Genomic DNA, 72,089 nt, shown 5'->3' with positions numbered 1-72,089 from the left:
GACAACATCGGCCGATGAGTTACCTAAGAGGGATGTTGGGAAGTTTCCAACATATCTCTCTGCTTATAATCATAAGAGGCGAGAACCAAGCCCGCTTGGGCCACTATGGGCAGATTATTATCATAGAGACCTATTCCCACTTGATTTTTTTACAAGAATCTGGGACTCATGGGGATTGGTGGACACACATCAGCTAACCTGAACTTCCACGGTATTGATTGAACATCTAGAGCCCATGGCCTGTCGCTCTTGTAGTGTTAGCAGAAGTAATCTACTTTTTCATTTCCAGAGGTGGCCATCAGGTCCTGGGGATACCCCATAGCTTTGTAAGTGGAGAAAGATGTTCCAGTCCAAAGACCATTACTTTGGCAGCAGTAGAAGGTGACTTAGTCTAACTGCTAGAACATTCCACCTCCCTCTGATATGCATGGCGGTAAACCATTGCAGGTTGCTCTCCACACAAGTAAATATCTTTGCCACCTCGAGTTGGAGTGGTATGGATATTGTGCCTTCATTAAGGGTTTATATAAGATACTGTCATCTTATTGTCTGGCATAATTCGTATGATCTTCCCCCAGGTGGATGAAAATGAAAAAGAGCTCTCTGAACTGCCTTCATTTCTCTGAAGTTTTGGGAAAGGAGTCTAACTATTGGAGACCAAGTCCCCTTCACTGTCTCCCCCTTTATGTGGGCCACCCATCCTGATAGAGATGATCCATCCATCGTTATCTCTGTCAATATAGGGGGAGCAAAAGACATGCCATTGTTCAAGAGAAGCCACCATCTCAGGGTGGATCATGTTGTGGAACAGAATGTCAACTCATTCAAAGAATGTAGGTCTATGTCCCATTTCAAATCTTTTTCTCCCTTTTTTTTAAAGATTGAGTACCTGCTTGAAGACTGATTTCCACTTCGTGTAGAAGGGCTTTGGGTCAAGTGCCTTCCTAGAGTTTAATGTAGGATACAAATTTACGTTTATCAAAGATTTATACAGTGACGAGTAAAAAGGTAAAAATGTTTTAAACTTTTGACTTTCAGGCTCTATTTGTCACCATCCACTACTTACTTCAAACGTGAGACTACCATCATTTTATAGAAAATCATCTTAGCTATCTCATACATAAATTTGACTTGCAAATATTTAGCATATGATTAGTTATGCAGATTTTTTTCATATCACTGCATTGTTACTATTTTGCTCCTGGTAGTGGAAAAAACTTTTTCTTCCTGTATACTGTAAAATACAACCTGTTCTCACGTTTTCTAATAGCTCAGTGCTTCATTAGGTTAATTCTCAAGGGAAGGGTAACAGGTTTGAATCGAGAAGCAGCCATGAAGAAGATTTCTCAAGGAAAGAAAAACAGCATCATCCAGCTCATCAATAGTGGTCTCTTGGCCAAGAAAATTGCCAAACTGCATCATGTACAGTAATGTTCAAGATAATAACAGTCCAATATGACTAAGCAGATTAATCACTGTTTTTGGTATAAATTACCTTACCACATGTCAAACAAATCAGTTGGTGCCGGAGATTCTAAGAGAACCAACAGACTCAGCATTCATGATCTGCATGTTTTTGAGTCTGTGTATTTGAATAATTATTTGAAAAGGGGTCTGTTCAAAATAATAGCAGTGTGGAGATCAATTAGTGAGGTCAATCATTCTGTGAAGAAACAAGTGTCGATCGGGTGGCCCTTATTTAAGGGAGAAGCAAGCACAAGTTGTGCATGCATTTCTCCTTGAAAGCCTGAGAAATATGGGTAGTTTGAGACATTGTTCAGAAGAACAACGTACTTTAATTAAAAAGTAGTAATGAACGAGCATGCTTGCTACTGCTCGGTGCTTGCCCGAGCATCTCACTATTTCCAGGGTTGCTCGGCGGGAGCTCAGGCCCCCTCCCTGCATGCTTGGCGCTCTTTAGAGCGCCAATCAACATGCCGGGATTGTCTTCCACACACTGTAATGCCGCAGCCATGTTGGTTGTGGCATTACAGTGATTGGCTGGCCGCACAGGGTCATCAGGTCTATATCAGACCTGGCGCCTCCATGCTCGTCACAGTCACTCCGGAATCAGACAGTGTAGGGAGAGCTGCTGCTGATCTAGGGAGAGATTTGCTTGTTTCTTGTTAGTGTAGGTATACCAGACTATATTAGAGACACATATGCACCTCAACTAACAGTCCTTCTAAGGACTAATCCAGCTGCAGAGATATCAGTGCTAGGCAGGCAGGCAGGGTATATAGCAGACTGCAGTGCACATAGCAAGAGGGTCCATTCCAGTTCTGTCTGCTGGTGCTTTTACAGATATTTGTAGAAATAGGCCCAGGTATCAGGGGCCAGGAATGATTTTTTGCTCTCTTAGTCCTGATTATTTGCTTAAAAAGCAATCCAGAGAACACCGTTTATCTGCGCCATTTGCTTGTTGGCACTGCAGAATACAACCAGGTCCTTTCGATATTACAGCGCTAAAAATCCAGCTATTTAAAGCTGTGGTTTGTCCGTCACATGGATCACATATAATTGCTCTGAAAGTATTGCCATTTTTGGCCTCCATTGAAATTTTGTTGCAGTGTGTCAGTGAACTTATTGACACGAGGTTGGCGCTGTTAAAAATAGTTACCTACAGGCCAGTTATTTAAAACTGTGGTTTGTCCGTCATACGGATCACATATAATTGCGCTGAAAATATTGCCATTTCTGGCCTCCATTGAAATTTTGTTGCAGTGTGCCAGTGAACTTATTGACACAAGGTCGGCGCTGTTAAAAATAGTTACCTACAGGCCAGCTATTTAAAACTGTGGTTTGTCCGTCACACGGATCGCATATAATTGCGCTGAAAATATTGCCATTTCTGGCCTCCATTGAAATTTTGTTGCAGTGTGTCAGTGAACTTATTGACACGAGGTCAGCGCTGTTAAAAATAGTTATCTACAGGCTAGCTATTTAAAACTGTGGTTTGTTCATCACAGGGATCACATATAAGTTCGCTCCAAATTCAGCTATTTGTAGTGAGCGTGGAAGATATTGTCCTCCATTTAAAATGGGCAAGGCACGTGGCAAGGGACGGGGAACTGGACGTGATGGTGATGGTGCATGCAGAGGCCGTGGCCGTGGGCAAGCTGAAATTGTGCCATAACAAACACCCACATCTTCTCGCTCGACCTTCCTGTCCCAATTAATAGGGGACCGCAGAACACCACTATTGAACATAGAACAGTGTGAAAAGGTTATTGGTTGGATAGCAGATAATGCTTCCAGTCACTTAACCACCACCACCTTGTCTTCCACACTGTCAAGTCTCAGTAGCCGTGAGTCTGGACTGCATATTCCTCACCCTGATCCTCCTGCCTCCCACCATACTGAGTGCCCAAAGACAGCTGATACCACATTTGGACACTCCGAAGAGCTTTTCACTTTTCCATTTATAGATTCGGGCCTCTCGCCTCGTTCACTTGAAGCGGGGCAAGAGGAGATCGCATGTAGCGATGCCCAAATATTTGAGCAGCCACGGTCACACGAAGGCGACGGTGGGAAAGTGTCACAAGAGGTGGACGATGCTGAGACACAATTGCCTGAAAGTCAGGAGGAGAACCAAGGTGCGGAAGTGGAAGACGAGGTGGTGGATGATATAGTAACTGACCCAACCTGGCAGGAAGACGTGCAGAGCGAGGACATCAGCATACAGGGGGAGGGAGGCAGAGCACCCCAACAGGCAGGAAGAAGCAGTGTGGTGGCCGGAGACAGAAGGCGAACAACCGTTCCCCGCAACACCAACACGATGGAAGTTGCCAGTACAACTGTTAGGTCTTCCCGAGTCTGGTTGTTTTTTAAAGACTCTGCCGATAACCCCAAAAAGGCCATTTGCACCACCTGCCAGGCCAGCATCAGCAGAGGTTGCAAAACCACCAGCATGATCAGGCACATGGCAGCAAAGCACTCGACTTTGTGGGCCGAACCCCAGGGTCTAGGAACAGTGTCTGCGGGTGACATCACTGCTTCTTCTGCTGTTGTGTGTGCAAGCCAATCCCCTGTACATAGTGCATGCGAAGATGCCTCCTGCCCTGCACCTGTCGTTGCACACTCTCAACTAGCACCATCGGCAAGCACGTCCTTGTCCCAGCGCAGCGTTCAGTTGTCCTTACCCCAGTCCTTGGAACGCAAATGCAAATACGCAGCCAACTCCCCACAGGCCACACTACTAAATTCGCACATTTCGCGACTGCTTTTGCTCGAAATGTTGCCTTTTAGGCTCATAGAGACAGAAGCTTTCCGCAACCTGATGGCGGCGGCCGTCCCTTGGTACTCGGTCCCCAGCCGACACTATTTCTCTCGGTGTGCCATCCCCGCATTACACAAGCACGTGTCACGCAACATTAGACGTGCCCTCAACAATGAGGTTACAGGGAAAGTCCACCTAACCACGGACACGTGGACAAGTGCTTGTGGGCAGGGACGGTACATCTGGGTTAACATAGTGGAAGCCGCGACCAAGTCGGACCTTGGGATGGAACACATCCTCCCGACGCCAAGGATTGAGGGCCCTAGGTCAATCAGGGTTGCCCTCACAGTCTACAGCTCCTGCACCTCATCCTCCTCAGCCTCCTCCTCCTCTTCAGCCTCCATCTCCGAAATGACCACATCAGTCACAAGCTGGAAGCACTGCAGCACTGCCTCGGCCAAGCAGCAATAGGCTGTGCTGAAGCTAATATGCTTAGGTGACAAATCGCACAATGCTGAAGAGTTGTGGACAGCTCTGAAAGAGCAGGCAGATCTGTGGCTGACACCGCTGAACCTACAGCCAGGCATGGTCATGTGTGACAATGGCCGGAACCTGGTGGCGGCTCTGAGGCGAGGCAAACTCACACATGTACCATGCCTGGCCCATGTGCTTAACCTCGTGGTTCAGCGGTTTCTCAAAAGCTGCCTGGAGCTGCCAGATTTGCTTGTCAAAGTACGCCGCCTGTGTGCCCATTTTAGAAAGTCAGCTACAGCTTCCGCCGCCCTTGCCATGCTTCAGCAGCGTTTGCAGCTTCCGGCTCACCGACAGGTGTGTGATGTCCCTACACATTGGAATTCTACACTGCAGATGTTGGGAAGGATTTGTGAGCAGAAGAGGGCAGTTGTTGACTACCAGCATCAACAAGGCCGTTGGTATTCAGTTCAGACTCCACACATAAGACCTCAGGAGTGGACATGGATTTCAGACATCTGTACCATCCTCCAAAACTTTGAGGACTCCACCAAGATGGTGAGCGGCGATGACGCCATTATTAGCATCACCATCCCATTTTTCTGTCTTCTGAAATGCTCTCCGCTCACAATCAAAGAGGATACATTGCAGGCGGAGCACGATGAGATGGAGCAAGGAACCATACAGGGTGATTACACACAGCCCAGCCTCATCTAATCCCAACGTGGATTGGGTGACAATGAGGAAGAGGAGGAGGAGGAGGAAGAACAGGAGCTAGTTTCATGCGCTATAGACGGTACTACCTGCACAACTGTCTATTCAGCGTGGATGGCCTGAGGACAGGGAGGAGGAGAGCATGGTCAGTTGTCCTCTTGGTGAGGACACGGAAGTCTTGCCTGTTAGCAGTCTGGCACACATGGCTGAGTTTATGTTACGCTGCCTTTCCCATGACCCTCGAGTTCCCAGAATTTTGGGTGACAGTCATTACTGGTTGGTGACACTTCTAGACCCACGCTACAAGGAGAACTTTATATCTCTTATTCCTGAGGCGGACAGGTCTACAAAAATGGAGCAGTACCAGAAGGCCCTTGTTGCGGAACTATTAAAAAAACACGGTGGTGGTGGCTCGTATGCTTCGTAACAGTGAGATCACCGGCGTCCATGCAAGCACCATGCGACATACGTTACACAAGTCTGGAATGGTGGCCCGAAAAAAGGTGAAAAAGCCTCAACTTCAATATCATCATAAGAAGCATTGGCTCGAGGTTGCAAAAAAGTACAAAAAGTGGACATTAGAAGATTGGAAACAGATGATTTGGAGCGATGAGATGAAAGTCAATAGACTAGGTTCTGATGGGTGCAAATGGTATGCTATGTATACCTCCTTTTTCACATGTAAAGCGCCATGGAATAAATGGCGCTATAATAATAAATAATAAAAATATTTGCTTACATGTTGTGATCCCTGGTAGAGATACATATGCTTGTATACTTACCATCTATCCATCTATCCTGGATAGAAGGGTAAAATGAAGAAGAGCTCTCTTTACCATCCTTATGTCTGAGGTTAAGTGATAGTAGCGCCTTTGTAGGAGACCACATCCTCCTTGGTCACCAGACCCATCATATGGGCACCAACTTGTTAGGAATGTCTGTCCATTTAGGGGTAACAAATGATCTACCATTCTAGGGCATAGGCACTATTTAGGTAGACCTTTGTTCTCTTGAGAGTGTGGTTACATAGTCCAGAGTGTTCAAGTCTGTATCTACATGATTTCTCGCTTTAATAAAGGTTAATGAAAGCCTCTGTCTGCATGGACCCTCATAGACCGAGACAGAAGGAAAGCAAACACAGATGTAAGATAGAAAACATACTTCCCAACAGATCACCTGGCCCTCAGGAAAGACAGGGAAAAAAAACACAAGCTTGGGAAAGGGGCTGATAAGCATATCAAGACTAACAATTGTTTTAAACTCATTGCTAACAATGGTCCTGTCTTCCTAAGGGGATGAATCCCCATTGCTGATGTAGTACAACTAAGAAAAGTGGAATTCAGATGCAAAATTTAAAAATACAGTTCTGATATGAAATGTAAAGTAAGCCTTGCCATATTCATTAGATGTCTGTCGGCTAAACGACGCTTTGGTCGATCGTTCATCCGACAGCCATCTCAGCTGACTCTTCCACCAAGCGAGAATTCCTGTGTTCCCTATGAGAAAGTCGCTGACTGACACGTTGGCAGGGACAATGTGATCGGCAGTTCAAAACTGGACATTCACAATGAACATCTCTCCAGACCATCAGTCGGCCAGCACCTCTAAACCCATCAATATCGGCTGGTTCGGACGGCAATAGTCTAATGTGTATGGGGGCCTTAACCAACCAGACACTGCCTTTATATCTATAGCTGTAGACAATCAGAGCATTAGTGACTTTTTTTAAAAGACTGGACTTCAACCTATAAAGATATATTATGAAATTAGTCAGAATAGAATTTTGAATGTTTTTTTCAGTAATTTTCTCTTTTTTTTCTGTTTTTTCCACCCAATTAATTATTCGTTGTTTGTTATTTTTGCTCTTGTTACTGTGCCACTTTTCCATTTTATTGTGTTTTCTTTAATGTGGGAAAGTTAGTCAATTCCAGAATTTTTTCACCTATTTCATCATTTGTCACTTTTATAAAAGTTTAACGACAGCAGACTGTGCGAATTATTACTTTAAAAAGGCAAAAAACAAGCAAAAGACAAACAAAAACATCTTTAAATTTGTAAAAAATTCTTCAAAAGTTTTGATGAATTTGATGCAAAATCTATTGTCGATTTAGGCTAAGTGCCCACGAAGCAGAAATGATCCGGATTTTTTCTGCATCTCCCTGGCAGGAAAAACGCATGCGGATTTTACATGCGTTTTTCCTGCCAGGTAGAAGCGTTTGTCAAGCATTTTTGCATGCATTTTCGCATGCGGGTTATCAAGCGCTTTTCCAAGTGATTTTAGCCTCATTTGGAAAAGTGCTTGACAACTTGGTCACACTATATAAATCCATGCAAGCGGCATGGATTTATATACACTGTGTGCCGAATTATTAGGCAAATGAGTATTTTGATCACATGATACTTTTTATACATGTTGTCCTACTCCAAGCTGCATAGGCTTGAGAGCCAACTACCAATTAAGTAAATCTGGGGATGTGCATCTCTGTAATGAGGAGGGGTGTTGACTAATGACATCAATACCCTATATAAGGTGTGCTTAATTATTAGGCATCTTTCTTTCCTTTGGCAAAATGGGTCAGAAGAGAGATTTGACGGGCTCTGAAAAGTCCAAAATTGTGAGATGTCTTGCAGAGGGATGCAGCAGTCTTGAAATTTCCAAACTTTTGAAGCGTGATCACCGAACAATTAAGTGTTTCATGGCAAATAGCCAACAGGGTCGCAAGAAGCGTGTTGGCCAAAAAAGGCGCAAAATAACTGCCCATGAATTGAGGAAAATCAAGTGTGAAGCTGCCAAGATGCCATTCCCCACAAGTTTTGCCATATTTCAGAGCTGCAACGTTACTGGAGTATCAAAAAGCACAAGGTGTGCCATACTCAGGGACATGGCCAAGGTAAGGAAGGCTGAAAAACAACCACCTTTGAACAAGAAACATAAGATAAAACGTCAAGAATGGGCCAAGAAATATCTTAAGATTGATTTTTCAAAGGTTTTATGGACTGATGAAATGAGAGTGACTCTCATGGGCCAGATGGATGGGCCAGAGGCTGGATCAGTAAAGGGCAGAGAGCTCCACTCCGACTCAGATGCCAGCAAGGTGGAGGTGGGGTACTGGTTTGGGCTGGTATCATCAAAGATGAACTTGTGGGACCTTTTTGGGTTGAGGATGGAGTGAAGCTCAACTCCCAGACCTACTGCCAGTTTCTGGAAGACAACTTCTTCAAGCAGTGGTACAGGAAGAAGTTGGTATCGTTCAAGAAAAACATGATTTTCATGCAGGACAATGCTCCATCACATGCATCCAACTACTCCACAGCGTGGCTGGCCAGTAAAGGTCTAAAAGAAGAAAAAATAATGGCATGGCCCCCTTGTTCACCTGATCTGAACCCCATAGAGAACCTGTGGTCTATCATAAAATGTGAGATCTAGAGGGAGGGAAAACAGTACACCTCTCGGAACAATGTCTGGGAGGCTGTGGTGGCTGCTGCACGCAATGTTGATCGAAAACTGATCAAGCAACTGACAGAATCTATGGATGGAAGGCTGTTGAGTGTCATCATAAAGAAAGGTGGCTATATTGATCACTAATTTTTTTGGTTTTTGTTTTTGCATGTCAGAAATGTTTATTTCTAAATTTTGTGCACTGATATTGGTTTACCTGGTGAAAATAAACAAGTGAGATGGGATTATATTTGGTTTTTATTAAGTTGCCTAATAATTTGGCACAGTAATAGTTACCTGCACAAACAGATATCCTCCTAAGATAGCCAAATAAAATAAAAAAAACACTCCTACTTCCAAAAATATTAAGCTTGAGTCTTTTGGGTTGATTGAGAACATAGTTGTTGATCAATAATAAAAATAATCCTCTAAAATACAACTTGCCTAATAATTCTGCACACAGTGTAGTGTGACCAAATTAATAGTTAAAAAAAGAATAAATATGGTAAAAAAAAAAAAAAAAACATTATACTCACCTTCTGATGGCCCCCGGTCTTCTCTCCGGTGCGACTGGTGTGTTGGGCGGCTCGCGGTGGTGTAAAAGGACCTTCCATGAGGTCACTAAATGACGTCATGGAAGGTTCTTTTACACCATAGCGAGCCGCCAATGGTGCACACTACACTGCATGTGCACACTACATGTGCACATGTAGTCATGCAGATATTAAGCGCTTCAATGCAAGTCAATGGCGGAAATTACGCTGCGTTTGCGCAAAAATAATGGACATGCTGCGGATTTTTCCGCAATGATAATCCGCAGCAGAAATGTTCGCAGCATATGCACAGCACATGCGGATTATCACTGGGAACCATGGGGCACGTATTACCAAGCGTTTTTTAAGCGTTTTCGCTGCGGAAAATCCACGGCAAAAACGCTTGAAAAATGCACAGTGGGCACGCAGCCTAAGTCGACTATGTTTTTGTGCCCTATCAAAATGTAGGACATTGAACAGGAGTTGAAACAAAGTACAAATGTTCATCATTTGGATACAAGATGTCAGGGGATTATGTCTTTGTCTTATCCTGACAGAAAACTTTAATAACAAAGAATATAGTCTGACTTAAATACTAGTAGTTACATTTGTATAAAGATAGCCATACATGTAAGATAGCAGCCAAATGTTCACTGGACCAATGACTATTTCCTCCAACCTTCCATGAACATGCAAATTCAGAAAAAATGTATTTTCATGTGGAGTGAGAGATGAGCTACAGTCACACGCTTCTACCTCTCATCACAACAAAGGATCAAGCATATTGAAATCCAGCAACAAGTGTTTTTGCTGAAATCAGCTGTTGGCGACATTCAGGAAGGCACCATACACATTAATTTAATGAACAGCTTATCTTGTTTTTAGCACAGAGAGTTAGGGATGTGTCTATGCAATTTGCAATTGTAACAGGGGGGAAGGTACCTTTAAGAAGACACAAGTGTTATTAATAGCATATGGCACGTGGCGGATCCCCTTACAGATTTGGAACAGTAGTTTAAAGGGATTTTATAAATATGGAAAAAAGTCAGTCTAAGGCAGGGAATTGTATTAAAGTAAGAAAAAGAACAAAATAATTAATTCTTACCAATACTCACCTGCAACTTCAGCACTGACGCTTTAGTGATCCTCATTGGTCTTTGTTTCATTGGCTGCGGTAATGATGTCTGAGGCTACTTATTCCACCAATTGGGCCATTACAGTAAATCACTGGTCTCACCAGTCTGGTTCTGTGCACTGATGTGTTATGCTGATGTCATGTGGTTAGACAAGGACAATATCAGCTGATGTCATGTGGTTAGACAAGGACAATATCACTAAAGGCAACAAATGCCAGGGACTGATGGGGACCACCAGCTCAACGAACTTGTGAACAAAGTTTTCTTTATTCACGGAAGCGTTCAGTGGAGGATAAAACAGAATCAGCAATACAGATGACACCATATGCGACATTGACACGTTTCACATGGCTACGCACTCTTAATCACACATTTCAGAGAAAAACATACTTTTAATAGCTGCTGGACCAAGTTGCACGGGTGACTAGTTGTACAGGCGGGTCCCCAGTGGCTTCTCGTCGCCCGCTGGCATTTACTGACAAGTCTCTGCCTATATGTGTACTTGCCAATGTCCCCTGTAAAAAACAAAAATAAAAAAGCAAACTTATACTCACCTTAACACCTAATCCACTGAAGCCAATGTCCCCTGTAAAAAAAACAAAAATAATAAACAGCCATATCCCTCACCTGTCCGACGTGAAAATAATCCATACTGTCACACACCATAATCCATCTGTGGGACATGTGGTTTTTAAAATGAATGGTGGCATGATGCAACCGTTCAAAAACCAGGGGAGAATGAGCTGCCACTCACAGACCGACCAGGTGACAATGATGAGAGCTGCCTTCAGCAGCCTGCACCTGGGATCAGTGCGAACTGTATTGCTTTTTCCCAGACGCCAGTAGCTATCACGCTAATGACACACAGATGTCATCAGTGTGTCATCAGTGTGCACATGTGCGGAACACATTTTGTCCATGCTGCGCAAACATACCTGACATGTCTGTGGGTTTTTCACATGGACACACGGACACCTGACATGTGCACACATGTGCCCATTGAATACAATGGGTGTGCGTGGTAACCTACACAGAACCAAAAGAGGAGTCGATATCACCAGAAAATATCAAATTGCAGAATTTTTTATTAATTAATCTGAAAAAACGTACAATATTAAAAAGAGCCGTACTAATTAGCACCAGCATCAAAGAAATATTTTTTCCACAATGTAAATCAAATGAGGTGTCAGAAAGGGTCAAAGAAAAGGGGAAAACACGTGGGAAGAAAATGGATCAGGTACAAAAATAATGCGGATGTAAAAACATGTATCACACCATCCAAGTATGTTAACAGGTACACATCAATTTAGTCAATTTCTCTGTAAAATGCTATCAATTGAACACCAATGTGTTACCAAACTAAATTAGTGTCCAGTAACACATAGGTGACCAATGATCAAGCAGAGGTACTTGTAATGTGTCCTATTATGGCCATCAAGAGCCACCAGTTCAGTAAAATCTACATGATCGGGCGCACATGCAGCAATATAGATACCTTACCCATGTCTCCCAGTGTGGACCCTCGTGCTCAATGGGTGTGCGTATGTCTGTATTTGCGGTCCTTAAAAAATGGACCGCATACTGACATAAAAAATGGACGTGTGAAGGGGGCCTATATGGTTTCATTTTAATTAACATGACATGAAAAATCTTGTGACTCTTTTGTTCTTATAAGTGGTTGTTATATAGTAGTCATTATTTAATACTGTATATTGTTATAAATGGGAAGTCATTAGACAGAAAATGTTAAGTACAGTATAAGTATGAACCTAGCCTCTTTACGTAAATGGTGCACTGTGAACAGTATTCAATAATTATAGTAGAAAATGTAAACATTTTAGTAAAAAAGAGTTTTTCTATTTTGTAGTCAAACACTTAGACAATACAAAGAAGATGCTTATAAAAAAAAATTTAAATCTGTCCAGTATAATTACATGATATTTTTTATTATTACCAGTGTTACATTTAATATTTATTTAGATTAAAAGTCTCCTCACCTTGACATGCTTAACATGTCACTCTCCGCAAGGAGAAACGTTACCCCTTAGATACTGGTCTGATGCCTCTCACCCAGCCAAACCATATCTCACACTTTGCACTGACGAGGGGCAGTACCCCGAAACAGTGTCTGCAAATTGAGATTTTGGTTTTGGCTATTATCCTAAGTCATGTGACAAGACTTGTTAAAGGTTTGAAATTGACTTTTAGTATTGCTACTTCCTATAGGTGGCACTAGATTTCTAGTTCTCTTCCTCTCTGAAGAGACAATTTGAATATTTCCCAGAGGAGCATTGCGGCTTAAAAGTCTTCTCCCATTGACATGCTTAACATGTCACTCTCCGCAAGGAGAAACGTTACCCCTTGGATACCGGTCAGACGCCTCTCACCCAGCCAAACCATATCTCACATTTTGCACTGATGAGGGGCAGTACCCCGAAACACAGTGTCTGCAAATAGAGATTTTGGTTTTGTCAATTCTTGTGACAAGGCTCGTTAAATGGTCGATATTGACTTTTAGGATTGCTACTTTCTATAGGTGGCAATAGAGTTCTAGTTCTCTTCCTCTCTGAAGAGACAATTTGAATATTTGTCTATGTATTTTTTCCTCCCTTAGTGATATATAATCATGGAAAATCATTATTTGAAATTGTTATTATATCAAAAACTTTTACATTTGTCACTTTATGACATTGAAATTGAAACACCAAGATGGAAAAGTCATGGAGTTATGGAAATGACAGTATGGACAGACATGTTAATGGTATGCAAGTGATGAAAAAACAAAACAACATTTTCAAAACAGCTCTATTTATTCAATATCGAGTATGAGCGCCACATGCAGAAATACATGCACTTACATGCATTGGCATGTTTCTTATTGAGGTTATTAATGGTGGTGTGAAGGATATTCTGCCATGCTGGCTGCACTTGGGCACGCAAATCATCAAGATCCAGGCTGCTCTCAGTAACATGCTGCCTGGCATTGTTGTGTTGAAAATATCTCCTGGGACACTTTCATATTCCCTCTTGACGGCCTCTACATGGAATTGCCCAGGAGCGTATCTAGGGGGGGGGCAGGCGGGGCATGTGCCCCGGGCGCAGCTGGCAAGGGGGCGCAGTCGGGCCACCTAATGCGGCGGTCCGATTTGTCCCTCCTGGCAGCAGCATTCTGCCACCCCCCGGACCAGGAGTGTGATCACGCTGCTGACGTCACTCACCGGTGCCCACAGGAGGGAGCAGAAACTCGGTGGTAAGTGCTCCTGTGGAGCTGAAGACACCGAAGATTCAGACGGGGGGGGGGGGGGGCATAGCTATAAATTGTACAGGAGGGGAGCTATAAATTGTGCAGGGGGGAGCTATAAATTGTGCAGGGGGGCTATACATTGTACAGGGGGCTATACATTGTGCAGGGGGGAGCTATAAATTGTGCAGGGGGCTATAAATTGTGCAGGGGGGCTATACATTGTGCAGGGGGGCTATAAATTGTGCAGGAGGGAGCTATCAGTTGTGCAGGGGGGGACCTATAAATTGTACAAGGGGGGAGCTATAAATTGTACAAGGGGGAGCTATAAATTGTGCAGGGGGGCTATAAATTGTGCAGGGGGGCTATACATTGTGCACAGGGAGCTATAAATTGTGCAGGGGGGCTATAAATTGTGCAGGGGGCATATTTATTCAGAGTGGACGGGAGATTTAATCTGTGGAGAGTGGGTGCAGACACATTATTTAATCAGTGGAAAATGTGTGCGAACACAGTATGGGAAGTTGGGGGTGATGTGTGAGGAGGAAATTTTAGGAGGTAGGGGAAACGTGTGAGGAGACTATTGAGGGGAATAGTGTGAAGAGACAGTATGGGGGAAGAAAAGTGTGAGTGGGCACAGAATAGAGACTGAGTAGTGGGTGGGGGGGGGGGGCTGGCATGGGGAGGACAGTGTAAGGGCACAGCCAGGAGGGAACAGTATGCTAAGGAGGGGGAGTGTGATGAGGGGGCATGGTATAGAGACTGAGCCCTATTGAGGAGACACCGTGTGAGGACAGTGTGAGGAGGGGGCCAAGTATGGAAAAGAGAGGGCAGGGTGGAGAGCATGTACCATAAGAGGGGCAGTGTGGGGGTGATATTTTGTGCAGGGAATATAGTGAGGGGCAATTATTTAGTCAGGGGCTCAACGTAGGGTAGATATTTTTATTCAGGAGCATTATAATGACACTGCTATCTTTAAAGGCATCGTGTGAGGATGTGCTGCAGCAGACCGGAGAAGATGGAAGTCTGCAGAGACGAGAAAAGTCATCATGGCGTCTGGACAAGAGTAAGAAAAGAAAGAGAACGACTACAGTCATGGCCAAAAGTTTTGAGAATGACACCAAAATTATATTTTCACATTATCTGCTGGCCTCTGGTTTTTATTAGTGTTTGTGTGATGTTTATATCACATACAGAAATATAATTGCAATCATATTATGAGTACCAATAGGTTATATTGACAGTTAGAATGAGTTAATGCAGCAAGTCAATATTTGCAGTGTTGCCCCTTCTTCTTCAAGACCTCTGTAATTCTCCCTGGCATGCTCTCAATCAACTTTTGGACCAAATCCTGACTGATAGCAGTCCATTCTTGCTTAATCAATGCTTGCATTTTGCCAGAATTTGTTGGTTTTTGTTTGTCCACCCGTCTCTTGATGATTGACCACAAGTTCTCAATGGGATTAAGATCTGGGGAGTTTCCAGGCCATGGACCCAAAATCTCTATGTTTTGTTCCATGAGCCATTTAGTTATCACCTTTGCTTTATGGCAAGGTGCTCCATTATGCTGGAAAAGGCATTGTTGGGCGCCAAACTGCTCTTGGATGGTTGGGAGAAGTTGCTCTTGGAGGACATTCTGGTACCATTCTTTATTCATGGCTGTGTTTTTAGGCAAGACTGAGTGAGCCGATTCCCTTGGCTGAGAAGCAACCCCACACATGAATGGTTTCAGGATGCTTTACAGTTGGCATGAGACAAGACTGGTGGTAGCGCTCACCTCTTCTTCTCTGAATAAGCTGTTTTCCAGGTGTCCCAAACAATCGAAAAGGGGATTCATCAGAGAAAATGACTTTGCCCCAGTCCTCAGCAGTCCACTCCCTGTACCTTTTGCAGAATATCAGTCGGTCCCTGATGTTTTTTCTGGAGAGAAGTGGCTTCTTTGCTGCCCTCCTTGAAACCAGCCCTTGCTCAAAGAGTCTCCGCCTCACAGTGCGTGCAGAAGCACTCACACCAGCCTGCTGCCATTCCTGAGCAAGCTCAGCACTGCTGGTAGTCCGATCCCGCAGCTGAAACAGTTTTAACATGCGGTCCTGGCGCTTGCTGGTCTTTCTTGGGCGCCCTGGAGCCTTTTTGACAACAATGGAAGCTCTCTCCTTGAAGTTCTTGATGATGTGATAGATAGTTGACTGAGATGCAATCTTTGTTGCTGCGATACTCTTCCCTGTTAGGCCATTTTTGTGCAGTGCAATGATGGCTGCACGTGTTTCTTTAGAGATAACCATGGTTAACTGAAGAGAAACAATGATTCCAAGAACCAGCCTCCTTTTAAAGTGTCCAGTGATGTCATTCTTACTTAATCATGACTGATTGATCGCCAGCCCTGTCCTCATCAACACCCACACCTGTGTTAATGGATCAATCACTAAAATGATGTTAGCTGATCCTTTTAAGGCAGGACTGCAATGATGTTGAAATGTGTTTTGGGGGTTAAAGTTCATTTTCTGGGCAAATATTGACTTTGCAAGTACAGTAATTACTGTTAAGCTGATCACTCTTTGACATTCATGAGTATATGCAAATTGCTATTACAAAAAATGAAGCAGTAAACTTTGGAAAAATTACTATGATTCTCATTCTCAATACTTTTGGCCATGACTGTACAGAGACAGGGTCATCATCTAGTCGGAATGTGGCCAGAAGTATACAAATCGCATACAAGTGGTGACATGACCATCCACTCTTGCCACGACAAGGGAGAATCCTATAAATGTGCAGTGCATGCGCTGTGAGAATTCAGAAGCCTGCAGACACATAGAGAGACTACAGACTTTTATTTCAAACCTGGACGAGCCCTTTAATTATAAAATGAAGCTCTGTGCCCAATCCTGACAGCAAGTAATATCCTCACTGTCAGGATTCACCTCTGCTTGCAGGTTCCATTAGTCATCACATGTCCACTTCACTCATATGCGATTTTCATACTTACAGTCATGTGACAACTAGCTTGTCTTTCTGATTCTCTCAGAGAGAATTAGGAAGAGCAGCTCGTCGACATGTGACTAAGGCCACGGCCCCACTATCAGTATTTGGTCAGTATTCGGTCAGTATTTTTTCTCAGGAGTGGGAGACAAAACCAGATGAGGAACAATCAGAGAAAAGGTATAATAGAAACAAGTCACCAATTCTGCATTTATCACCCACTCCTGGTTTTGGCTCCCACTCCTGAGAAAAAATAGTGAGTGAATACTGATAATAGGGCCGTGGCCTTAGTGTGCAAATCACTTATGTGCTGGGGAAGGAGGGGCACCAAACTGAATTCTTGCTAAAAGACCTAGATACACCTTTGGAATTGCCCACATGGTCTCCAGACCAGTCTCCACTGCATAATGTACAGCAACCATAGCCATCTTGTCTTCATTCTAGGTATACTAACAGCTTGGCTACATTGATTTGGTTTTGGAGTCAGTGGTGCGTTCATTTCTACCAAAGTGTGAGCAGCCTATGTAGCCTAAATGTGCTATCATGGCCTGCAGGGTCTTCGGTCTCCCATCGAGCACATCTGGAACATCATTGATGATTCGCATCCCAAGGGGAATTAAGCGTGGCAGAACATTCCTCAGACAACCAGGAATAATCTCATTGATAGCATGTATAAGCGTGTGAGTGTATTTCTGCGTGTGGCGCTCATTCTCTCTTTAATGGATAAATCGAGATGTTTTGAAAATTTTGTTTCCATTTTTTCATCATTTGCATATCATTGACAAGTCTATCCATCCTTATCATAATTCCATGACTTTTCCTTCTTGGTTGTGCAATTTCAATGTTGAGGAGTGTGAATATTTTGCTCATAGACAATAATAGAACTAGTTTTGTGGATAACACTGCCCTCTTGTGGGAAAAAAAAACATATTTTTTTTCTGACTAAAGATTGTTTAAATGGTTTTCCTATATCTATTTGTAAGATTATATATTTTTTGTCCTTTATTTTTCATCAAACTCAGCATTGTGGACAATATCATGGTACCTTGATGGACCAAATAGCAGCTATACTTTTTCTTGTAAGTAACAAGCGACAAGTAAGATGTAGTAAGATGGAGCAGGCAGAATCACTGCACTGCAATAGTGCAGAAGATCCCTCAACATGACATTGTAGTGTGGATGCAAAGGTGCAAAAAGATTAACTATAAATAAAGACCAGAAGAAATAAAGCCTAGTGACAAGTTTGGGGCTTCAAGTCAGCTTCAAATGAGGAAGTCTTCCGCAGATCAATGTAGCCCTGTGTAAGAGTCCACCTTGTGCTCCTCTGGCACCTGACCAGAGGCGTATCTAGGGGGGGCAGGAAGGGCATCTGCCCCGGCGCAGCCAGTGGGGGGGGGGGCTCTGTCAAGCCACCTAATGCGAAGATCCGAAGTGTTTTCCCCGGCGGTTGCATCTTGCTGCCCTCTGGACTGGGAGTCGGCCGTTCTCTGGACCGTCTGTCAAAGTGACAGGCAGCTTACAGAAGGTGCAGCATGCCGCCACCCAGTGTTCAATTGTAGAATTGAATCTCTGACCGTCGGGTTAGAGTGACTTCAGCAGCGAGGTCAGGTCATGTGATCACGCTGATGATGTCACTCGCTGGCGCTGCAGACAGAGCTGAAGATACCGAAGATGTGTAGGGGAGATTTGGTGTGGAGATGGGGGTATTTAATATGTGTGGGGAGATTTAGTGTGAGGATGGGGATATTTAGTTTGTGTGGGGAGATTCACTATGGGGAGATTTAGTGTGGGGATGGGGGTATGTAGTGTGTTGGAGAGATTTTGTGTGGGGGTAGGGGTGGGAGAGATTTAGTGTAACGGGGTGGAGAAGATTTGAGGACACAGTTTGGGGAGCAAGGAAGGGACAGGAGCAGACACAATATCAGGAGCTGGAGAAAATTAAAGACACAAAATGAGGAGCAAGGGAGGAGATTGGGGCATGTATGAGGAAACAGTTTGAGGGGGATGGTGCGGACAGAGTATGATGAGTGGGGGGTGGGTGCAGAAACAGTAAGAGGAGCGAGGGGGTGATTAGTGCAGACACATTATGGTGAGTGGGAGGATGAGTGTGCACGCAGTATGGGGAGCGAAGGGGGGAATGCATGAGGACACAGTATGGGAAGTGAGTGGGGGTATGGATGCGGACACAGTATGAGTAGAGAGGGTAAAAATGTATGCAGACACAGTATTGGAAGTGAGAGTGATGGGATCTGTGCAGACACAGTATGGGGAGCGAGGGTGATGGGATGTGTGCAGACACAGTATGGGGAGCAAGGGTGATGGGATGTGTGCAGACATAGTATGGTGAGCGAGGGTGATGGTATGTGTGCAGACATAGTATGGGGAGCAAGGGTGATGGGATGTCTGCAGACACAGTATGGGGAGTCGGGGGATGTGTGAGGAGGTAGTATGGAGAGTGAGGGGGTAAATATATGAGGAGACAGTATGGTTAACAGGTGGGGATGTGAGAGGAGACAGTGTGAGTAGGGAGGGGAAAATGTGTGAGGAGACTATTGAGGGGAATATTGTGAGGAGACAGTATGGGGGGAGAAAAGTGTGAGTGGCACAGAATAGAGACTGAGTAGTGTGGGGAGGTAGCATGGGTGGACAGTGTAAGGGCACAGCCTGGATGAGACAGTATGCCAAGGAGGGATAGTGTAATAAGGTGGCACAGTATTGAGACTGGGCCCTATAGGGGGAACACAGTGTGAGACGATAGTGTGAAGCGGTGGCCCAGTATGGAGAGGAGAGGGCAGTATGGAGGACATGTACTATAAGAGGGAGAGTTTGGGGTAATATTTTGTGCAGGGAATACACAGTGAGGGGCAATTATTAATTCAAGGGCTCAGTGTAGGGAAGATAGTTTTATTCAGGATCATTATAATGACACTGCTATTTTTAAGGGCATTGTGTGGGGATGTGCTGCAGAAGACCGGAGAAGATGGAAGTCTGCAGAGACGAGCTGTGGATGAGAAAAGTCATCATGGAGTCTGGACAAAATGAAAAAAAGTAAGAGAACGACTCCAGAGACAACGTCATCCATAAGGTACCTGGATGTAAATGTTTTTTATGATACCAACTAATTCTCATGTTTTTATTTATGTTAGGGGCATTAAAGGGGTTGCCCAAGTTTGTGATGAATCTGCAGTCATTCTATGTGACTGCAGACTTCTGAATTCTCACAGTGCGCACTGCACGCTGTCAGGATTCTCTTGTGCCAGCGATTTGCAGACATGCAGTCACGTGCTGACTAGACATGTGTGGCCTCGCTCAATGAAAATGAACTGAGCGATGCCGGACACGTCTGGTCGGAATGTGACCAGAAGTATACAAATCTCATAGTTGTGCTGACATGACTGTCCACTCTTTCCATCAGCAAGGTAGAATCCTAAAAGTGTGCAGTGCACACTATTTAGAGTAAAGTTGAACAAGCCTGATACATTCTAATAAGTATGGAGGCATCCCGAAAACTCTTTGGAAAATGATGTTGGGGAGAGAAGCAGGGGCATATCAATCTGTGACGGGAGCAGAATGGGGCCACTGACACCAGTGACTTTTTCATCTGGATGTGTGTCCTCAGATGCACATTCAGATTAAATATGTTGCAGGGCAAAGAGCCACTGGCTCCCTGCACTGTAATAGCTATACAAGCCTTATAAGTAGCTGACGTCAGTATATCCGGATGGGGGCCAGGAAAGGGGACATTATTACAGGATAGGACATGGTTGTTGGATGGGGGACATTGCTACAAGATAAGGCCAGTATGGGTGATACGATTGTAGGGTGGGGCCAGGAAGGGGGGAGATTAATACTGATTGAGGGACATTATAACAGATAGTGGACAATACTACAGGATGGGGGTCATTATAAAAGGATGGGGCTAGCAAGGGGGACATTTTTACGGGATGGGGGGCATTATTACAGGGAGGAAGACATTGCTACAGGATGAGAGACATTAACATAGGATGAGGGCCAGGATGGGGATCATTATTACAGTATGGTAGACAATTTTTACAGTAAGGTGGACACTGCTACAGGATGCAGTCAGGAAGACGGACATTATTACAAGACGGGGGGCATTATTACAGGATAAGGCAAGGATGGGTGACACAATTACAGGATGGGGGGCATTATTACATGAAGGGGGACGTTGCTCAGGATGGGACCATAATGCGGGATATTATTACAGGATGGGGCATGGATGGGTGACACAATTACGGGATAGGGGGCTTTATTACAGGAAGGGTGACATTGCTACATTATGGGGCATTATTACAGGAGGGGGGGCATTATTACACCCCTTCACCCTCTCCCTCATGGATGTGTCATTTTAAAGATTTTCAATAAATGAACTGCTTTTAATTGGAGCTGGATCCAACTTTTTTCCTTGATTATTACATGATAGTGGCTATTATTACATTATTACGGGATGGGTGCCAGGATGGAGGATATTTTTACAACATGGGGGACATTTTTAAGGGATTGGTGACATTATTACAAGATGGGGCCAGAACTGAGAAAATTTTTACAGGATGGAGGCCAGAACTGAGAACTTTATCATAGGATGGGGGCCAAGAGAGATGACATTATTACAATATAGGGTCCAGTATGAGGGATATTATTACAGGATAGGGAACATTGCTACAGGATGGGACCAGTATGTGTGATTATTAGAGACGAGCAGATCAGGCAAGGTTCTAATTCACCTGTTCATGTGGGTTTTCCTTGGAAATTTGACTCATAGAAAAAGCCTTGGAATTTCAACGCTACCGACGTAGATCCGAAAATGCAACAAAGACCAGACGATTGGCGGTGATGAGTAGAGGAGCCAAAGAGGTCAGTATAGTGGTTTTTCTTTATTCTGTAACATTTTGATGGCCTCTTATGTTTCAGAAAAATGTCAGCCAGTAGCCGCCATTTTCGGGGAGGCGAATTACTAAAAATCCGCATTTTGGCAAATATGGATTTTTTAAAAAGTCAAGTAGAATTAAATTCCAATCGAATTTCTTCGCTCATCTCTAGTGATTATGGATAACATTATTACAAGATGGGGTACATTAATACAGGATGGGGGTCAGGAAGGGCGACATCATTACTGCATGGCGGCCAGGACTGAGGACTTTATTACAGAATGGGGACATAATAGTCATGGTGGATTTTGTTCAGTAACAGAATGGCAGTTATACTCAGACACTATTTGGTAATATTATATTGTCATTGTGTAGCAGTATTATCCCCTTTATGTGATTATTCAGTAATAATATGGTGATATTTTGCATTTGGTAACTGTATGCCTACAATTTAGAAGTATTATTTAGAAAATGAACTTATTGTCATCTTTTCTGTGCAATTTAAATATTTTATGTGTATTATTTTTTTTCTTAATGGGTGGGCAGAGGGGGGAAGCGAACATGTATGTCTCTTTATAGGGTCTAGAACGCTACAGAGGCCCATACATCTGGCCAATACAAGGAAGGGGGTCGAGGTCAAAATTTTGAACTGGATCCCATAGGACTCTAGATACATCTCTAGTGAGAAGGATCCGGCCTGCTGTTTTTCAGTGTTTGATACTTTTGTTCTCGGGGAGATAAGTTGCGACCTTGAGGAGTACAAAGGAGTTTGTTAGTGGCTTTCTCATAGAGAATACAGGAAAACTTCAAGGCTTAATAATGAGATAGATTTTTTTTTGTGTTTATTTGCATGATCTATATTCTTAATGCCCAACAATTTTTCTTTGTTCTTATGGTTGGCTGGGTGTTGAGCACCATATAAAGATTTTCTCTAAATGTGATTACCCGGCTGATTGATAACATTTATTTGTTTTTCCTTTTGTATAGTCATATGTAGATTTATGTAGATAAATATAGCAATAGTGTGCCATTATCTAGTACCAATATGACAGTGTTATCTAGTCATAGTATGGTACAGCTGTATTATTCAGCTAGGTATGGTGGTAATACTACGTGCTGCGCATGCTTATATATTTAGATGTAGCCTTGCTCCAGGTGGACCCCTCTGAACACGGGGCCTGGGGTGACCGCACCCCCTGACAGCCCCCCCTCCCTACTGGGCAGCGCAAAATATGAAAGTTTTACCATCAGTGTTTCACCAGTGAGCTCAGTTTTTTGTTTATTTAAATATCCATTTATTATGCCATGTCTCTGCTGTTTTTGTGTATATATTTATGCTTCTTCAGATACTTTGCTATACCATGCCTGATGAAGAGAACTAAGTAGTCTGGAAAGCTTGTTTTGTAACATCATTTATTTTATTTTTAACAGCCATTAAAAGGTATAATAAAAACAAGATTATTATTTTGATTCTCCCACTGAGAATAATCAATCTTTTCTGAAATCTAGAAAGGGGCAGCACAATGATATAGGTGGCAGTTGCCATCTTTAAAATCCTGACAGAGTGCACTAGATAAAGCATACCTTTTTGCTAAATAAGGCTATGTGCACACGATGCAGAAATGCTCTGGATTTTTTCCTGAGCGTTTCTGCATCTCCCTGGCAGAAAAAAACGCATGCGGATTGTACATGCGGATTGTACATGCGGATTGTACATGAGGATTGTACATGCGGATTGTACATGCGGATTGTACATGAGGATTGTACATGCGGATTGTACATGCGGATTGTACATGCGTTTTCCTGCCAGGGACATGCGGATGTGAAGCGGTCCCACTGACATTTCCGCATGCAGATTGACAAGCGCTTCCCAAGCGATTAGCATCACTTGGAAAGTGCTTGTGACAACTAGGTCACACTATATAAATCCATGCAAACAGCATGGATTTATATAGTGTGACAGCATGGATTTATATAGTGTGACCCGAGAGAGTGGTAAAAATAAAAAAATAAATCTATACTTACCTTCTGATGGCCCCCGGTGTCCCGCTCACTCCGTTCTCCCTTGCCGGCAACAGTGAATTGAAAGACCTGCCGACGTCAGCGGCACGTGACCCGTCACATGACTCTGACGTCAGCGCAGGTCCTTCAACTCACTGCAAAGTGCCGGGAACCAAGCAGGAGCGGTGCGTGGGCCGACAGAAGGTAAGCATACATTTATTTTTTATTTTATTCTTGTTTTTTCAGCTTTTTTATGGTACCTAGGTGTGGAGGAGAGTCTCCTCTCCTCTACACCCAGGTTCCATCCGCACATTAGAACGCGCCAATTACGCATAATTAAAATTTAAATGTGTATAATTTAATTTATTTCATTTCTCCATGATCCGCTTTAACTTATCAATTTTGAGAACTCTGTTTGCTGAAAACCTCCATTTACATTTTAAGGGCTGAGGCTATGTGCCCACGATGCAGAAATGCTCAGGATTTTTCCTGAGCGTTTCTGTATCTCCCTGGCAGAAAAAAACGCATGCGGATTGTACATGCGGATTGTACATGCGGATTGTACATGCATTTTCCTGCCAGGGACATGCGGACGTGAAGCGTTCTTCACATGCATTTCCGCATGCGGATTGTACATGCGGATTGTACATGCGTTTTTCCTGCCAGGGACATGCGGATGTGAAGCGTTCTTCACATGCATTTCCGCATGCAGATTGACAAGCGCTTTCCAAGCGATTTTAGCATCACTTGGAAAGTGCTTGACAACTTGGTCACACTATATAAATCCATGCAAACGGCATGGATTTATATAGTGTGACCGTTAAAGAATGGTAAAAAATAAAAAAATAAATCTATACTTACCCTCTGATGGCCCCCGGTGTCCTGTTTCACTCCGTTCTCCCTTGCCGGCACTGGTACACTGAAGGACCTGCCGACGTCAGCGTCGCGTGACCAGTCACATGACTATGACGTCAGCGCAGGTCCTTCAGTCAATCGCGAACTGCCGGCAAGCGAAAAGAAGCACACCGCGGGTCGTCAGAAGGTAAGTATATATTTATTTTTTATTTTATTCTTTTTTTTACAGTTTTCTATGGTACCCGGGTCCGGAGGAGAGTCTCCTCTCCTCTAGACCTGGGTACCGTCCATACATTGGAACGCATGGAATGCGCATCTACATATACAGTGATGCGTAATCCATACGGTCTAATGCAAGTCAATGGCGGCGAAAACGCAGTACTTCCGCTAAATAATAGGTAGTGTTGCGTTTTTTACCGCAATGATAATCCGCAGTGGAAATTTCCGCAGCATGTGCAGAGCACATGCGGATTATCATTGGGGAACATGGCAGACCTTCTACCATGCTTTTTTTAAGTGTATCTGCAGCGTTTTTGCCGCTGCGGAAATGCTTAAAAAACGCATCGTGGGCACACAGCCTGACAACCATTCCAAACCATACAGCTGATGTACTTGTTAAAATGTACAATTTAAAATGAGCTAAACACAGAATAAGCACTACACACACTTCTGTCCTGAAGTCCAAAAATTGGACTAAAGCCGGTTTCAAATTTTCGACAAGGGATATTGTTTTTGATGCGTTCTTTCTGAAAAAATGCAACATTTTACAGTAGCTGCAAAATAAATAAGATTTGGAAAATCTAATTCACACAGTGCGTTTTTTTCTTTGTGTTCTTAGAGCTGTGGTGTGTTCTGCTGCATGTCAAATTTGCTGTTCTTGATTACCCATTCAATAGAATGCAAACAAAGGCCTCAAAAACGCGCATAATTTATGCAGTGCTTTTCCTGAAAACATTCTGTGTTTCTCATGTGGAAATATGCAAATTGTCTCTTCAGAGAGGAAGAGAACTAGAGCTCTAGCGCCACCTACAGGAAGTAGCAATCCTAAAAGTCAATATCTACCCTTTAAAGAGCCTTATCACATGACTTAGAATAAAAGCCAAGACCAGAAACTCAATTTGCAGACACTGTGTTTCGGGGTACTGCCCTCTCATCTGTGCAAAGGGGCACTGGCTTTCTGGTTTGGCTGGGTGAGAGGCGTCAGACCGTATCTAAGAAGTAACGTTTCTCCTTGCGGAGAGCAACATGCTAAGCACGTCAGGTGAGGAGCCATGTGACAAGGCTCGTTAAAGGGTCGATATTGACTTTTAGGATTGCTACTTCCAATAGGTGGCACTAGAGTTCAAGTTCTCTTCCTCTCTGAAGAGACAATTTGCATATTTCCCAGAGGAGCATTGCGGCTTGAAAAGTCTCCTCACCTAACGTGCTTCACATGTCGCTCTCCACAAGGAGAATCGTTACTTCTTAAATCATGCTGCAAAAAAAACACTGTGCGAACATACCCTTAGAGCCCAAGTGTGAACTGCAATATTGGATCTCCTGTCCCAAATCCAATAGCATCATAGCTGAAGCTGAGTTCGGATCAAGAGCTCCACAGCTGGTCTGGACCTCTAGGTACTGTATGTACTTAGGCTGTTAAAGTGATTGTTCACTATTTGAACAACCCCTTCTCAATTGCTACATTTCCCCATGTAAAATAACAAGAGCCTCTGGTGCCAGCGCCGTTCCAGTAACATCGCCACCTAGTCTTTCGTGCTGGCATGATGTTGTTATGCCAATCAGTGACTGCTTCACTGTCACTTCCTTTGGATGTACCTGACATCTGGAGGAAGTGAATCTCACTTCTGGTGTATCAGAATAAGAGTCAAGTAGCCACTGATTCACTTTCGGGCTCTTGTGGCATAAAACGTCACGCAAGCCCCGGGAGTCTAGACACCAACATCGCTGAAACAGTGTCGGCAATGAGTGTAGGCTGTTGTGATTTTCCATGGGGGAATATAGTAATTGAGACGGTGTTACCCAAGTAGTCATAAGGGTGAAACTAGCTTTATATATATTAAAATAGCTATTTTCTACCACCATTTTAAAGATTCCTCTAATTCTGTTGCATGTATAGCTTGAGCAATAAGACTAAAGAAGACCATCACACTGAAAATGAATTTATTTAAATGCCCTCATTAATCCTGAGTGCACACATATATATATACAGTGCCTACAAGTAGTATTCAACCCCCTGCAGATTTAGCTGGTTGACACATGCAGAATTAACTTGGCATTGTGACATTTGTACTGTAGATCAGCCTGGAAGTGGGAAATGCACTGCAGCAAATTATTTTTTTATTTTTTTTTTTTAAAAACGTTAAAAGTTAATTCAGAGTGTCATTTATTATTCAACCCCTCAAACCACAAGAATTCTGTTTGGTCCCCCTAAAGTATTAAGAAGTAGTTCAGGCACCAAGAATAATGAGCTTCACATGTGTGGATTAAAGATCTCTTTTGCCAGCCTTTTCTGACTATTTAAGACCCTCCCCAAACTTGTGAACAGCACTCAGACATGGTCAACATGGGAAAGAAAAAGGAGCATTCCAAGGCCATCAGAGACAAGATCGTGGAGGGTCACAAGGCTGGCAAGGGGTACAAAATCCTTTCCAAGGAGTTGGGCCTACCTGTCTCCACTGTTGGGAGCATCATCCGTAAGTGGAAGGCTTATGGAACTACTGTTAGCCTTCCACGGCCTGGACAGCCTTTGAAAGTGTCCTCCCGTGCCGAGGCCAGGCTTGTCCGAAGAGTCAAGGCTAACCCAAGGACAACAAGGAAGGAGCTCCGGGAAGATCTCATGGCAGTGGGGACATTGGTTTCAGTCAATACCATAAGTAACGTACTCCACCGCAATGGTCTCCGTTCCAGACGAGCCCGTAAGGTACCTTTACTATCAAAGCGTCATGTCAAGGCTCGTCTACAGTTTGTTCATGATCACTTGGAGGACTCTGAGACAGACTGGTTCAAGGTTCTATGGTCTGATGAGACCAAGATCGAGATCTTTGGTGCCAACCACACACGTGACGTTTGGAGACTGGATGGCACTGCATACGACCCCAAGAATACCATCCCTACAGTCAAGCATGGTGGTGGCAGCATCATGCTGTGGGGCTGTTTCTCAGCCAAGGGGCCTGGCCATCTGGTCCGCATCCATGGGAAGATGGATAGCACGGCCTACCTGGAGATTTTGGCCAAGAACCTCCGCTCTTCCATCAAGGATCTTAAGATGGGTCGTAATTTCATCTTCCAACAAGACAACGACCCAAAGCACACAGCCAAGAAAACCAAGGCCTGGTTCAAGAGGGAAAAAGTCAAGGTGTTGGAGTGGCCTAGTCAGTCTCCTGACCTTAACCCAATTGCAAACTTGTGGAAGGAGCTCAAGAATAAAGTCCACATGAGACACCCAAAGAACCTAGATAACTTGGAGAAGATCTGCATGGAGGAGTGGGCCAAGATAACTCCACAGACCTGTGCCGGCCTGATCAGGTCTTATAAAAGACGATTATTAGCTGTAATTGCAAACAAAGGTTATTCCACAAAATATTAAACATAGGGGTTGTATAATAATTGACCCACACTTTTATGTTTAAAATTTAATAAAATTCAACTGAGCAACATAACTTTTTGGTTTGTAAGATTTATGCTTCTGTTCATAAAACCTACTCTCATTTGCAGTTTGAAGGCTCTAACTTATTTGCATCTTATCAAACCAGCTAAATCTGCAGGGGGTTGAATACTACTTGTAGGCACTGTATATATATATATATATATATATATATATATATATATATACACAGATATTTCTGATTATCTTACCTGAGCATAATAACAATGCAAAATCCAGCCATTTATGTCGGTTCAGAGAGCACAGTGAAAGTGGAAAGTGTTCTTATCATGTGAGATTTAAATGCTCATTTCCATAATACAATATTCATAATGACTTGTCAAATTGAATGTTCCTCACTACTGAAACTATTAAACTATGTTAATAAAGAGTAACTCCAGTCAGATGAGAAAATTATCTTTAATAGATCCATATTCTTGTCCTCGCAGTGCAGCATTATATAACAATATAGAGATTCAATGCCAGTAGTTGAATGGGATCCAATTATTAGTCAACCTTGAATCTCAGACAGAAATACGTATATAGCAGTTGCCCCCCACCCCCACACACCCTTTTCAGTAGAGCAGTTTCTACTTCATCCCTTAGAATTATGGCAACGAAATTAGGAGAAAGATGATCAGCGAAACCCAGCAGTGATTTACTATCTGAAGATAGCATGAAATATGTGGAATGTGTGCTCGGTGTAACAATTTATGATTGCATTTGCGACTTTGTCAATGTATTTAGTCTTTTGCACCGTGTTCATATTTCCATTTGTGCCTTTTTTAAAATACATTTTTTATGCGTTCGTTTTTTTCTTTTTATTTGGCCACTGTAGTCAGACCATATGGTCTACAGATGTTTTCGCCCCAATTTATCACTTTTCATTTTTCTCCAGTCTCCATCCTGGAATGACTTTATATAGGTCTGAAATTTTAATGCAATTTTTGTGACATTTTGAGCAGGACATGTGACTTTTTGTGCTAAAAAGTCACAAAACAGGTTAAAAGAAGAGAAAAAGAAGAACATTTTTGATGTTGTGCAAAACGCATGCACCATTTTGATGAATTTGGCACAAAAAACATCAGTGGATACCATAAGACAAAAAAAGGAAAACTGACTTAAATAAATTGCTAATGGTGAATCTGGTCCAACGTTTTAGGACTATGTAGTTTGCAATTTCAAATCTTATCTATTCTGGTAGTTCCTTAAAATGCAATATTAAAAAATAAACAAAACTAAAAATATGGATACTGGTGAATAGTGTTCCATTTACCCTAAATGGTGTTTATTATTATTACATTGTGGTTCTATCATTTTTTACAGCAAGAATAGCGCTGGAAACTATGTTATTCTTGTTAGAAACACGATGTCCACATTTGGTGTAAAACCCAAATGTGGACAGAGCCTAAAACTATAACCATAAGCGATTTGTATAAAAAGGTATTAACATGGTAATATTTGATGAGGATATAACATGATCTTCATAAAAAATGCCTTCATACAGCAGAAAAACTCTGAATTTACACAATACTTTGACTAGTGAGATGTACAGAGCAGCAATCTTGAAAAAAAGCATCTTAGAATCTAAGAAACATCCGAAGAAAATACATCCATCCTTCTAAAAAAAATATAAAAGAAAAACAGATAACTAAGGAACGTTTAACCCTGATAAGCAGATGGAACCTCACATTGAGATGAATCTCTCTGTAGCTCAGAACCACACAATTCTTTCCCTGGACTTATACGTTTCCATTATAAGAGAGATGACAGCAACTAGACAGAACACAACATAAAATATTTATAGTCCTACTCCAGATTGGAATAGCATACAAGCCTCCACTTCATTTTCTTCCCGTCTTAATGTGACAGATATCACAAGTGCCATGTAAAAAAGATATTATGTAATGCACGAAATATCATTATATAAATACGTCAATAAATACGATTCTCTGAAGAACTCTGTATTTGCAGGAAATAGAAGGCAAATTATTTTCTTGCCATTTTGGCAGCATCTAAAGTATTAGCCAATTACGATAAGACAAGTCTATCATTATAAGTCCCTAATGAGACTCATGACGGTGGAAAATGCCCGTTAAACTCCCATGGTGATTGCACCGTAGAAGGATCTGTATGTTCATTATCGTTCTGTGGTCGTTCATGTAATTTTCACAGGTGATTTCTTGTGAGCACAGAGTAAGCTGACATAGGGCACTCCAATAAAAGCCCACTTTTCACTAGGCCAGAATTTAATGACAGGTCCTTGCTCTGGAATTTCAGATGCAGCATCAAAGTAAGCGAAGCAAACACAGCCAAGATAAGCAGCCAGACAGATGAGAATGTGCCTGCAAGACACAAGAAACGTAATAAACTCTCCGTCCTGATACAGCTCTCTATTTATTATCCATGAAAGGCCGGGTCTGGAGCTCATCTCACGGTCATTAAAATATGATATATTCTGTCTCATATTAAACTGGAAATTATACATTCCTTTGAAAAGGTTTGGAAGATCAGTTCTCAATGTAACAGAATACATATTAAAGCAATAAAGCTGTCAGTTTATGAGGTGAGGCCATTTACTGTTCATATCACTATGTTTAGTAGTCTAAGTAGGTCTTCCAATGCAAAAATGAATATAGTCAGATATAATAGTACTATATATATGTATTTATATATAGATGATTTATTTTATTTGTATAATCTTTTTGTAACCGTCTTCTGACTGATAACTTTCAACAGTGAGTCCCCTTTGATGTGTTGTAAGCTGTTTACAGACCATGGAATTTAATGTAAAATGCAACTAAGAAAATGTCAGGAAAATCCTACTAGAACAGCTAAACTTAATGGAGTTAATCAGAATCATTTTAATGGTGGTAGCCGTGTATTTACTACTATTTAAGTCTAATTCAGATGTCCAATTTTTGTGTACGAGTACTATCCGTGATTTTCATGGACAGCACTTGTACCTGTGATAGTTTATGGGGCCATTCATACGTCCGTGATTTTTCACGGAGACATGTCAGATTTTAATCAGAGGGTTGGATAAAAATTGGCAATGCAAGTTAATGGGTTCATGAAAAAAATCAGACCACATTCGAATGTCACATGGGATAAGATGGAGAAACTTTTTTTTTTCTCCACACACTAGAAAAACAGATGACACTCAGACCACGCTCTGATCAAACCCTGATGAAAGTCTGACCAAAAAAATCAGTCCGTTTTTCTCGTATGTGAAAAATCAACATCTGAATAAGGCCTCGACTTGAGTTTAAATGTGATTGCCTAATTCTGAACACAACCACATCCCCAATTATAATAAGGTGTTCACACTTATGCAACCACATTATTTTAGTTTTGTTATTTTTATTTTCCCACCTCAAAATTATTTCAGTTTGTTTCTCAATGGATTTGTACAGATTATGGGTGACATTAACAGTGGAAAAAGTTCTGAAATTATTCTTCTTCGTATTTTTTTTACATGACAAAAACCTGGGTTTTTAACAGGGGTGTGTAGATTTTTATGTACACACTTAACAATCTATTACATGATGAAATACTTACCATACACAGTGGAGGTAGGGGAAATTGAAATGAGCCCACATTTCACAAAACGCCTTATCACTGATCCAGCAGACTAAAGCTAAAGTCCACCAAAAGCCAGACATAAGGCCCAACTTGTAAACTCTCATGTTGTCACATCTAGAAGATAAAAATAATGATATCATAAAGCATATACTGTATGTCATCAAGATATTATTAATCAGTTAATCTGTCACACACTGCGATCGCAAATTTTCTAGCTGTTCTGCTCTGGAGTGACAGCTGTGGCATTCATCTAGGAGTTTTCTAGAGCAATTGCTTAAGGGCAGAGGGGAATGGTTGTGAAACATTCAGTGCAGAGAGCCCAAAACACTTCACAGTTAGGTAATGTCCCTCGGATACTTGGGTTTCTAGTTTACAGAAGATTTAAACTATCATTTCTGACGCATGCAACTAATATGACTATACACTGTGTGCAGAATTATTAGGCACATGAGTATTTTGATCACATGATACTTTTTATACATGTTGTCCTACTCCAAGCTGCATAGGCTTGAGAGCCAACTACCAATTAAGTAAATCTGGTGATGTGCATCTCTGTAATGAGGAGGAGTGTTGACTAATGACATCAACACCCTATATAAGGTGTGCTTAATTATTAGGCAACTTCCTTTCCTTTGGCAAAATGGGTCAGAAGAGAGATTTGACGGGATCTGAAAAGTCCAAAATTGTGAGATGTCTTGCAGAGGGATGCAGCAGTCTTGAAATTTCCAAACTTTTGAAGCGTGATCACCGAACAATCAAGCGTTTCATGGCAAATAGCCAACAGGGTCGCAAGAAGCGTGTTGGCCAAAAAAGGCGCAAAATAACTGCCCATGAATTGAGGAAAATCAAGCGTGAAGCTGCCAAGATGCCATTCGCCACCCGTTTTGCCATATTTCAGAGCTGCAATGTTGCTGGAGTATCAAAAAGCACAAGGTGTGCAATACTCAGGGACATGGCCAAGGTAAGGAAGGCTGAAAAACGACCACCTTTGAACAAGAAACATAAGATAAAACGTCAAGAATGGGCCAAGAAATATCTTAAGACTGATTTTTCAAAGGTTTTATGGACTGATGAAATGAGAGTGACTCTTGATGGGCCAGATGGATGGGCCAGAGGCCGGATCAGTAAAGGGTAGAGAGCTCCACTCCGACTCAGACGCCAGCAAGGTGGAGGTGGGGTACTGGTATGGGCTGGTATCATCAAAGATGAACTTGTGGGACCTTTTCCGGTTGAGGATGGAATGAAGCTCAACTCCCAGACCTACTGCCACTTTCTGGAAGACAACTTCTTCAAGCAGTGGTACAGGAAGAAGTCGGTATCGTTCAAGAAAAACATGATTTTCATGCAGGACAATGCTCCATCACATGCATCCAACTACTCCACAGCGTGGATGGCCAGTAAAGGTCTAAAAGAAGAAAAAATAATGACATGGCCGCCTTGTTTACCTGATCTGAACCCCATAGAGAACCTGTGGTCCATCATAAAATGTGAGATCTGCAGGGAGGGAAAACAGTACACCTCTCGGAACAGTGTCTGGGAGGCTGTGGTAGCGGCTGCACGCAATATTGATCGAAAACAGATCCAGCAACTGACAGAATCTATGGATGGAAGGCTGTTGAGCGTCGTCATAAAGAAAGGTGGCTATATTGATCACTAATTTTTTTGTTTTTTGTTTTTGCACGTCAGAAATGTTTATTTCTAAATTTTGTGCACTGATATTGGTTTACCTGGTGAAAATAAACAAGTGAGATGGGATTATATTTGGTTTTTATTAAGTTGCCTAATAATTCTGCACAGTAATAGTTACCTGCACAAACAGATATCCTCCTAAGATAGCCAAATCTAAAAAAAAAACACTCCAACTTCCAAAAATATTATCTTGGATATTTATGAGTCTTTTGGGTTGATTGAGAACATAGTTGTTGATAAATAATAAAAATAATCCTCTAAAATACAACTTGCCTAATAATTCTGCACACAGTGTACAACAAAAGAACGCCTGTCTAGCACTCCTTAACTTAAAGAGGTCGCCGCAAGAACAAAGTACATTTTAATAAATAGATCTTGGAATAATAATAAGTTCCACAATTGGATGTTTTAAAAAATGTTCCTGTGCTGAGATAATTGTTATGTTCTGCAATTTAGAACTGAGGAATAGGAGGGAAAAGCTGTCCCTGCACTGAGACTCAGCTTTACCCTACGCTGGGGTGGGTTTCCTATTCCTTATGAATAGCCCCACCGAAACTCCTGCACTGAACTCAAACGAAGACCTGTAGGAAAGGGAAAGGGATCCCTAAAAGATCTAAGGACTGGGAGCAAAAGCAGGAGACCTCCTAACAGAAAAGTTAAGAGCAGAAAAGAAAATTAAAGGAAACAAAACTGGTGGAACAAGAAGTCCCAGGATAACAATAGTCCAAAGCAAGAAGAACTAAACAAGGCGGCTTAGTCAGAGCACGAGCGTTACAACACTGATGTTCAGCAGGGAATGGGGGCCAGGTGCTGGGTAATAAAGAGTGCAGAGAACACGTGACCAAGAAACCCAGCACCAGAGGAAAGGATTCTAACAATAATCTTATAAATGTGCCCGTGTTATAAACTGTGTAATAGCTGTGTCTGACCATGCAGAGCTGCTCCAGTTCATGGTCTGCACCTACCACAGCTTCTGGGCAGGGGAGGAAGCATAAATCACTTATGATAAGTGAGTATACAGACAACACAGCAACTGCTGCTTTCTTAAGTAACACATTTAATTGTGGAACTTATTATTCCAAAATCTATTGACTAAAATGTACTTTGTTTGTGGAACAACCCCTTTAACATTTATTAAAAGAGTTGTCCAGCACTATGATGAGCTTTTCTAACATTAACATAGCTAGCATATTTATATATATTTTGATTTCCCCAGTGTCTTCTTGGTCTAAATCAGACACAGGCCACATAACTACCACAGTATTCGGATCCTTCTCTGCAGCATCCGAATGCAATGTCAACAAAGATGTCTGGTGTCTGGTGGGCAGCTGTCCGTGTCCCAATTGAACATTAGCTGAACAACGCATTCTAAGATGAAGAGAAGGAGAGCCCAGACATCAGACCACATTGCTGATGATGTAATCGCATGCTTCAAAGGTTCAAGGGGGATCCAAACGTGACATCTGCCACAGTGTTGAAGAATCAAAATAAAGCAGTCACGAGACCTGAGAATGATGCAGACAAACTGGACACTGGGAGTAATCAAAGTACTGTATATTAGTCAAATCCAAGTGCTGGCTATATTAATAGTTAGAAAGGCTCTTCAAAGTGTTAGAAAACCCCTTTAAAAGATTTAAGCATGTGTTCTACAACTACATATCTGTTCTAGGTATTCCTAATAATAATATAATTAAGTTCATATTCTGTAAATGTGAATATTGATATTTAGAAAGAAAACCTGTTGTGTTGAAAAACATTTAAGTATCATCATCAAGAATCTTTATTACATAACAGATCCTTGGGATCTATGGATATAAAAGACCCAACTCAAGTTAGACTCTTCCCCATGAACAGTGTGAACAGGAGCAGTGTTATGTATTATTTATTTAGCTTACTTATATAGTGTCAATAATTTCATAGCGCTCTACAGAAACTAACATCGCTTTTCTCATTCTGGCTCATAATGTAGATTCCCTATCAGGATGTCTTTGGAGTGTGGGCGGAACCGGATAACACAGAGGAAACCCACACAAACATGGGAAGTACATAAAAACTTATTGCAGGGATTTTAAACCAGGACCCCAGCGGTGCAACGCAACAGTGCTAACCACTGAGCCACCAAGTGTTACCATTCTACACATACAGTATATCGCAGTAACAGCAAACAACAAAAGGTTATGTTCCCTTCTCTCCAAAATGGATTGGAGGAAAGGAAAAACCAAGTGGTTGGGGTTTCTATCCTACAATAGATATCTTACAATGGAAAGCAAGCCACAGATGGGGGATTGAAGTTGATTTTTTCATTCTGGCTTTCTTTTCCCTGATGACAAAATTGTCACGGTTAAACTTTTCATGCAAGCCTGGCAGCTGTTAATAGAGCTTCCATGGACAGGTTTAATGGAAGCCACTCCTTTTACCAGATCCCAAGGATTGCCCTAGCCTTCACCCTTTATCCCCTGTGCAAGGATCTGGGCTTACACAGGGACACCTGGGCTGGGGCCACAGAGAGAGCTGCTGACCGATGGAGCACACTGGCGGCAATAATGGTCGTAACATGGAGTCAATACAAAGAGGTCATGTCAGGGACAAAATCAGAAAGCAATTGGATGATCAAAATACAAGCCAAGGTCAGAAAATGGGATAAATCAGAAATACACAACAAGAGCAAGGAATAGGGCTATAGACCAGGTAAGCATAACTTGTTGACTGGCAGTGGAAGCCAGAAGTTCAGGGGTTTAAATAGCAGGACTATCTCTGTCGTGCAGTGCCCACAAAAAAGATGCAGAGCTGACCAGTGGCTGAAGCAGAAACAGAGGTGAGAGGAAATGGAACAGATGTTACAAAAATGAACCACTGAAATCTTTACCATGTTGAAAAATACAGTTTTGCTTTCACTCCATTCACAGGACAGCTCTTATAATAAATCTATTACACAAGTAGGTTAGTGAATACTGATTCCTATAAAAAAAAAGGCAAATGACGTAAGCAGAGAAAATTCTAAGAAGACTGTATATCTAGTGAAAGCAATATCTGACATTTTGCGTAAAATGGACAGAATGAAGGATCAGATGTCTCTTTTCCAGGAAATATGAGGCCACATGTTTGTGAACAATGACAGTGCTGAAACTGCAACATTTATCAGCATCTCCAGTGCTGCGCGCACAGGAAGACGCCAGCCTACAGCTTCATCAGCAATGCTTCCCAGTCATGGCATGCATGTTATTGTTTTTTATTTTACTCCATAACTAGTTTTAGCAGCACACACAATACATGAAGATGACATTTATAGAAGAATGTATTTAATTATTATTTGCTTGTTTTCCTATCTCAAAAGATGGGATTATTAAGGAACATAGAAACCACAAGAAAGATCAGTATTTCCACGCATATCTTTTACCATTCTTCTTCACTTTTCTGGTTCTATGAAAATCCACGAATGCATCAATCCGTGTCATAACCCCAGCAGAATGTATCTACATTTATGTATCATCAGTGGCATATATAGAAGAAAGGGGTCCTAATGGTAAAAGACAAAATTGTCGCCCAATTACTGTGCCAGGTTTTGTACTACATGATAGAAACGCTCACACACACATTCTGTCCATCTCTATAGGGATCTGCATGCCAATTTTTCTCATAGTTTTTGCATACATTATTGCATACTTTCTGGTACTGTTTGTGTAACAGAACACATGGCCACCTATTATAACAAAACCCCATTGACCTGTTGTATTGCATCATTTTTGTGATTTAATGTTCTGCTTGTCTCCCAAGGTTATGTCCTGTGCCAGCATATAGAAAGAGGCTTAAATCTTTTTAAGCCTAGTACATTCATCTACAATACATATTCTAGGGCAATATTCACTCACATCTTCAAAATGTGCTCCCCCTTTAAATCCATCTAGGCAATATGTTCAGTGACACTGCCAATACTCCTAGCTCTTAAAAAAATCACTAAAAACAGTTTTCAAAATGGTATTTATAGGTATACTCACCTCTTAAGCTCAGTAATAAGTAGAATTGTGCAAGGTATTCCCAATGTCATCAGAGATATACTATTAATTACAGGTTTTACAAACGCCAAAACTGTGGTGATTCCAGAGAGAACTCCAACAACAGCTTTAAATCTCCATCTATGACAAAAAAAAAAAACAATGTTAAAATCATCTTTTAGAAAATGTTGCTACTATTCATTTTATATAAACAACATCTATAACCATCTGAAACTAGGGTTTAGTGAATGCAAATTAAAAATTAATCTGGAGCAGACATTTGTAGGACATTTCATAACTTTCCCAATTTCTTATGAAAAAATATTCCCCACAAACTGCATTGAACTACTGTACCCAATTTATTATATATTTTAGGAGTCGGAGTCGGTCCATTTTATACTGACTCCAACTCCACCAAAATGGGCTCCGACTCCACGACTCCGACTCCACAGCCCTGGTTCCATTCATCAAAGCTTTTGCGTCAAAAAAACTAGCATAAAGCTTTGAAAAGTCACAAAATTTTTGCGCAATGGGGATTTGTACAAAACATTTTCAGCTTTTGGAGTTTTCACAATTTAAACAATCAGCTTAACCAAAATGGGCCACGCCAGCCTGGCAAATTCATCAAATGTTTTGCCATTTTGTACGCCAGTAATGATACTCCAGCCGTTGACTAAAGTAGTACTTCTGACATGGTGCACTGAGGTGCACGCCACTCAAAGGAGGTGCCAAATTAATTATGTGGCATGCAGCTATTAATGAATTTGGTGACTTCTTCTCCAGAATGACTGGCAAAGCCCACTGGCCTACGCAAGTCTTGATGAATCAGGACTAATGATGAGCGAGCTTTCTCGTTTAACCCTTTCACCGAGCATGCTCGGGTGCTTACCGAGTATCTTCGCAGCGCTCGTATATTATGTTCGAGTCCTTGCGTCTGCATTATTTACAGCTGTAAGACAGCCTCAGTACATGTGAGGATTCCCTAACAAGCAATCCCTGCATGTGTTCAAGCTGTCTTACAGCTGTAAATCATGCAGACGCAGGGACTCGAACATAATATATGAGTACGCCGAAGACACTCGGCAAGCACCTGAGCATGCTCGGTGAAAGGGTTAAACGAGCACGCTCGCTCATCATTAATCAGGACCATCTGTGCCAATCCCAACCAAACATTGCTTCTCTTACTGTAACACAGCCCCATTCAGGTGAATGGGGATGTGCTGAATTTTGGCTAAGGTGCCTATGTGGGAAAATGCTTTAAAGAGGTTGTCCGGGAGTTTTAGATTGATAGCCTATCCTTAGGATACATAAACATCTGATCGACATCAGGATCTCCCAGCAATCAGCTGTTCCTGGTGCCAGTGACGGCTGGATGTGATCTGTTACAGAGCAGAACTACACAGCTTCATCAACTGCATAGTGGCCATGGCAGGGTATTGCACATCTGCCCCCTATCCCGACCACGACCAGCATATATTTGACAAAGATTTGCGGTGCAGCTCCTCAACTTCCACAACTGAGTACATTTGGCTGCCGCCGACACCGAGAGCATCTGATTGGCGGGTGTGCTGGGTGTCGCAGCCCCACTAGTCAGATATTGATGACCTTACCCCTTTAATGCCTTACCTATTCTAGGATTTTGTGGGGGTCAGACTTAACAATATGCCATTAATGATTAGTAAATAATTGTAGTCTTCATGAATTAATAATACTGGAGCATCTTTTCTTTTACAGCCAGGTGTAACCAGGTAGGCACTGCATACTCTGTCCAATAAGTGCTGCCTGTGTTAAGACACACCTCTTAGACAAGGAAATAGCTAATTTCCAGGTTTCAATGTAACAGCACAATACAGAGATATAAGAAAAGATTCAGAACTGTTATTTTATGAGGAATACAAGTATTTACTAAAAAGGAGGTGTCGGGAGAGCAGAAAAGCTCTCTTTTTTAGGATTATGGAGAATTTTAAACTCAGTAGGGAACATTCTAATTTCTCCAGCTATGTAGAAGTTTTAATTATACTGTAAACTCTTTTTTTATACACCATCAGTATGGCAGGTCATAAGTAGGGTGAACTACACATGAAGGGTGAAGGGTGTGACTGTCAACAGGCACGTACATAAGGGGGGCCCATCGGGGTCAGCACTATTTTCAATTGAAGGTGCATCCTTGGATGCACCCACAGTTGAAAACTATTGTGGAGCAAAGAAGCACTGGCTCCCTGTCCTGCGATTATTCCACAGCCGCTGGTCTATCGAAAACACACACCGCTGTTGAGCAATCTGGCGTAACTTCAACGTCGCATGCGGGGCTTGCGATCTGATGCCTGCATGACATCATTATGCAACATGATGCCGGAATGCTTAACAGCTGTGGGACTATGGTAGGCCTGCAGCTGTACAGTAAGAGAGGCGCAGGGAGCCACCCAGAAAAAGGTAGAAAAGGACCGGATCACTCGGTGTGGGAAAGGGTACAGCTAAGAGATTGGGTTTTGTTTTTTATAGTAGCGGAGCACTGTGGGGACACAATGTGGGCTCAAGGGTTGGGTGGGCAACCCATGTACTAAATGGGGCCAGAATTAGAGGACATTGTTATCTAATGGACCCAGAATTGGGGAACATTATTATCTTATGGAGCCCAGAGTTATAGGACATTACTATCTTATGGGGCAAGAATATTATCTTATAGGGCCAAGAGTGGAGGACTCTATTATCTTATGGAGTTAAGAATTGGGGAACATTATTATCTTATGGAGCCCAGAGTTATAGGACATTATTATCTTATCGGGTCAGAATTGGAGGACATTATTATCTTATGGGGTAATAATATTATCTTATAGGGTCAAGAGTGGAGGACATTATTATTTGATGGGGCCCAGAATTGGACGATATTATTATCTTATGGAGCTCAGAATTGGGGAACATTATTAACTTATAGGTCCAGAATTGGGGAACATTATTATCTTATGGAGTCCAGAGTTATAGGACATTATTATCTTATGGGGCAAGAATATTATCTAATAGGGCCAAGAGTGGAGGACATTATTATCTTATGTAGCTAAGAATTGGGGAACATTATTATCTTATGAAGCCCAGAGTTATAGGACATTATTATCTTATGGGGTCAGAATTGGAGGACATTATTATCTTATGGGGTAATAAAATTATCTTATAGGGCCAAGAGTGGAGGACATTATTCTTTGATGGGGCCCAGAGTTAGACGATATTATTATCTTATGGAGCTCAGAATTTTGGAACATTATTATCTTATAGGTCCAGAATTGGAGGACATTATTATTTTATGGAGCCCATAGCTGGAGAACATTATTATCTTATGGAGCCCAGAGATGGAGGACATTATTATTTTATGGGGTCAGAATTGGAGGACATTATTATTTTATGGGGCTAGAATTGGAGAATATTATCGTTTGGAGCTAAGAGTGGAGGAGATTATTATCTTATGTGGACAGAATTGATGAACATTATTATCTTATGGGGCCCAGAATTGGCAGACATTATTACCTTATGGAGCCAGAATTGGAGGACATTATTATCTTACGGAGCCCAGAATTGAAAAATTGTTACGGATCCGGGTGGTGGAACCTCTGTGCCGTGATACAAGGAGGGACCAGAGGGGTGGACGCAGGGAGGGAGCCGGAGGACGCCGGACCCGGACCACGGCGGTGAGGGGATCAGCGTCTCTGCCTGGCAGGAGGCAGAGATGCTGACGCTACAGTACCCCGCCCTTTACGCCCCCTCTTCTTTAGGCCCGCAAGAAATTTTTCTAGAACATGAGGAGTATGAATATTCTCCCTGGGCTCCCAAGACCTCTCCTTAGGACCAAACCCCTTCCAGTCCACAAGAAAGAAAATCTTTCCTCTTACCCTCTTGATGGCCAAAATATTCTCTACCTCAAAGACGTCCTCAGCGGAGACTGGAGCTGGAGTGGTACCTGGATCGTCAGAGAAAGGATTAAGGACAACAGGCTTGAGGAGAGACACATGAAAGGAATTGGGAATCCGTAAGAAGGCAGGGAGTTTCAGCTTGTACGCCACTGTATTTATTTGGTTCAAAATCTCGAAAGGACCAATGAACTGCGGGCCCAACTTGTATGATGGTATCTTGAGACGGACATATTTGGAGGAAAGCCAGACCTTGTCTCCCGGACGAAACACAGGTGGATACAGACGTCTCTTATCAGCATGCTTCTTCATCCACTCGAAGAACTGAAGAAGCGCAGATCTAGTGTCTTCCCAAATCACCGAAAAGTCACTGACGAGAGACTCCGCGGCAGGATTGTCCACAGAAGAAGAGACGGGAAATGAAATTCGGGGGAGTAAACCACAAAAAACGAAGACTTAGCAGAGGACTCACTCACATTGTTGTTATAAGAAAACTCGGCCCAAGGCAGAAGTTCTACCCAATCGCTATGGAGGTGAGGGGTAAGCCGTGGAGACGAAAGAGGTGATGGATGAAGTCCTTAGCCAGCACAGGTGCAAAAGGAAGACCAGGCAAAAGAATGAAGTGAGCCATCTTGGAGAAGCAGTCAGCGACCACCCATATAACGGTAGAACTGGCAGATACCGGAAGATCAGTGATGAAGTCCATAGCAATGTGTTGCCAAGGAGCAGAAGGCACAGGGAGAGGAAGAAGATGACCATCTGGAAGGTGCCTAGGAATCTTGTTACGGGCACTGGAGGAACAAGCCGCGACAAAATCCGCAACATCCTTGCGCAGGGTGGGCCACCAATAATGTCGGCCAATGAGCAGAAGCGTCTTCCTCTGGCCGGCATGACCAGCCAGTTTGGACGAATGACCCCAGAGTAAGACCCTCTTCCGATCCTGAGCCGCTACAAGGTCTTACCAGGAGGTAGATGAGACAGGTCAAACAGAGCAACAGTTATTATTCTGGAGGGGTCAATGATGTGTAGAGGCTCCTCCTCTTGGTCGGTAGACAGGAAAGAGCGGGATAGAGCTTCAGCTTTAATATTCTTGTCTGCCGGGCGGTAATGGAGAGTCAAACTGAAACGAGCAAAGAACAAGGACCATCTGGCCTGATGCGGATTTAGTCTTTGGGCGGTCTGCAAGTAAGCAAGGTTTTTATGGTCAGTGTAGATGACCACTGAGTGCAGAGCCCCCTCAAGCAAGTAGTGCCACTCCTCCAGCGCTAATTTGATGGCCAGCAGTTCTCGATCCCGTATGGAGTAATTGCGCTCGGACGAAGAAAAGAGTTTGGAGAAGAAGCCGCAGATCACCATTCGCCCGGACGAGGATTTCTGGGAGCACTGCTCCGGCCCCGGAGGAAGAGGCATTAACCTCCAGAAAGAACAATTTATTGCAATCTGGACGATGTAGCACTGGAGCAGAGGAGAAGGTTTGTTTAAGAGAGACAAAGGCACTTTCCGCCTCGGAAGTCCAGTCCATTCCCTGGGATTTGCTCCTTTACGGGTGAGAGCAGAGATGGGGGCAGTCCGGGAGGAGAAATGAGGAATGAAGAGGCAGTAATAGTTAGCGAATCCCAGAAACCGCTGAATAGCCTTCAACCACTAGGGTCGGGGCCACTTTAAGACGGCAGACACCTTCTCGGGATCCAATCGCAGTCCGGTCTCAGAGATGATATACCCCAAATATGGTAGGGAGGTCTGCTCAAAGAGGCATTTCTCGTACTTTGCATACAGGCGATTCTTCTGAATCCTCAGCAGACAAACATCCCTCCGGTGAGAGCGCAGATCAGGGGAGAACACCAAGATATCATCCAGGTACACCACCACGCAGGAATACGGGAAATCTCGGAAGATGTCGTTCACTAACTCCTGGAAGATGGCTGGAGCATTACAGAGACCGAAGGGCATCACGCGGTACTCATAGTGACCATCCCGAGTGTTGAATGCTGTCTTCCACTCATCTCCCTGGCGAATCCGGACAAGATGGTACGCCCCACGAACATCGAGCTTAGTGAAGATCTTCGTGCCTTTTAGGTGGTCAAACAGCTCCGAGATGAGAGGCAGGGGGTACTTATTTTTGTTGGTAATCTGGTTTAGGCCCCTATAGTCGCTACATGGACGAAGAGAGACGTATTTCTTTTTGAAGAGAAGAATCCTGCTCCACCCGGAGAGGTGGATTTCTGGATAAATCCCCTAGCAAGATTCTCTTCTATGTACTCTGACATAATACGGGTCTCGGCCAGCGACAAGGGGTAGATTCGCCCACGAGGAGGTGAACCACCAGGTATTAGGTCGATGGGGCAATCATACGGCCTATGAGGTGGTAGTGTCTCTGCCTCCTTTTTATCAAAGACGTCCTCATATGACCAGTAGGGTGCCGGCAGGCCAGGTAGGTTAGCTGGAGTAGACGGAGGTCGAGCAGGACGAACCGGAACCAGACAGGAGTTATGACATTCCTGACCCCAACGAAGCACCTCACCCGAGCTCCAATTCAGGACGGACTCATGTCTCTGAAACCAAGGCAGACCAAGCAATAGGGGATAAGAGAGACCGGACAGTACGTAAAAGTACGTAAAAGGAGATCTTCTCCGAAAGTAGCATTCCCACCTGAAGAGTTACAGGCTCAGTGACAAACAAGATGGTTTCAGAGAGAAGCTTTCCATCCACAGAAGAAACCGCTAAAGGATCAGCCAGACGTATGGGTCTCACCACTGATAACCGAAACGAACAGAGTCAAGGGCGGAGAGGAAGAACTTTTGCTTAGGACGACCTCTCCGAGCGGTCCTAAACACTGGAGTTTCCCAGCCTCACCGGGCGGATAAGATGCTCTGTACTGCCACAGTAGAAGCAACTCCCCTCGGCGCGGCGGACCTCCTGGCGAGACTTGACCATCTTAAGTTGGTCTGTTTGCATAGGATCTGGAGAAGACACCGGAGGGGATGCTGGTTGCGAGACTGGCCTTTGGAAGGTTGGTGCGAGGCGCAGGGGTCTTCTCTCACGGGTTGCCACCTTAGAAAGCTCCTGAAAACGGATGTCGATCCGTGTAGCTAATGAGACCAGGTCGTCCAGAGAGGGAGGTGTGTCACGACCGGCTAGTTCATCCTTGATCCGTCCGGAAAGGCCCTTCCAAAAGGTGGATACCAGAGCCTCATTGTTCCAGGCAAGTTCAGATGCGATTGCGGAAACGCACGGCATACTGTCCCACAGAGAGACTCCCTTGGCGAAGTCGGAGAAGAGAGGAGGCAGTCGAAGATTTTCATTCGGGCTCATCGAACACCTTCCGGAAAGCCGCAAGGAAGGACTGGAGGTTGGACACCACAGGATCCCCAGCCTCCCACAGTGGGTTAAGCCACGCCAAGGCATCTCCGGTGAGGTGAGACATGATGAATGCCACCTTGGCCCAGTCGGAGGTGAACTGGTGTGCCAGGAGTTCAAAGTGCAGCGTGCACTGATTTATGAAGCCCCGACATAGGACAGGGTCACCACCAAAACGTGGAGGCGCAGAAAGCCGGGGTCCTAAGCCGGATGCCACAGCACCACTGGGTTGAGGTGCCGCTGGAGCGGGTGCCGCTTGGTTAGAGGGGGACACAGTCGGGGTGGACAGCGCGTCCAGGCGGGAGTTGACTGTCCGCAGATAGGACAGGATAGTATCCTGTTGGGATCTCTGGCGAGAGACCTCTTGGTACAGGTTTGAGAGTGAAGGTGCCTGGGAGCCACCGGATTCCATGGCCTGTGCAAACTCTTACGGATCGGGGTGGTGGAACCTCTGTGCCGTGATACAAGGAGGGACCAGAGGGGCGTAACTAAGTGCCTGCCAGGGTCGGTCCGGGTAAGACAGGCAGGCCGGCACGGCTGATAGACAGGCAGGCGGGCACGGCTGATAGACAGGCGGGCACGGCTGATAGGCAGGCGGGCACAGCTGATAGACAGGCAGGCGGGCACAGCTGATAGACAAGCTGCTGGGCACTGGAACCTGAGGACTGAGGAGAGTGTTAGCACACAAACAACAATCTTGCACAGGCACTTCCATTTTGGAGGAGGTGCCTTATATAAGGGCAGTCCTCCAGCCATTGGCCGGGGACTCTTTAGGACGGCGCACGCGGCCCCTTTAAGACGGAGGGAGCGCACGCACGCGCGCCATAGGTACAGTGCCCGGGGAACTGCGCGTGGTGCGAGCACCACGGGCGGACGCAGCAGGGGAGCCAGAGGACACCGGACCGTAACCGCAGCGGTGAGGGGACCGGCATCTCTGCCCGGCAGGAGGCAGAGACGCCGATGCTACAAAAACATTATCTTATGGAGTCTAAATAATATCTTATGGGGCCAGAATTGGAAGACATTATTGTCTTATGGAGTCCAAAATTAGTGGGTAGTTGAAAACATAGGAAAAAAACATTAGCAGACCAGCTTAAAAAGATGATGGCTTAACCGCCAGCAAAGCCGCTTAAAAAAGCATTTTCCTGAAGCAGCTTCGTGTAGGAAACTCTCAGAATTAAGACTTTATGTGCATATACCCTAATACAGGCTCTATCAACCCTACTGGGGCCCACACATCTGAGCAACATGCGAGTGGAGTATGGGAGGGGGCAGGAAAAAACGTAACCCCACTGAAGCATCCTTGGTGCATGGATGGGCGGTGGTTTGTTTCATGATGGGGATACAAGTATATATTTGAAAATACTTCCAATTAAGCATTTTAGAATTGGTGTGCAAGTATGGCGGATACCAGAGTTAATTGTTACCTGTACATGCAAACATTCTATATAGGAGATTGAAGGTAAATATACAAATTCTGTTATCTATGTTGTTGGTTACCTGTCATGACGGAAAACTCTTGGAAGGTGTCTTTTAGGAAACCACATTGCTAATGCAGACATAAGTACCCAGAGGATAGCCAACTCATCAATCATCTGTCCCAGGAAACTGAGGGTTGCATGAAAGTAAACTGACCCAATGCCTGTATAAGCAAAAGAGGAGACATACTGGTGTTACCATAGGTCTGTAGCAGGAATTCCAAGTATTCCCATGAACAGAAAACATGATTGAGTCTGTCCATATTATTACTGAACTGTACTCTCGTCATATAAGCCACAATGTAACAATGAGACCGGCAGATGAAGCATCAAGTATTTCAGTATACACTGTGCTCATCTGAGATGTGACGCACACATAGGACACAGAGATGTAATACAGGAGACAAAACAATTTACATGACAGGCACCAAGTGACTATCACTGCCTATGGAACCTCAGTATTTAGCATCAAGTCATAAGATGTATCACTGTGAGGATAAAATACAGTACAGGACTGGTCTACAGCGTGTGGCCACCTGGCTGTGGCCAAAATAAAAAGAATACACCTCTAAAGAAATCTTGCACATCCTTGGGCTACCCACGCGCCAGAAAATTAGATCTTTGCTAGCTACGAGCTCAAATAGAATTCAGCTGCAATTTAACCTATTTTTCTGGATAAATTCTAGTAAATTTGTCAGAGGTTGACCACCCCCTTTTTGCTAAATCTCACCCATTTTTTAGAGAAGTGAGAAGCACGATAAAAAAGACAAAAAGATGCAATGTTTTTGTGCAAATTCACAATGTGATAAAATTTGGGACTTTCTGATGCCAAAAAACTGGCAAAGAGGGAATAATAAATATTTACAGCTCCAGTGTCTGAAAAAAGTGTGAAGGGGCACTATGTTCACTCCCATCTCGGTGTCAGTAAAATGCTATCAATGTTGCATGTTTAAGTAAAAATTGTTCTTAAAGGGGTTGTACACTACTGGACAACCCCAATATAATCATCTCAGGATCCCAATGAAAATAAAAACAATGGATGGTCACCTCCTGCTCTGGCGCGGGTCCAGGAATGTCGGTGCCGCTGTTCCCGGATAGTGACTTAATGTGTTGTGTCTTGTTGCAGCCAATGAGCAGCCATTCGTCAGCTGCAGCTTTTACTATTTCATCAAAGTGGATGTTCACCCTGATTTGATACCGATGAGCTGCAGCCAAGGAGTGGCCACTGATTGACTGCAGCCAGGACAAGACACAACACATCAAGCCACTATCCGGGAACAGCGGCACCTTCAGTGCTGGAACTGCATCTCTACAGAAGGTTTTTATTCAAATTGGGGTCCTGGAATGATTAAGCTGGGGTTGTCCAATCCCTTTAATTATGCTAAACTATATAAATGAACCATTGACCTTTTGAAGGTTTTCACTCAGCAAACCGAGTCTGCCCCCTACGATCTAATTTGCAACATATGAAATGTAGCGAAATTGAATAGCTAATTACAGAAGGCAAAGGGACTGTATACTTTTGCTACGTGATAACAAAACAAAATAACAGTGATGAAACTGCGTCAAGAAAAAAAAAGAACATAGTCTACATCATTAGATGTCATATGTCGTATGTACTGGGTCAGATATACGAGTCTGACAATACCCGGAACTTCTAAGAAGAAAATGTGAGAACAATTGTCTGGCTGGAATATTCTGCAATGTAGTCCAGGATGTAAACACTGACTTGTCTGCATGCTGTACTAATCCCATTCCAGAGATATGTGCTTTGTACCAAACAGGAAGCTGATAAGAAATCTTTTCCCATACACCTCATGTTTAAAAGACACCCAACGTCACACTTACCAACTACTACGAGCAGGGTCCATATTAAATATATCCCACTGTTGAAGCAAGTTGCATACTGACGGAACAGGCACATGCATATGGGGGGCAGCACAAAAAACAAAATGTTGCTGATCTATAATATAAAATAGAAAGTCAAAATCAAAAAGTGAAGCAAATAAACAAATAAATCTAAAGCAAATAAAAGAATAGGAATAAAGTAGTAAAATAGAAGCATTCAGATGGAGTGGAATGTAGTGTCATATGCAAGTGCTTCTCACTAAATTAGAATATCATCAAAAAGTTAATTTATTTCAGTTCTTCAATACAAAAAGTGAAACTCATTATATAGAGTCATTACAGACAGAGTGATCTATTTCAAGTGTTTATTTCTGTTAATGTTGATGATTATGGCTTACAGCCAATGAAAACACAAAAGTCATTATCTCAGTAAATTAGAATACTTTATAACAGCTTGAAAAATGTTTTTAAAACCCAAAATGTTGGCCTACTGAAATGTATGTTCAGTAAATGCACTCAATACTTGGTCGGGGCTCCTTTTACATCAATTACTGTATTAATGCGGCGTGGCATGGAAGAAATCAGCCTGTGGCACTGCTGAGGTGTTATGGAAGCTTTGATAGCAGCCTTCAGCTCGTCTGCATTGTTGGGTCTGGTGTCTCTCATCTTCCTCTTGACAGTACCCCATAGATTCTTTATGGGGTTAAGGTCAGGCGAGTTTGCTGGCCAATCAAGCACAGTGATACTGTTGTGTGTAAACCAGTTATTGGTACTTTTGGCAGTGTGGACAGGTGCCAAGTCCTGCTGGAGAATGAAATTTCCATCTCCAAAAAGCTTGTCGGCAGAGGGAAGCATGAAGTGCGCTAAAATTTCCTGGTAGACGGCTGCGCTGACTTTGGTCTTGATACAACACAGTGGACCTACACCAGCAGATGACATGGCTCCCCAAACCATCACTGATTGTGGAAACTTCACACTAGACCTCAAGCAGCTTGGATTGTGCGCCTCTCCACTCTTCCTCCAGACTCTAGGACCTTGATTTCCAAATGAAATGCAAAATTTACTTTCATCTGAAAACAAACACCTTGGACCACTGAGCAACAGTCCAGGTCTTTTTCTCCTTGGCTCAGGTAAGATGTTTCTGGCGTTGTCTATTGGTCATGAGTGGCTTGACACAAGGAATGCAACACTTGTAGCCCATGTCCTGGATGTGTCTGTGTGTAGTGGCTCTTGAAGCAATGACTCCAGCAGCAGTCCACTCCTTGTGATCTTCCCAAAATTTTTGAATGACCTTTTCTTAACAACCCTTTCAAGGCTGTGGTTATCCTGGTTGCTTGCACACCTTTTTCTACCACACTTTTATCTTCCACTCAACTTTCCATTAATATTCTTGGAAACAGCACTCTGTGAACAGCCAGTTTCTTTAGTAATGACCTTTTGTGGCTTACTCTCCTTGAGGAGTTTGTCAATGACTGCCTTCTGGACATCTGTCAAGTCAGCAGTCTTCCCCATGATTGTGGAGCTTACTGAAACAGACTAAGGGACCTTTTTAAACGCTTAGAAAGCCTTTGCAGGTGTTTTTTGTTAATTATTCTAATTTACTGAGATAATGACGTTTGTGTTTTCATTGGCTGTAAGCCATAATCATCAACAGAAATAAACACTTGAAATAGATCACTCTGTTTGTAATGACTCTATATAATATATGAGTTTCACTTTTTGTATTGAAGAATTTAAATAAATTAACTTTTTGATGGTATTCTAATTTAGTGAGAAGCACTTGTATCTGTTAGAACTCATTCAGACGTCCGATTTTCGCGTACGAGTGCTCTCTGCATTTTTCACTCGTACCTGTGATAGTCTATGGGGCCATTTATATGTCGGTGGAAAATATCGGAGACACATCCGAAAGTCGGATTAAAATCAGCAATGCAAGTCAACGGGTCCGTGAAAAAATTGGACTGCACTTGGATGACGTCTAAGTGTAGTCCGATTTTCAGACTGTCAGAATGGGGTAGGTGAAGATTTTTTTTTTTTTTCATTTCTCTATGTACGAGAAAATCGGATGACACTCAGACCACACTCTGTAAAAAACTCTGATCCAACTCTGATCAGAGTCTGATCAGAATAATTGATCCAATTTTCTCATACGTGAAAAAATCGAATGTCTGAGTGAGCTCTTAAACTGCTTCGGTGCTGACCAACACAGCAAAGAATTGCCATTTTTAGGGCACATATCATAATTCCAAATGTTGCTCTGTTCACATTGCAGATTCCGTTAGCATGACGCGGTATTTGGTCACCAAGATGAAAGCTTGTTGAACCCCATTACATCACTAGTGTATATCGGGAGTTACTGGTGTCCGGCATTTATGGAGTCTGGCAATGGTGATGGTGAACACAAATGTGGAAATAAGTTTCGTAAATATTCCCAGAGCCTATTATGAATTATTTCTTAATCCTGTGATCCTACATTCAGCCACGTTACGACTAGACTGTGTCCGGCCTCACTCAATAAACTTGCATTGAGCGAGGCCACGTCCATCTAGTCGGTACGTGACCACATTTATGCAAATCATATATTTGCAATCACGAACCCACCACTGCCGGCGCCGGTGCCAGAGAATCATCCGCGCAGTGCGCACAATGTGAGGAATCACAACATGCAGTTACATAGAGTGACTGCAGACTTTTAGCCTAAGGCTACACTCCAAGACAAGTGTATGAAACGAGGCCGCTCCCACTGGCCGGGGGTATGTATAACTCACACATACCCTCCATTTCCAGGTCTGAAACCAGCGAATCCCCGCAGCACAAAGTGCTTGCGCAGGGGGGATTCATAAGTCTGCAGTCACACAGAGTGACTGCAGACTTATCGGTTTGGACCGGACAACCCCTTTAACTATTAGTATTAGCATTATGACTTTGTGTTTTAGCGATCTATGGTGTTAGCTACTATGTATTTTCATTTTCTAAAGACATGTAACTTTCATACTGCTTTATGCATGTAAAAAGCATGGTAATGCATGAAAACCCTCACCCTTCATAGACAAAACAGTACATAGTGGTCCCGTCCCATACAAGAATTCTTATTAAATAGACTCTGAGGTTCTTTTCATAACAAGAATGCAGAATAGTCACAACACAAGCTGACGTCATTTTCTTAGAAAACAGACTTGTGCCTAACTGGGCAGGAACAAATACATGGAAGTGTTGACATTGATATCAATTGTCGTCTATCTGATATAAAGCCAAACTGATAAAATCAAGATGTAGCTCCTCTGGCGACATAAAGGACACAATGAGCAGAACACTGTTCACTATATGAATAATTTCTAAGAGAAGTTTCTAATCTTTTAATCACATCCCAGTTCATAGTAAATGTCTCCTTCTATGAGAAATCCCTAAAATGTGGCTCTACCTACTGGTTAAATAAAGGTACTGCATTAAATAGATGTTACTAGAAAATCTAAAAATATACAGTCTACATAATGCACATCCAAGCTTGCATCTGAGTCAAGATGATCAGTAAGATATGCAATTAAGTTATGCATTAAAATTCTTCATCATATATATATATATATATATATATATATATATAGTAGATGGTGGCCCGATTCTAACGCATCGGGTATTCTAGAATATGTATGCGGCCGACCGGGTGCGACTAATCAGTGAAGCAGTGTTTAAATGCAGCAGAGCGGTGTTTAAATTTGGCGCCAATATCGCTGATTGGTCGCGGCCGCCGAACCGTGTTAGTGAGGACCGGGGAGCGGCGCTGCTTGTGCGGGTACTTCCGCTGCGAGCAGCCGGGCTGCATCGCCGCTGACCTCCATGCGTCTACCGTCGGGAAGGGAGGACCGGGGAGCGAGGCCGCTAGTCGGGGTACTTCTGCTGCGAGCAGCCGGGAGATGACCGGCTAGCACCGGCTGATCTCCCGCCTGCGTGTTTCAAATCTGGAACCAATTCGCGGCCGGGCTGTGCCAGTCGCTTATTGGTCGCGGCTGGCTGGCGCTGATGGCATGTCAATAGTGCGGCAAAAAATCAGTGAGTTCAGCAGCTTGGCCAGTGTAGACAGAATGCCCCCATCAGAGCAGCTGAGCTCACTGATTGGCTGCCACACTGTTGACGTGATATCAGTGCTACAGCTAATGCCCGACATCTGAAGCAAAGGTGGAGACTCAGCGCTGTCCCTGGGGAGAGTGAGTACAGTGCGGTTTGTTATTTTTGAACAAACTGCAGCTGGGGTCGAATATCACCTGAAAGGGGACAGCCACTTTAATCTATGGAGGGACTGTGCTGAGCAGACAGCAGATGCGCTGTGTTACAGTTTGTTAATACTGTACTATGTGACCTCTCTGTGGTTTGTTCCGTGTTCAGTTTCTGTGGTAATCTTCCATGTTGTGATGATAAAGGTAAAGGATAAGATAAAGATAAAAGTTGCCGTATGTCCCAAGTAAAATAGTTAATAATCCCACAATGTGTGAGTGCTGATTATTATGCTGAAAGCTGAAATCTGCAACAGATGCATGGGTAGAAGGATATTATATTTTTGGATAAAAGAACCAAAGACCCTTCTGTGTCATGATGTGAAAGCTTCTAACAATGCTGCAGGCAAAGGCAACGGCCAGATATTTGGACATAAGGAACTTTTAGGCCTACTCTTTGCCACTGACCAGCTTTCTACAGTCAGTGATTCGCTTCACTGTACCAGCGCATTCTAGATAACAAATAGGCTGTCTCGTCTTTTGCTAAAAGTCTGCAGTCACTATGTGGGACTGCAGACTTCTCAATCCTCACAGTGTGTGCACCGCACGCTGTCAGGATTCTCCAGTGTCGGCAGTGAGTGTTGACAGTCACGTGTTCTTGAGCGAGGCCATGCTGTTTAGTTGGAATGTGGACAGAAGTATATAAGTTGCGTATTTGTGGTCATGTAACCTCACGTTCTCGCCGCCAAGACCAAGAGTGACTGCAGACTTTTAGCAAAGGACTGGACAACCCCTTGGAGCCCAGTAGATTATTAATAAATTAAGTTGACCGTCCAACTTCCCCCCCCTACTTTTTAAATCATCACCTTGGCAATTTCCTACAGAGAATAAAACCAAGGGAAAGATTTATAAAACAGTGAAAATCCCATCTCTGTACTTCTTAGCAACCAGTCATAGCAAAGCTTTCATTTTATCAGTGAAGTGAAAGAAACTGAAAGTTGAGCTCTGATTGGTTAGGCAAAAAATATTTTTAACAGATTTTATAAATGAAGCATATTGTATTGGATCATTTCTATTTTTATCATTTATATGAATGACCTAATCACATCATTAAAATGATTATATGTGTTAAATACGTTATTGTCATGATACATTGTAATAAAAATCCTGTTATTCTCGATTCACATAAATATCATGTATAGCACGGAGGAAGTGATACACTATATGAGAATATAAAACCACTACCTGTCCTGTACATCGTGTTGTACACTCCAAGCCCTCCTGCGGCTAGCAAGAATAAGGCCAATATTAATATAATAGCATATTGCACTTTAAGTAATTGACTACATTTCTTTATAAAGTATCTGTAACTGCAATTGTCCGATTTCGAATCCTATTACTACTTCCATACTGAGAAGTCCCTAAAGGTGGACTCTGTCTATGGGACAAATAAACAGGTACAAGTCAAAGGGGCATGCAAATGTGGCCTCTGCCTTTGGCACAGTAGTCAAGCACTGAATTAAATATTGGTTGACTTGCTGCAGATACTCAAAAAAAGCGATGTAAGGATAGAATGTGAAAAAAACCTCTCCTAATGCAGATGTGAACACAGCCTATGGTCTGTTTCTCATGTGTGACATTCACGGTCAGCGATATCTAGATACCTAGTGGGTCTCCGGACCCCAAAACAACAGCTTCATGAATATATAAGGCTGTTGAGTTTGGGTAAGGAGACCCTTGGCTGGTCTAGACACAGAGGTCCGTATTCAGACTGTTAATGTCAGATGTGTGAATTTGGCCTCACAATACATTGCTCTGAAATTATGTAACCAAATGGAACTTATATGCAAAATACACACAAGTGTAACACAATAACCTGAAGTAGATAAATGTAAAGGACTTTTCTTTAGGTTAGTTAGTTAGGTAAACTTGCCACTAGGGTACACTTGAGAGGCTCCCATACACAACCGATCAAGTTAATTTTCACTCAAGTGAGTATACCATGAAGACAACCCCTGTTCTGATTACCTATTATAAAAGGACAAATATATGGCCACACTCAGGAGCAGAGGCACAGATATATGTGTATAGCCTCGCTATTCCTCCGCCAGGCATTTATTTCAGATGACTTCAGTTCTTGCTTGTTTGTGGCCTTAAGTTTTGTCTTAAGCAAGTGAAATGCATGCTCAATGTCACTGAGATCTGGTGATTGACTCGGCCATTTCAGAATATTCCAAGTCTTTGCCGTAAAAAACTCCTGGGTTGCTTTTGCAGTATGTTTTTGGTCATTGTCATTTTGTACTGTGAAGCGCTGTCCAATACACCTTGTTGCATTTGGTTGAATCTGTACAGAAAGTATAGACCTGTACACTTCAAAATTCATTCGGCTGCTCCTTTCTTCAATCACATCATCAATGACCCAGTGCCATTGGAAGCCATGCATGCCCATGCCAACACATTGCCTCCACCATGATTTACAGAGGATGCGGTGTGCTTTGTATCATGAGCTATTCCAAGTTTTCTCCATACTTTCTTCATCCCATCATTCTGATACAGGTTGATCTTAGTTTCATCTGTGCAAAGAATGCTTTTCCTGAACTGGGCTGGCTTCTTTAGATGTTTTTTTGGTAAAGTCGAATCTGGCTTTTCTAGGCTGATTAATGGTTTGCACCTTGTGGTGAACCCTCTGTATTTGCTCTCATGAAGTCTTCTCTTTATGGCAGACTTAGATACTGAAACACCTACTTTCTGGAGAGTGTTCTTCACTTGAGTGGACGTTGTGAAGGGGTTTTTCTTCACCATGGAAATTAATCTGCAATCGCCGAGAGATGCTACTGCGCATGAGAGGCGCCATATTGCTGCACCCAAATTCTTTTTCCTGAAGCAAAATGGCGCCCATGCGTGCGCAGTAGCATCTCTCAGCAACCAAAAAATGCTACTGCGCATGCATTCACTTTTGAACAGAAATTACACAGGCAATATTTAAAACAGTAGGCAGGTTACTGAAAGCACAGTGACCTGTCAGAGGCCAGAGATAGATGTACATAATGAGAGCACCAGTTACAGCCCCTCCCTAAAGTCCCGCCCCAGAGCATATGCATATCATTATGGCAGAACTGAAAATAAAGATTATAAAAGAACCACTGGACGGATTTCATCAACAAAGGTATCATTTTACTCAGTATAATGGCGTCCACCTGACAGTGTACGTAGTTTACTGAGCACAATACTGCTGAAAGGTGCGCTTTAAATGTCCCCTGTGTCTGCTGCTTCCTCTGAGCAGATATTTGCCCTTATATATATTTCCTTGGTAGTCATTCAAATGATAGGAACTACCATCTGCCCGGTTCATTCGCCTCAATGTGGAAACCAGAATAATCATTTGAACTGAATGAAGCCAAAATATGGTATGTCACATCCTGTGCAATATCTGTAGTAACATGCTATAATCACACAAATAGGGTCTGCATTTAGCCAGTAGCAGTTATGATAGACAGAGTTGTACAGATTATCTTGTTATTATCTATGAAGTATTCAACTAATTTACAGGCCAAAGACCTAAGGTAACTCTTAACGGAATGATCATTTGGCCAATAGTCATAAGTCCTGTTTCCCCTTTAGCATGCACATTTGGCTAAGCTGAACATGTATGTTAATTCCATCTCTGATTGGGTAGGAAAGTGTATTTTATCTGATCCTTTTCCCTGTTTGTGGCAGTTCTAAAAAGGGAAGAACTATTCTTTTGATAGGAAATTAAGAAAAACTTAGTGTATGTTTGTTCTGCTATAAATGCCCAAGTGGAGGCACTAACAACCCTACACCACTGTGGGAATGCTACTCACAAAACGGTCCAGAGCTCAAGAGAGTATGCGCAATAGGAGCAGGGTTCCATGTTTAGGGGCACAAGGTTCATTATTGTGTGTGTGAGGTTTGCTGGTGAATAAACTACAGTGGGTACGGAAAGTATTCATACCCCTTTAAATTTTTCACTCTTTGTTTCATTGCAGCCATTTGGTAAATTCTAAAAAGTTCATTTTTTTTCTCATTAACGTACACTCTGCACCCTATCTTGACTGAAAAAAAACAGAAATGTAGAACTTTTTGCAAATTTATTAAAAAAGAAAAACTAAAATATCACATGGTCATAAGTATTCAGACCCTTTGCTCAGACACTCATTTTAAGTCACATGCTGTTCATTTCCTTGTGATCCTCCTTGAGAAGGTTCTACTCCTTCATTGGAGTCCAGCTGTGTTTAATTAAACTGATAGGACTTGATTTGGAAAGGCCCAGACCTGTCTATATAAGACCTCACAGCTCACAGTGCATGTCAGACCAAATGAGAATCATGAGCTCAAAGGAACTGCCCAAGGAGCTCAGAGACAGAATTGTGGCAAGGCACAGATCTGGCCAAGGTTACAAAAGAATTTCTGCATTACTCAAGGTTCCTAAGAGCACAGTGGCCTCCATAATCCTTAAATGGAAGAAGTTTGGGACCATCAGAAGTCTTCCTAGACCTGGCCGTCCAGCCAAACTGAGCAATCGTGGGAGAATAGCCTTGGTGAGAGAGGTAAAGAAGAACCCCAAGATCACTGTGGCTGAGCTCCGGAGATGCAGTAGGGAGATGGGAGAAAGTTCCACAAAGTCAACTATCACTGCAGCCCTCCACCAGTCAGGCCTTTATGGCAGAGTAGACCGACGGAAGCCTCTCTTCAGTGCAAGACATATGAAAGCCCGCATAGAGTTTGCTCAAAAACACATGAAGGACTCCCAGACTATGAGAAATAAGATTCTCTGGTCTGATGAGACGAAGATAGAACTTTTTAGTGATAATTCTAAGCGGTATGTGTGAAGAAAACCAGGCACTGCTCATCACCTGCCCAATACAATCCCAACATGGTGGTGGCAGCATCATGCTATGGGGGTGTTTTTCAACTGCAGGGACAGGACGACTGGTTGCAATTGAAGGAAACATGAATGCAGCCAAGTACAGAGATATCCTGGATGAAAACCTCTTCAAGAGTGCTCTGGACCTCAGACTTGGCCGAAGGTTCACCTTCCAACAAGACAATGACCCTAAGCACACAGCTAAAATAAAAAGGAGTGGCTTCAGAACAACTCTGTGACCATTCTTGACTGGTCCAGCCAGAGCCCTGACCTAAACCCAATTGAGCATCTCTGGAGAGACCTGAAAATGACTGTCCCCCAACGTTCACCATCCAACCTGACGGAACTGGAGAGGATCTGCAAGGAAGAATGGCAGAGGATCCCCAAATCCAGGTGTGAAAAACTTGTTGCATCATTCCCAAGAAGACTTATGGCTGTACTAGCTCAAAAGGATGCTTCTACTCAATATTGAGCAAAGGGTCTGAATACTTATGACCATGTGATATTTCAGTTTTTCTTTTTTAATAAATTTGCAAAAATTTCTACATTTCTGCCTTTTTTTCAGTCAAGATGGGGTGCAGAGTGTACTTTAATGAGAAAAAAAATGAACTTTTTGGAATTTACCAAATGGCTGCAATGAAACAAAGAGTGAAAAATTTAAAGGGGTCTAAATACTTTCCGTACCCACTGTATATTTGAGTAAGTGTTGAGGTGGTGCTAATGCTTGTGTTTGTAATAGTTTGTTTATGTTTATATTGCTTCATGGCTAAAACTTTTCAGGAAAACACAAAACAGGTTATGGTGAGGAGGGACCAACAAAAACAAAGCGAGATATTTTGAGGAGGGCCTCAAAAAACAGGTTGTGGTGAGGAGGGCCCAAAGAAACAAAACAGGTTATGGTGGTGAGGACTCAAAAAAAGAAAACAGGTTATGTTGGGGAGGACCCAAAGAAACCAAACAGGTTATGGTGTGGAGGGCCCAAACAAGAAACAAAATTCTCTCTGATCACAAACTATTGAGAGTTGCCCACGAGTAAAAGTGACCTTAAAGGGGTTGTCCTCTTTTAACCCAGAGGATCAATGATTTATACCTGGGTCCAGCCTTGCCTCTCTGCAGTTGCCCCGGTCTTTGTGATGTCACTTCCAGAGCACTGCAGCACGTTACTGAATTCAGTGGCTCAGCCAATGTAGATGTTAAAAGCCACTTAGCTCACTGTCTTCGTGACCATATCTCGTTCTTGAGGCTGCATTGGTCAGTAGCGGTCATGTCTCACGGGCGATCACGTTATTGATGTCGTCGCCCATGAGAGAATCAAGAGAATCGCTGGACGTCGTGATAGCATCGAGGATTATGTCGGAACTACTGGGATTATTTTTTAATAATAAATGGGTAAACCAGCGAATGTGTCGAGGAGTCTTTATTTCTTGTGTGTGTGTCTTTTTATTTTTAAATATGAGGTTAGTAATGGGGGCGTCTGATAGACGCCTCTCCATTATTAACCCCTGGGCCTGATGCCAGCTGACATTAAAAAGCTGACATCAACCCCAAAAACTAATACCCCGATTGGCACCGCACCAGGGCAATCGGAAAGAGCCGAGGATAAGCGCCAGAATTGGTGCATCTTATAGATGCGCCATTTCTGGGGTGGCTGAGGGCTGGCCTTATTAAGCTGGGAAGAGGCCAATATCCATGGCCCTTCCCAGCCTATTAATATCAGCCCGCAGCTGTCTGCTTAGCCTTTGCTGGTTATTAAAAATAGGGAGGACTCCATGTCATTTTTTTCAGGGTCCCTCCCCATTTTCATGAAAGGCTGTGCTGCAGTCTTTCAACAAGCTTTATTAAGCATCTGAACTCCGAACAGTAACACAGACTTCCGGGAGAAGTCCATGTTCGGAGTTCAGCACCGGACACTAGATGTTCGGTATGAACCCCGAACTTTACAGTTCAGGTTCACTCATCCCTAGTGTTCTGATATGATATGGTAGTCAATAACAATGTGTCCAAAATGTCAACCATATAAGCATGCTGCAGAAGGAATCATACATTATATCTATGGCAAGTTAGGGGACACCAACAAAGGTTGCTCAACCACTTGAAATTTTTTAATCTTACTAATTACCTGCCGCAGCTTCTGAGACGCCTTAGATGACTGTGAATCATAATTCTGCAATGACATTTTGATGCGGACCTGCAAGCACAGCAGCCAATCATTGGCTACAGTGGACACCACTGTGGTCACCGTCATATGTCCATGCTGACATGTCACCACTGGAGACTACAATACAGAGATCAGTGCCAGTGGTGGCAAGGGAACAGCAAGCTAAGTTTTACTCATTTTGGTATTTTGTACCATTTTAAGTTTTAAATTTAAAAAAATCAAGAAGCTGGACAACACTTTAAGACATGGATCCTGAATCCCAACTCTGGAATAACAAAGGCGGCTATAGATAAATATTGATTTGTATCACAAATATAACCATAGACCTAACAAGTTATAGATAGGTGTGGTAAATATATATCTAGGTTGGGTCCTATTTTCCCTCAGCTTCAACTTTATCATTACTAAGATAGGGTCACATGACAGTATATTCTCTCATCCAAAAGAATCGGGTTAGGCAGAGTTTGATCAGAGTGTGATGATCATAGTGTGATCTGATTTTCTCGGATGAAGATGGAGAACAAAATTTCTTCAACTTCTCAATTTTGTCAGCCTGTGGAAATCAGATTGCGCTTAGATGTCATCCGAGTGCAGTCCGATGATTTACAGGGACCCATTGACTTGCATGTACGAGTGCGATCTGAATATCGGATGCAAATTGAGCATGCTGCGATTTTTTTTCCTTGGACAGACTCTAAGGAGAAAATCGGACATGTGCCTGGCCCCATTAACCTTGGCCTGAGTGAGAGCCAATTTTTTGTTGGATCACACCTGGACTGAAAATACGGTCGTCTGTGCGAACCCTTAGACAGATCAATTAAATATCTGCTTGCATTTGGAAACTTTAACACTGCTATACAATATGTATCAAAATACAAAAAAAGGATGCAAAATCTAATACTAACCGTATTGTAGAACTCGGCAATAGTGGGGACAATTTTGTAATTGTCCTCACACCAGTCCACCTCGGAGCTTCCAGCCTGAAGATGATCCCATATCTTCAAGGATGCCATACCTGGATCACTTTTTCGATGCTGGGTCAGGTATGTGACTTCTCGGCTTTGCAGTTCGGACCCTAGAGATGTCAGCTCTTGTCTTCTTTGTGCTCTGAGTTCATAGAAGACTGTGGTCTTCTCTGTGGGTGCCTTGACGAAACCGGCTGATGACATACAACTAATAGGGTGGTGATCACTCTGGCACCACAGTCTTTCTAGCCTTGATCAATGTCTGTTAATTGAAAGGGGAAGCCTATACACAGATGTTCGTGCTGCCTCTTTAGATCCTGCCTAGATCTAACAGTTCAGTAGTCACCCAACACAAGGCAGTAATGAGGACAAGGCAGCCTCAGTGTACAGCTTGTCCCCTCTCAGTCTGTTCCTTACCATCTGCTTGATCCTGCAACTGAAGCTAATACTTAAAGGCGTCCATAAGCAGAGGGTGATCCCTCCCAGTAGGTGGCACCAGTGCTGCACATGAACTGCATCCACGCCTCTGCCAGCCCCCAGACTGTTCACATGCTGAAGGGGGTATCAGGCTGAGCTTAGATGATCATGTCTGCCAGTCACATCCGCCTGCCTGTGTGTATGGGTGTGAGGGCTGTATTCTTCGCCCCCCTGCCACTGCTGCCTGTCTTTATCATGTGTGTCAGTGCCAGTCAGTAATTCCACACAATGATCACATGGGCGCAGGCTGTACCTGAGAAGGAATGTGTAAGGAAAGCGTCCACGTCAATCCGCAGCTACGCCATGTACTTAGTAGGACAAGAGATATTCGCAGTCAACAAGCGAAAAAGAAATAGCAAAGTAGAAAACCGCTCAGAGCCAACACAAACAGCATAAAGCAATAAAACCACCCATATTAGGCAGAACTAAAAAAGGCAGAATGTCGCACCCGCTATGTTCTGGATTATCAAATACTAGGCCATACAAGATCCCAAAATATTCTTATTAGTTAAATGCTGAAGACAATTGCCGGACTATCAGACTGTTTGATTATTCAATGCCAGAATAAAGGAATTTAGTTTTTCACTCACTGATAGTGATCCAGCATTAGTGGAGCAAATTGCAACTGATTTATAGGTATTAGGGAAGGTGCAGACAGCCGTAGATTCTCTAATCCGAGAGAATTAGTTAGACTATGCAAATCACATCAGAGTTTGATTAGATTGTGATTCGACTCTCTCAGATGAGGAGAAAGATGGAGAAAAAAATTTCCCCATCTTCTCCATTCTGTCAGTCAGTGGAAATCGGACTGCACTCAGATGTCATTCGAGTACTACAGTTCGATGGTTTCCACGGACTCCACGGGCCAAATGCCCGCCAGGGTCTCGACCCATTCTAGCACCCTGGGGTGGGGAGTTGAAGAATAAAACACATACATTTGGATTCCGTTTTTTCTCGTCCTTCGGTGGCAGCGCAGGTTAACCTATATCTCTCCAGTTTTGTTTCCAAAAATTGGCTGTTGGAACACTTTGGACAAATTGCCGTACCATTAGTTCCATGACCAAATCAATGTAATGCCGAGCTGGGATGAAGACTAGAGGGTCCAAGCCAGGGGTCCTCTCTTTATCCCAGAAGTAGGACCAGTGCATCATTCCCTTGTCATAGGGTTGCCCAAGTGGTCTCCAGAATAGAATGGAGCAATAGAGGCTGCAATGGAAATCTATCCTCTTCAGCGATGAGTCCCAACTTTTGTCTTGGATGCAATGATAGCCAGTGATTGGATGGAGACCACGTGGGAAATGCCGTGAAGAGGACTTCCAGACAGAACATCACACTGGTCCTACTCCCGGCACTGTTTTGTCATAGCATAATGTATGGTAGCCAGATCCCTTTAGTTTTCATTCCAGGTACACTGAGAACGCTACAGGGCATGGTAGCACATTTAGGCTACGCAGGCTGCTCGCAGTAGCTTGGACAACATGAAGCCTTGCTTTGGCATATTCAGAAATGGCTCCTGGGACACTTGGAAGAAATGGCCGTGCCACTAGTTCCACGATTTATTTGACGCGCCCCCTGGGCCGCGTGGGGAACCCGGAACCGGGCCTTTTGTGGGACGCTGGGGGTTGTAGTCACCGTGGCGATGGCCCAGTCCTGTGGCTCAGGGTGGTCAAACCAGTGGCAGTCTATTTGTAAGGTTTTAGGTTAATTGTCCGACTACGCCACCCGTGGATTTCAGGGTGAACCGCCGCTGCAAGGCAGACCGCTGAGGCTGGTGTTGTGGGTGCAGCAGAGGGTAGTACAACTCCCCACGGGAGGAGTATAGCCTCAGGGCAGTAGGTGTAGATGATGGGAGTGATGGTGCACGGGCATCCCAATACTAGTAGTGCTGACGCGGTGAGAAAGTACAGAGACAAGGTGTTGCAGTTCAGGTTCTTTACTCACAGTTCTCATCCAGGTCACTTGTGCACAGATAGGACCGCCCGAGCCATGCTGCGTCCACCAGGCAGGGGGCTCGATCAACCCCCAGGCCATTCCGGAGTGTGGCACAGGACTCCCTTCTATCCTTTCGTCAGCCGTGCCCCACCAGTGACACTACCTCTGTCCAGCTGCCTCGGGTCTTCTCCTGGGAGGACTGGGTGTCCACTTCCCTGACGCTATGTGGTGTGCCTTTCTAGTAGGTGTAGTGAGGGGTCGCACCAGTAAATAGTCACGAGCGCCGGTTCTTGGTTAAGGATTAGTCACCTCCACCAACTTGGGATCCGGTATCCTGTTCTGCCAACCCGTCACCCGTAATCTCCTGGGTCCTTAGGGTTCCTTCGTGTCTCTGAGCCCTTCTATACTTTGGGTACTTCTCTTCCTTTGCTATTCCTTTCTGTTTCTGTTCCTTTCTGTTTCTGTTCCTTTCTTCTGGCTCCGGCCTTCATCCTAGGCCTGCCTCGTGGAGCTGGGCCCAGACTGAGCCACAGCTCCCTGTCAGCCCTCTCTGGCTGAACTCCTTCTCTCTCTTCTCCTCCTGCCTGAACTGACCCAGAACTAAGATGGTGCCCACCTTATATACCGTCCCCTAGTGTGCGAGCTCAGGTGACAAGCAACCAATGAGCTCCTACCTATGCCCAGAAACTGTCCCCTCCTGCTCCTACATCACTGGGTTTTCCTCCCCCCTCCCCACTCCAGCCAGGGACATGTTCTGTGGTGCCTGCATTACTGTACTAATGGGAGCACCGTTGAGCTGTCCCCCAGAAATGGTGTGTGTGTGATGCATGCAGCTAACTGAGCCCTGGTCCATACTCCATCCTTACCCGGGAGTGGGATATCACACCTCTGGTTGAGGTGCAATACCTCTGTAGCGGCCGAACCCTCGGGGCGCTACATATTCATTCTGTACTGCAAGTGAAATAGGATGTCCCATACCAAGCCTAAAGCATTAAACAGTATCTACAAGCTAGACGTCCAGCTCGTTGAATTCCATTGACCTCAAATCACCAATCACCACTTTCAAAGGCTAAAGTGTTGCAGGGCAAGATAGCAATGGACGATGGAATGGAGGTCACACCAGTTCTATTACTGAGATTATGGCTTAGGGTGGAATAATGTACAATTGCCAGACCCCTCTAATCTTTATTCCAGGTACACCAACAGCTCGGCGTTACATTAATTTGGTCTTACAGCCATTTTTCCGAAGTGTCCCAGGAGCCACTTTTCAACACTACAATGATAGGCCGCATTTTGTTATTGTGAGAAGCCTGTATTGCCTAAACATGCTGCCATGGCCTGCAGCGTCTCCAGTCTTGTCTCCCATCAAACTTATTTGGGACATCGTTGGTTGGCAATTGCAAAGGGAGCTGCCAGCAGATATATCTTACTGATTTGCATGCCCATTGCATTGAGTGTGGCAAAACATTCCTCAACCATTAATATCCTCATTGATATCATGCCATGACATGCAACTGCATGCATTTCTGCATCTGGGGCTAATGCTCAATACTGAATAAATCAAGATGTTTTGAACATTTTGTTCCAATGTTTTCATAATTTGCAAATAATTACCATCTTTCATATTTTTTCCATAATTCCATGACTTTTCATTCTTGGTGTTTACAGTTTCAGTCTGGAGAAGTGTATATGCTTATGGGGCTGTTTGGGTGAATCAGGGATATGTGAATGCAGCCTTAGGTCTCATTCAAAATTGTATGAGTATCATCAGTGTTTTTACCTAATATTCATCACTATATGGTCAGTGTTTCAGTTTTTACCATCCATGTTTCATCAGTGATATTCTCAAAGATAATAAATGATATAGCTTGTCCTACTCATTGTGTATGTATTTTGGCCAAAATATCAACTAATACCTCATATATTATATATATGCATTTTTGCACTTTTTTATTACGGGGTGCAGCCGGGCCCATTAGTGCGGGCATTGTAAACTAGGCTCTCTGTTCTCATGTGCTGCACTTGGATAGTACCCGGCAGCCCGCCTAATCTAATAGTATGGGCGTAACTAATAGGCTGTAAGCCGGATACTGTGCACTACCCTAGTGTGAACAGCACCCTATACAAGCATTTTTGTGTGCAATTCAAATGCTAAGTGTTACGCTCGCGCCCGGACTGACTGGCGTGAGCGTGATTAGTGATCCCAATGTACCATGAACCGAGGAGTGCCTGGAGGGGAGTAACTAAGTATCAACCCGATCCGACCAAGGTCGCATGGCGGCTCAGTCGACTCCGTGAACCAAGGAGGAACCGAGCAGAGGGACCAGGTGCTACTCCAGGTCAGACCCCGGTCTCAGCTGTTGACCCACACCGGGGAATGCAGGAACAGGCAGGTTAGACTGGCATGTAGACAGGTGGGTACTGGCAAACACGGCTGGTATGCAGACAGGTGGATATTGACAGGCACAGCTGGTATGAAGACAGGTGGGCACTGGCAGGCACGGCTGGCGTGCAGACAGGTGGGCACAGGCAGGCAGAAATGCAGGCAGGATAGGGACCTGTACAGACTGGCACACAGTAACGGAGCCGCAGGTACGGTAGACGAGCAGAGCAAAACCCGCAGATGCGGTAGACAAGCTGAGCAGAGCAAAACCCGCAGATGCGGTAGACAAGCTGAGCAGAGCAAAACCCGCAGATGCGGTAGACAAGCTGAGCAGAGCAAAACCCGCAGATGCGGTAGACAAGCTGAGCAGAGCAAAACCCGCAAATGCGGTAGACAAGCTGAGCAGAGACAAACCCGCAGACGCGGTAGACAAGCAGAGCAGAGCAAAACCGCAGGTGCGGAGAACAAGCAGAGTAGAGCAAAACCGCAAGCGCGGTGAACAAGCAGAGCGGAGCAAAACCGCAGGCGCGGTGAACAAGCAGAGCGGAGCAAAACCGCAGGCGGGGTGAACAAGCAGAGCGGAGCAAAACCGTAGGTGCGGTAAATAAGCGGAGCAGAGCGGAACCGCCAGAGCGGTGAACAAGCAGAGCGGAATAGAACCGCAGGTGCGGTAACCAAGCGGAGCAGAGCAGAACCGCCGGAGCGGTGAACAAGCAGAACAGAACAGAGCAGAAAGTGAAGGCAGACAGGACAGGGCTCTGTTCACATGGAACAGACTGGAAAATACAGGAAGATGGTTAGAACACAGGAGGTAGATATGGAGGAAGGGAAAGGAGACAAGCAGAACCAGATACACACAAGGTACTTACAATGAAGTAGCGAGTGGACACAAAACTCACAAACAGAAGTACAGAGACAACGAGTTGGAGTTAGGTGCAGGTTCAGACACTGCAGGAAAAGGGAAGATTCGGACATAGAGACAAACAAGTAACGGGCTAGGACACTGTTCAGACAGGAACTGAACCGGGAATAATATACAGGAACGAGCCTGGGAACTCAGCCCCCAGGGTGGCGGAAACAGACTAGAAGTCAGAGATACAGGTAGTGGCCCTGGGTACTCGGCCCCCAGGGTGGCGGAAACAGAGTCAGGACAGGACCTGGCAACTAACAGTTGCACAGAACACAGACTGTAAGAAAGTGTTGCTCAGGCCCCTCCCACTGGGTGGAGGGGGTTTAAGTATCCAGTGACTCACAGCAATAGGCTAGGGACACATTAGAACTGTGCACACAGTAGCTATAAGAAACAAGCAGAAAGCCGCACCGACGCCCTAAGCAATCAGACAAGAGACATGGACAGAGAAGGTACTGGAGCAAAGAGTGCTGCATGGACTGACAGGTAAGATTGCGGTCTTGCATAGTGGGAGGTGGTGCACTATACAAGCACGCCGCCAGAGATGTTACACTAAGCAGTCCAGGCTGTGCACTATACTTCTTTACTTGCTGTGTGCATGTCTCTTGTCTGCTGGCTTAGGGCGGTGGCGCTGGTACTTCCTGATTCTTAAAGTTACAGTGTGCGCAGTCCTAATGCGTTCCCAGCCTATTGCTGTGAGTCACTGGATACTTAAACCTACCCCACCTAGTGGGAGGTGCCTGAGCAACACTTTCTTTCAGGGTGTTCTGTGCAACTTAATTGCCAGGTCCTGTCCTGAATCTTGTCTGTTTCTGCCACCCTAGGGGCTGAGTACCCAGGCCCGTTACCTGTATCTGTGACTTCTAGTCTATTCCTGCCACCCTGGGGGCTGAGTACCCAGGCTCGTTCCTGTATCTCATTTCCAGTGTCAGTTCCTGTCTGAACTGTGTCCTAGCCCGTTACCTGTTTGTCTCTATGTCCGATGCTTCCCTTTTCCTGCAGTGTCTGAACCAGTACCTAACTCGTACTCGTTGTCTCTGTACTTCTGTTTGTGAGTTTTGTGTCCACTCACTACTTCATTGCAAGTACCTTGTGTGTATCTGGTTCTGCTTGTCCCGTTTCCCTTCCTCCATATCTACCTCTTGTGTTCTAGCTATCTTCCTGTGTTTCCCAGTCTGTTCCATGTGAACAGAGCCCTGTCCTGTCTGCCTGCACCTGCGGCTCTGCTCCGCTCTGCTCTGCTCCGCTTGCCCTCCGCACCTGCAGCTTTGCTCTGCCCTGCTCTGCTTGTCCTCCGCACTTGCTTTTCTGCTCTGCTCCGCTTGTCCTCCGCACCTGTGGTTCCGCTCTGCTCGGCTCCGCTTGTCCTCCGCACCTGTGGTTCCGCTCTGCTCGGCTCCGCTTGTCCTCCGCACCTGCGGTTACTCTCTGCTCTGCTCCGCTTGTCCTCTGCACCTGCGGTTACTCTCTGCTCTGCTCCGCTTGTCCTCCGCACCTGCGGTTCCGCTCTGCTCTGCTCCGCTTGTCCTCCGCACCTGCAGTTTTGCTTTGCTCTGCTCCTCTTGTCCTGCGGTTCTGCTCTGCTCTGCTCGTCCTCCGCACCTGCGGTTCTGCTCTGCTCTGCTCCGCTTGTCCTCCGCACCTGCGGTTCTGCTCTGCTCTGCTCCGCTTGTCCTCCACACCTGCGGTTCTGCTCTGCTCTGCTCCGCTTGTCCTCCGCACCTGCTGTTCTGCTCTGCTCTGATCCGCTTGTCCTCCGCACCTGCGGTTCTGCTCTGCTCTGCTCCGCTTGTCCTACGCACCTGTGGCTCGGTTCCTGTATCCCAGTTTGTACTGGTCCCTATCCAGCCTGTTTTCCTACCTGCCAGTACCCGCCTGTCTGTATACCAGCCGTGCCTGCCAGTACCCGCCAGTCTGCATACCAGCCGTGCCTGCCAGTACCCACCTGTCTGCATACCAGCCAAACCTGCCCGTTCCTGCATTCCCCGGTGTGGGTCAACAGCTGTGACCGGGGTCTGACCTGGAGTAGCACCTGGGCCACCTCCCACGTCTCTCCTCGGACCACGGAGTCAATTGAGCCGCCGTGTGTTCATGGTCGGATCTGGCAAGGCCCCTAGTCACGCCCCTCCAGGCACTCCTTGGTTTGTGGGCCAGTGGGACCACTAACCACGCTCACGCCAGTCAGTCCGGGCGTGAGCGTAACAAAAGGTTGTTTGGGGGCCATTATACTGTTTAGAGGGCTATGTGGGGGGCCATTATACTGTTTGGAGAACTAGTGGGGGCCACTATACTGTGTGTGGTTATACAGTGTAGAGGGTTGTGTCGGGACCATCATACTGTGTGGAGGCATGTGAGGGCCATTATACTATATGGATGGCCATTAAACTGTATGGAGGGCCATCATACTGTATGGAGGGCTGTGTGAAGGCCATCATATTGGGTGGAGGGCTGTGTCTGAGCCATCATACCCTGTGTGAGGGACTGCGGGAGCCATCATACTGTGTTGGAGTGACTTGGTGGTATCATACATCATGACTGTTGAGTCATCATACTGTGCGTGTGGAGAGTACTGGGGAGGAATTCACTAGGGGGATATAACACTGTGTTTGGAGGGCAAGTTTCTTGGCATCATACTTTACGGGGGCCATGAAAGTGGTATCTTAGTACTTGGAAACACTAAGGGACTTCAATGGAAGGAAAATTATTGTGTAAGGGCTGCAAAGTTGTGAGATATGCTCTTATGTGAGCCTAACTAATATTATTTTGTTTTATGTGGGGGGGCCCAATTAGGACTTCTGGTATGGGGCCGCATGATTTTTACGCTCCTGATACTATTCATATATTTATATGAAGTAAATAGCTTGAATAGTAGTTTAGTCCCTAAATTTACATAAATTATAAAGGGAAGAATATCATGTCTTTTCAAGAATTTTATTAAAATAATGTGCTTCACAGTTGACTGTAAAAGTCATTAGATAATTGTACATGTACGTTAGAATAGACATGTCTTCAATTACTGCTTTTTTCCATAAGCCACATGAGAAAATTTCAGGTCCAGTTTAATATAATCCTGGGATGCACCCTGGTTTTAACAAAAAAATATTCTTTTTTGAACACTAACCTGCATTTTAATTATTTATTTTGTAAAAAAGTTTTATTTCAATTTGGAATACATTTACATGCTCAAATATAACACGTCTAATAAAGGAAATGGTGTTCTAATTATAGTACTAGACAGTTATTTTGGCACATTAGAAGTGTGCTTCTAATTAATTTGTATGCACAAGAAAATCCTGCATAAAATTATTCTTGTACCTGTTGTTTTTATTCATGTAAATAAGATCGGTAATATGTCACAATAAATATGCAGTCCAATCTGTAGCCTTCCTGTTATAGAGCAAAAATAGCTGAGCAGACTGATACATAGATTTGTTATAAAATAAATAGAATTGTCAAAGTGAACAACAGGGAGATCATGCAGATCCCACTACTGCCACCAACTTGTCACGAGAACACAGCCGGGGAATCACGTAGATCTCCCTGCTGGTACCAATTGTCAATAACAAACACTCTGCTCCCCCCCGATCCCCAGGACAATTATGAAATTGACTGACGAGTGATGGATGAGGCCAGTTATTGGGGAACTCACAGTGAATGTATAGTATATACACATCTGATTCCAATGCATGGAATATATATATACCCCGGTACGGTCACTGCCAAACTCCACAATAACAAAAGGAACTAGCTGCCACCACCAATCGTTTATACTGGCCAATTGGATACCCATTAGCGTAGGCCTTCAGGGGTGCGGTTTATAGAGCAAGAGGAACAAAGCTATTACATTTTATATATTTAATTCGAAAAGTAGGCAATGTTTATAAAAATACACAAAGATGGTACAAAATAGGAACAAAGCAATTCAGTACCGTATATACAATCACATCAAATAAAAATGAATAGCAAAAGAAAGTACTAAATCTGTGTCATGGAAATGGCAGGGATCGTAGTGGAGGGAAGCACTCCTTTTAGGGCATTGGTATAAAACCACAGCGCTAAATGTTTTCCAGGACGGACAATGGCAAAGATTCATAATTTGCTTTGATTGGATAAAAATGGATGTGGCGGTTGGGGTCCCAAATTTAAGACACCTCCAACTTTCAGAATATATTTGCCCCTGGAGTAATGCCATATTTCCTATTATGATTTTAGCTTTCCATAGATAGGAAACATTGCATACAGTATATCACAAAAGTATATCACCCCTCACATTTTTGTAAATATTTCATATTATCTTTTCATAGGACAAGACAGAAGATATGACACTTTGATACAATGTAAAGTAGTCAGGGTACAGCTTGTATAACAGTGTAAATTTGGTGTGCCCTCTAAATAACTTAACACACATCCATTAATGTCTAAACTGCTGGCAACAAAAGTGAGTACACCACTAAGTGAAAATGGCCAAATTGTGCCCAAAGTGTCAATATTTTGTGTAGCCCCCATGATTTCCAAGCACTGTCTTAACTCTCTTGGGCATGGAATTCACTAGAGCTTCTCAGGTTGCCACTTGAATATTCTTCCACTCCTCCATGTCAACATCACGGAGCTGGTGGATCTTAGAGACCTTGCGTTCCTCCACCTTCTATTTGAGGATGCCCCACAGATGCTCAATAGGGTTTTGGTCTGGAGACATGTTTGGCCAGTCCAGCACCCTCAGTTTCTTTAGCAAGGCAGTGCTCATCCTGGTGGTGTGTTTGGGGTTGTTATCATGTTGGATATTGCTCTGCAGCCCAGTTTACAAAGGAAGGGGATCAGTATGTCACAGTACATGTTGGCATTCGTGGTTCCCTCAATGAACTGTAGCTCCCCACAGCTGGCATTACTCATGCAGCCAAACCATGACACTCCCACCACCATGCTTCACTGTAGACAAGACACACTTGTCTTTGTACACCTCACCTGGTTGCCGTCACACACGCTTGACACCATCTGAACCAAATACGTTAATCTTAGTCACATCAGACCACAGGACATGGTTCCAGTAATCCATGTAGTGTTTGCGAGCTTTCTTGTGCATCATCTTTAAAAGAGGCTTCCTTCTGGGACGACAGCCATGCAGACCAATTTGATGCAGTGTGCAGCGTATGGTCTTAGCACTGACAGGCTGACCCCCCCACCCCTTAAACCTTTGCAGCAATATTGGCAGCACTCATACATCTATTTTGAAAAGACAACCTCTGTATATGACGCTGAGCACTTGAACTCAACTTCTTCGGGCAACCATGGCGAGGCCTGTTCTGAGTGGAACCTGTCCTGTTAAACCGTAGTATGGCCTTGGCCATCGTGCTGCAGCTCAGTTTCAGGGTGTTGATAATCTTCTTATAGCGTAGGCCATCTTTATGTAGAGTAACAATTCTTTTTTTTCAGATCCTCAGACAGTTCTTTGTTATGAAGTGCCATGTTGAACTTCCAGTGACCAGTATGAGAGAGTCACTGGAAGTGAGAGAATACCAAATTCTACACACCTGGTCAACATTCACACCTGAGATCTTGTAACACTAATGAGTCACATGGCACCGAGGAAGGAAAAGAGTTAACTGGGCACAATTTGGTCATTTTCACTTAGGGGTGTACTCACTTTTTTGCCAGCAGTTTAGCCATTAATGGCTGTGTGTTGAGTTATTTAGAGGGCACACCAAATTTACACTGATATACAAGCTGTACACTGACTACTTTACACTGTATAAAAGTGTCAAATCTTCAGGGTTGTCCCATAAAAAGATATAATAAAATGTTTACAAAAATGTGGGGGGCTTACTCACTTTTGTGATATACTGTATATATTGTCATCCATCTGTCATATTTTAAATTGGGACTGATTGCCGCGACAGCCCAGTGATGTAAGTCAGTGTGTTACGTTTGCCACTTCGTCACAACGCCGAAAATATGCATGTCATAACTGTAGGACCCTTGCTGTTCATAAAAAAACTATTCATATATTATTCACTATTCTGTTAAGAGAAAGAAATCGTTTATTGAATGTTATAATATTAATATACTGTATGTTGCATGTACTGATAGTTTTGCAATATTATTTCTTGTTTGTTTTTTTAAAGCTTTTTTTAATATAGTGAATTGGATTATTACTAAATACCTATTCAAATTTATAACCTATATATTTTTTTGTGTGTTTTTCCATG

At 43.7% G+C, this 72,089-nt stretch overlaps 1 protein-coding gene across 1 annotated transcript; it reads right to left on the bottom strand.

Moving 5' to 3' along the window:
• Window positions 1–28,512: 28,512 nt before the first annotated feature.
• Window positions 28,513–60,893, bottom strand: ACER2 (alkaline ceramidase 2). Its single transcript, XM_073665895.1, has 6 exons — window positions 60,125–60,893; window positions 47,969–48,083; window positions 46,143–46,284; window positions 37,390–37,527; window positions 31,682–31,819; window positions 28,513–30,465 (listed from the first exon to the last, which is right to left on the bottom strand). The coding sequence occupies exons 1-6, from the start codon at window positions 60,386–60,388 to the stop codon at window positions 30,279–30,281; spliced, it is 984 nt and encodes a 327-aa protein (XP_073521996.1). The 5' UTR covers window positions 60,389–60,893; the 3' UTR covers window positions 28,513–30,278.
• Window positions 60,894–72,089: the final 11,196 nt, after the last annotated feature.

Source organism: Phyllobates terribilis, unplaced genomic scaffold, assembly GCF_046119375.1.
Source record: "Phyllobates terribilis strain yellow unplaced genomic scaffold, ASM4611937v1 Scaffold_1__5_contigs__length_1240528914, whole genome shotgun sequence".
NCBI lineage: Eukaryota > Metazoa > Chordata > Amphibia > Anura > Dendrobatidae > Phyllobates > Phyllobates terribilis.
Note: the sequence above shows the minus strand (reverse complement) of the source record. Positions and strands in the feature narration are given on the sequence as shown.

Bases quoted from the DNA above. Each gene is read 5' to 3' on its own strand.
- ACER2 (XM_073665895.1), bottom strand. From the start codon at position 60,388: ATGTCATCAGCCGGTTTCGTCAAGGCACCCACAGAGAAGACCACAGTC. The intron at 46,285-47,968 runs GTAAGTGTGACG...TTGCTTATACAG, and splicing joins GACCCTGCTCGTAGTAGTTG to GCATTGGGTCAGTTTACTTT. The intron at 30,466-31,681 runs GTAAGTATTTCA...TGTGTCTTGCAG, and splicing joins CCCTACCTCCACTGTGTATG to GCACATTCTCATCTGTCTGG.